Source organism: Rutidosis leptorrhynchoides, chromosome 5 (genome assembly GCF_046630445.1).
Source record: "Rutidosis leptorrhynchoides isolate AG116_Rl617_1_P2 chromosome 5, CSIRO_AGI_Rlap_v1, whole genome shotgun sequence".
Taxonomy (NCBI): domain Eukaryota; kingdom Viridiplantae; phylum Streptophyta; class Magnoliopsida; order Asterales; family Asteraceae; genus Rutidosis; species Rutidosis leptorrhynchoides.
The window spans coordinates 392881168-392953256 of record NC_092337.1 but is presented as its reverse complement, the minus strand read 5'-3'; the positions used below and the strand labels follow the sequence as shown (position 1 = coordinate 392953256).

The window sequence follows — 72089 nt, the reverse complement described above, 5'->3', positions numbered from 1 at the left end:
GCGAATTTTTTTCTAAAACGTTGACAAAATATGGAGGTTTTTTGGGCAAAATATATAGTTTTTGAGCAAAATTTGGATGTTTTTAAGCAAAATACGAAGATTTTGGGGCAAAATATGGAAGTTTTGGGGCAAAATATGAAGGGTTTGGGACAAAAAAAAAGAAGATTCCACCGGGTGTAAAATCGAAAAACCGAAAAGATTTGTATTAAAAATTATAAATTCACTCGGGGTGGGCGCACTACCTTGCCCCTTCTTTGGTCCGCCCCTGTTTGTGATTTGTGTTAGCCTAACCGTACTAATTCAACCGCGTCGCAGCATAATATAAGTTTTGTAGATAATATAAATAGAAATATAGAATTGTATATTTAGAATCAAGATTTTGTTAAGAAACAAAGGTGAAGCACAAAAAGTTATGAGTATAGTATATTTCATTATGGATATTCCTCATATTAATGATCACGATTATTTCAAAATTGAACCCTAACATATATTTATGTTCATAAAGAATCGATTGTCGGTTCACGATTCATGTTCATCACCATTATTTAGTGATAATTGAAATGAGCTCTATTGAGATTAATAATTTTATTGAGAGTTTTTTTATTTTTCAATTATATCTCTTTAGAACATTTGGCGATTTCGCAACAATATCATCTTCAAAGATTTGAAGTTTCGGAAGTCGCATGTTTTAGATAATAAGGGTATTGTTGTAGATGCTTTTTATTGGTTATTTTTTAGATTTAAATTAAATTATATTTAACTGGTTATTTAGGGTTGTTCAAAAAAATCTACGGTTGTTTTTTTATTTATTATTCCGGGTCATATTGTAGTGGTGTCATGGTGTTTTGGTGTTGGTTTGTGAGGGTTGTGTATTTTTTTTCGTCATTTTATTTGCTAGCTTCTGGCTAGTTTTTCATTTTTATAAAATTATTTGCCTTTCTGAAAAAAATTATATATTTAATTGGACTTTGTGTTGCAAAAAACGTCTTTTTTTTTTTTTTTTTTTTTGTAATTTTCTTCCTAGCTTCTCACTAGTTTTTATAGAATTTCTGTCGTTCGGAAAATAAAAAAAGATACTGAGAGTCGTATATTTGATTTGTTTGACATGTTTAAATTGAAGATAAAAAAAAAAAGGCGCTCGAATGGTGATCGAGAGTGGTATCTATGGTGCTTTCTCCGTGGAGCCTTCTCTATGGCCCATAGCGAGACCCATCACTAAATGGTATCGCTTTCTCTATGACCGAGTGATCTAAGATAATAAAAATAAAATAAAAGGAAGAATCTCATGTTTTAATATGAATTATCTCCTATGTTTGTATTCATATTTCTAAAATAAATAAAATAGAATATGTTTTTCCATATGAACCGTGTGACATACTGGTTTGTTGTTTCCTAGACCGGCATATATAATAATGATACGCTGAATTGCTTAGGTGAGAGTGGATACTATATATATACATATATACACACTAATATAGTGTATAAAACCAAAAAGGTAAAATCGATCGTGACATTCCATATTTCCATTCATCGGCTTACGATCAGTATATTTTCGTTGATCGGTTTTTCAAATATTAGAATTGATATTATAAATATCATTTCCATTGATAATGTTATATCCATATCAATCAAATATCAATCAACTAAAGTCTCAATCGTTTTCTTCATTTAATCTGATAAATACATATACATATTATGCGTACCGTGGGAAATTCAATTATCTACTGTATATTATTTACATTATATATTAATTTAATTTAAATTAATAAAATTAAAATAAATAGTTAATTAAATAAATAAGATAATACTCCGTAATAGCAAACTAACTAATGTGTGGATAGAAGCCACAATCGTGGACATCTCTTTTTTCACTTGTTTATTTGCACGTTTAAAAATGCTATCATTTCCAATTAGTTTCACCTTGCCGCGTGTATCGATCTGACCTTCATTATTTTTTGCAATTATTTAGTGTAGTGTAGAGTACATGAATTTAACTCTATTAATCTAGTCAACAGCAAACATCAATTTATCGACGATTTAACAGTTCGTTAGAGTCTCAATAGAATTTCAGACAAGAGTAAAATCAATGAAAATTTGATTCTACCAATTTCATATCGTCTCATACTTTTTTTTACTTACTTATTGCCTGGAGGTCAATTCGGAAACAATATTTTTATCCATAGAACGAGAACTTTCTCTACTCATGTGTTGTTGTAGAGCACCTGGAGTCGTGGAGTTTTATTTGTCGTTAAACAAATTCGACGCTGAAAATTCAAGGTTAGCGACTCCGTGTTGACGTTAAAACGTCGTTTTCCTTCACCACCATGGTTCAGTGTCGGGTGTATGACGTTGAAAAAGCGAGTAAACAATTGAAAATTTTAAAAACTACGGAGTATATGTTTAACTGATATATTTAATTATTATTATTATTATTGTAACTATTATTAATCCTATATACTTGTAACTATTATTATTAATCCTATATACTAATTAGAATGTATATATATACTTATAACCCCCAAAACAAGGGTAAAATGTAAATTTATAATTTGAATAAAAAAATTTAAATAAACTTCACCCAAACATTTTAACGGGACATATCTTCTCGCTTGCTATACGTTAAATTTATTCGACATCACCTGAAAGGACCCGTCCTAATCCTTCTGGACGAATACATTACATTTGGTTACATCGTGAGGTACTTGACCTCTATATGATACATTTTACAAACATTGAATTCGTTTTTAAAAGACAAACTTTCATTACATCGAAAGTTGACGGCATGCATACCATTTCATAATATATCCAACTATAATTGACTTAATAATAATCTTGATGAACTCGACGACTCGAATGCAACGTCTTTTGAAATATGTCATGAATGACTCTAAGTAATATCTCTAATATGAGCAAATGCACAGCGGAAGGTTTCTTTCATACCTGAGAATAAACATGCTTTCAAGTGTCAACCAAAAGGTTGGTGAGTTCATAGATTTATCTTAAAACAATAATATTCATCATTTTGATAGACCACAAGATTTAAATGCTGCATGGTACAAATGGGCCCGAATCCTATACCCACCTGTAATGTACATGCGATATCTTTTAAATACAGTACACCTTTCTCGTGTACGCAATCCATTTTTCATAAATCTTAGTAACCGTACACATATCTCGTGCACAAAAACTAATACACATAACCTGTGTATAAAAATCATTCTCTCGATACATAACATTCACATCAATTGGTGGCAATTATCATGTCCACATAATTCAACGGTGGCAATTATCATGTCCACATAATTCAACGGTGGCAATTATCATGTCCACATAATTCAATAATAATTCGCAGAACTTCTGTCTGCATAATAATTCATTCGAGGAATGTTTTGCTTGTGTCTATCTCGTCAAACATTTATAAAAGCATTTCATGTATTCGCAGTTCAAAATATATTTCAAAAGCATTTAATAAAGCAGTTGTAAAAACAGCGCATGTATTCTCAGTCCCAAAAATGTAAAGAGTAAAAGGGAATCAAATGAACTCACTATGCGATATTTTGTAGTAAAAATATGCATACGACGGAACTGAACAATGCAAGGTTACCTCGGATTCACGAACCTATACCAGTTATATATATATTAAAACACATAATAACAATTAACAAGTTTATATTAATATTATATACTTCTTATATTCATAATTTATATGTTATTTTGGTAAATAAATTAATAATTAATATCTATATATAACAGATTTCTAATAAAGTATTTTAATTAGGATATAATATATGTTATTATATATAAATGCTTAAAATGTATTAGAATTAATATTTATATATATGATTTAACTAAAAAATTATTTATATATTATTTGTAACATAATTATAATAACATTTTATTAGAACAAAATAGTACCTAATATTAATATAGATGTAAAAAAATATATTTTTATATATATGTCTTTTAGTTTGTAAAGATTATATTATAATAATTATGATAATAATGTTAATAATAATACCAATACTTATTTTAATGACAGTAGTAATAGTAGTAGTAGTAGTAGCAGCAGCAGCAGCAGCAGTAGCAGCAGGAGGAGCAGCAGGAGCAGGAGCAGCAGCAGGAGCAGGAGCAGGAGCAGGAGCAGCAGCAGCAGCAGTAGCAGCAGCAGCAGTAGCAGCAGTAGTAGCAGTAGTAGTAGTAGTAGTAGCCCTTAAAAATAATGCCCAAGTCCGGGTTTGAACTCACGACGTCCTGCTAACTCGATAACATCCTTAATCAATCTTTCATTTATGTTTATCTGTTTTATCTCACAACCAATATATGTATAACCCGAACTTCTGTTTCTATTTTCTTCTACCATCATCATAATCATGGTTATCAAACACTAAACCTCTTTATCGTTCTTATTATCACCACTATCATTTTCTTATCCTAACCATCATTATGATCCATCATCATGAATCTTCATGATTATAACCACATTCATCTCTTGTTTCATGTACCATTATTATTCCTATCCTTATCATACACGATTTTTATATCATCACTCGCCTGGCCTGCATTTCTTTCGGCCCACCAGCAGTTCCCAAGCCCAACATACCCTAAGCTCAATCGTATTCACTAGTCCATTTATAAAATTAGAAAGTGATACGGCCCAACCAAATAATGTCACATCTCTCGGCCCAAAACAAATTAACAGCCCATCAAGCATAAACAACATGGCCCAACAATTATGTTTGCGATATTCAGCCCAAGTAAAAGGGAATTGAAAGTCCCACGATGCAAAAGAAAAAAAAATTCCCACGATGCAAAAGAAAAAGAAGCTAATGGAAAGGTGTTTGCTACAACAATATTAAATACGGTGTATATCCAATTATATAGCAAGTGGGGTTTGTTTCTCTTTTCCCTCTTCCTTTTAACCGATCGACAAAGACAACTTGAGCATATATAAAATTGTATCGTGCTTTCCTAATCATTATTCATCATTGATCGTTACAGCTCTTTCATCCTTTTCAATTAGTTATTCGGCCATCAATAGAAGTAAAGGAAACGAGTAGCAGCAGTAATAGTCGATCTTTTAATGTATGGGTTTGTATTGATCATCAAATAAGGGTGTGTAGGGTTTCGGTTTATAGCAGAAGACAAGAGATATGTGCAACAGTAGCCGTTAGATTATGATTTAGGGTTGTTCGATGGTGTTGTTCTCAACTGCATCAATAACAACAAGGAATACATAGCCTTCCACAAGGGTTTCGGTTGTAATTTGGATAGTAACTGGACGGGTGGTTTATGGGTTTTATTTAGTGAATTAGGTTGATCATGAAATAAGAATGGGGTTCGTTTTAATAAATAAAATATAACAGGAGGAGGCAAGTTGCAGCAGCCATTAACGACTACTCCATCATCTTCATATTCATCACTAATACGTTTAACATGTATCATCATCATCAAACAGCAAAAGGAATAAAGTGATGTGTTTTGTTTGGCTCGAATTAGAAACAGATAAAGAGTAACAGCAGTAGTATACAGCAACGTTAATGATGATGATGGTGGTTTTGGGTGATGGTTTACGGTGCTACAGTAGGAAAATAAAAGTGTTGGTGGTTTTCTTGGTGGCGGTTGTGGAGTGGTGATTGAAGGTTGTCTATGACTGAAACATATACAATAAATGCAGTCGTGGGTGTTGGGTTGTGATGTTAGTCAAAAGTAGAAACAGGAATACGAGCTGTAGTAGTAGTAGCTCTTGTTGTAACCGAACAGAAAGCAGAAACGGCTTTAATGGTTTGGAGAGTGGTTCGATTGTGGTGGTTTTGAGTTATTGCATATATGTCAAATATTAAAAGAAACCAGGAGAACAACTCAGTAAGTAACAGCTTCGATTCATTATCAATTATTCATCATCATTCATGTTTTTGTTTATGAGACAAACTGCGTTGATATGATCAAAATCATAATGCGAGTAAAACATATGGATAAAGAAAGATACTAGTTGGATAAAAATGCAACTTACTATGTATCTTCGAGTTAAATTTTCGGTGATTTCAAATACAAACGGTTTAGTTATCAATCATCGAACATGGTGGTGATTGGTTTTCGAACTTACACAGGAAACAAAACATAAAGCCGAAGGTGATGGTGGTGCCAAGTGATTTATGATGGTGGTTGGGCTGTTTGGTCGACAGATTCAAAGAGGGAAAAGTGGGTGATGATTGTGATCAATTATGATTTTATGTGGGTTTTGGATTTAATCGTGTAGTAGTTATAGTAATCATGGTGGAAGGAGGAGAAGGGTTGTGATGGTTGATCGAAGAAGAAGTTGAGGCTTTGGCAGTGTTCTCGGTTGTAAACCCAATTGAAAACAGAGACATAGATGATTGGTACTTGGTGCATGTATATATATGAATTTATATAATATAGAGATAGATTCAATTTGTAAGAAAAGATTGTAAGAAAACAAACAAAAGTGAAGCACAGTAATCCGTTGAATATTGTGTCATTTAACTTCACGGATAGAAATTTAACAAAGTAGGAAAAGGAATATATCATATAAATATAAATATATATAAACGTGTTAGAATATTAGCCGACTTCATTATTGATTTAATATTCTATCATGGGCTGAATTTCGTGCTCCATTGTTAATCAGTGGCGAATAAAAGTCTTCGGAAAAATCTCAAATTTTTAGATTAACTATATTTATTTATTTTGGTCATTATGGTATATAATTCGATCCTTAATTTGTTAAATAAAAATTACATCAATTGTCCCTCTCAATTCTGGGTAAAATATAAAAAGTGTTAAAACTTAACAAATAGTTCCTAAATACATTTTTAATAAGCCTAAAATTTATAGAACTCATTTTCGTATTACCGTTTATTTTAAAATTACATAAGTTTGAATTTAACTCGCTTAATATCAATCGAAACATCAAACGAGTATTCCAATCATTTAATATTTATTTTTAATATACTTTATTTATATATAGAGATATATTTTAAATAATAATTATTATAATATCCTATTTTTTTATTTTATTAAATTTTAATAACAACAACATATAATACTTCAAATTATATTTCGAATTATTATTTATATATACATATACACATATCTATTTACAATTAATTGTTCGTGAATCGTCGAGCACAATCAAAGGGTAATTGATTACATGGATATAGTTTCAAAATTTTCGAGACTCAACATTACAGACTTTGCTTATCGTGTCGAAATTATATAAAGATCAAGTTTAAATTTGGTCAGAAATTTCTGGGTCGTCACATCACCGTTCAACTTGAAATAATTTTACAAACACAACACAACTAACTATATGCGAAACGGACGTATTTTAAAAAATGTTAAATATTTCGGGCTAACTTTCTTACATATACATACACGTACAATAAACAACTAAAACTAACTATATCATATCGACGGTTCTGACCCTTTTTTAGGCAATCTTACTGTCGTCAAAAACGCGCAGACCATTATGTATATTAGGTACTAACCACGTGCTTCCAAATACACCCGTGGTAACACGTTTTTAATTATGTAAATACATAACGCTATGTTAAATATGAATATTCAATTCGAAATGCCCCGCCGCATCACGCGGGCACTTTTTCTTGTTATTATTATTATTATTATTATTATTATTATTATTATTATTATTATTATTATTGTAGTGTAAAGCACTCATAGTCGTGGCGTTTTTTTCACCATCAAACAAATCCGACGCCGAGGAAATTGGCGTCAGCAAGTCAGCAACTCTGTGCTGACGTTAAATCGCCGTGTTCCTTCACCGTCGGGGTTCAAGGTTGGGTGTCTGACGTTGGGAAAATGAGTAAACGGTTGAAAATTTTGAAAACTATCTATTTAACAGATATATTATTATTATTATTATTATTATATTATTATTATTATTATTATTATTATTATTATTATTATTATTATTATTATATTATTATTATTATTTTTCATATATATGGAAAAATACACGCGCGTGCTGGAAATCTCACTTTTGTGGGTTGAGATCTCACTCTTGTTATTCATAAGAGTGACCATGCCACTCGTAAGAGTAAGCAATCATTCGTAAAAGTGACCTCATAACCTCGCTCTTGTGAGATGCGACCACACTCGTGTGAGTGAGTAGTCACTGGTAAGAGTGAACACCTCACTTGTGTGAGTAATCATCTCACTCGTGTGGCTGCTGGAGAATGGTAACTTCTTGTTTTCAGGTTTTTAACACCCAACTTCGATTCTAACTTGTTTTTGGTCAATTCAATTGTTCAAAGACATCATATAACATACATAGAAGCTATAGCAATTAACAATCCACCATAGTAAACACTTAATCTTAAGAATCAAACATAAATACTAATCACTTATAAAACCAAATTATACTAGCAAAATCAAACACAATCTAGAGATTCAGGCACCATTAGCAGCGGCGGAACTTGAACTCGAATACAAGTGGGGCGAGTGTAAATTTTCATTAATTCTTTCATAGTCAGCATGGACGAACACTAAAAAAACCTTATTTTTTAGTAATATATTTTTTTTTAATGTAAAAATTTTTGTTCCGTAAAATCCAGGGTGAGCGGACACCACCTTTGGGATACCTTAAGTACCGCCACTAACCACTAGTCACTAGATATCAGACACAATTTTCTTCTTTTTTCTTTGCATCAACCACATAGGCTATGATGGATTCACACCCTTTGACTAGTGATTTCTTAGCTTTCATCATTTATATTAAAGGATATTTAAACCTACTGCATTCACCACAAGTCACAACGCGCCTCCCATCGGTCAAATGGAAAGAAATAACTTTCTTACGACATTTAATACTAATGTTATGGTTACTCAACCAGTCCATGCCTAATACTACATCGAAATTAGGTATGCATCACTAGGCAAGTCACATGGAATAAATATCCATCTATATCAATGGTTCCTCTAGACATAGATGTTGTAACTGAAACCGTCTTACCATCGACCACTTCCACTCTTAAAGGCTCGGGTATCAAATTGACAGACAATTTCAAATTAGCACAGTGAGTAACAGACATAAAGGAGCGGTTCACTCCCGAATCAAATACACGAACTTACACAGAGTTTATCAAAAACATATCGGTTATCACGGCGTCAGTAGCAATAGCAAAATTTACGATCATGTTGAAAGTTCTTGCTTCAGGTGTGGGAGGATTCTTTCTCTTCTGCTCACTAGTAGAAGTAGACGATCCTCCAGCTGACACTTCCGAAATCCCTGACCTTTCCCTAGAATAATATTTCTTTGCGGACAGACACTGGGCGGATCTGTGTCCTTCCCTATGACAGTCCCAACACACATTGTTCTTAAACAAACCACACCACGCTTTATAATTTGATACTGACCCACTTTGAGCGGATCACTTCTTTTAATTATATGACGACTTTTTTGGATGAAAACTGGACCGATTAGTCGTTTATTTTGTTGCAGTTCACATTATTCTTTCTATTATTCGCAGCTTTAATATCCCCCTTTGCAATCTTAGCCATCACGATGGCTTACGTTAAGGTACTCGCAACTCTCGCCATGGTTCTATACTCTTACAACAAAATCTCCAAGAAGTTATGGATCCCAGATTATTCACAAGGGACCCATTGTTGAACGAATCTTAACTTACAATTGTATTGTTCTACTACCTCATCAATAGAAGATTGCTCGATCATTTTCAATTCCATGAACTCCTTTTTTATCCGATTGATCTAATATGAAGTATAGTATTGTTCACAAATTTTATTGTAAAAATGTTCCCACGTGATTTGACTAATATGTTATTTAGGTATGTGGACAGTAACGGAATCCAATCATACCATAACTTGACCCTTCAATATTCGGCTAGCATACACCTCAACTCTGGTTCACATTGGCATGCATCCAATGCCCAATCAATTTCCCGCAACCAGTTCAATGTCATAGTAAGTTTAACACTTTCAGAATACTAAGGGGGTTACAGTCTAGAAACTGTTTATACGAACACCTGTTATTAGTCTCTATTCATGATTGCTAAAACCATGTAGTTTGAATGGGTTCATCGTTTGGTTATAATATTAAAACTTGTATTGAGGGGCATATGTAATTGTGGTGGCATTTGAAATTGGGGCGGAATTTAGAACGAAGTTTGAGAAGTGTTCCCGGTAGCACTGACAAAAACTGTGGTGTCGGAAAACCCCGTATGCGGAGGTTCAACATTCACATATGGAGTGATTGTAGGTTGATCCATTTTTAACTCTACCACTCTATCCCTCGCGCATCTTTTAGTTGACTTTCATCCTACAGAATATGGTATCATTGATCATCATTGTCACCATGCTCCTCTGATGGTGCTCTTATTATTCTGGGTCCAGGGGTCGAGGGGGCATTCACGTATCGACCTTGATCAACCATACTTATCTTCTCACATCATTTCACCAAAGCTTTGAATGTATCGGTTAATACTTATCAACTAACACATAATAAAACCTACATTTACTTATCCCATCCTTCACTAGTATGTTTGACACTACTTAAGTCAAAGTTTGGGAACACGACATCTAATGTACATGCCGCCAAACTATGTCCCGATACCAACTTGTAACACCGTACTTCTTTTTAGTCACATCAAAAATATTAAAAAACATATTATATTTAGACACAATATAATAGATATTAAACACCACCAGTGTTACTTTAAAAAACATGTATCAAAATATTATAATTACAGACATTAGAGTTCCACTATAGTGTCAAAAAAACATGTAACCTGTGACGACCCGGAAATTTCCGACCAAATTTAAACTTAATCTTTATATGATTTCGACACGATAAGCAAAGTCTGTAATGTTAAGTCTTAAAATTTTGAACTTTGTCCATGTATCCATCTTAACCTTCGACCATTACCGACGATTCACGAACAAATTATTGTTAATAAATATGTATATATATAAATATAAATATAAATAAAAGAGTATGTGATAATGGGAATTAATAAAATACAATTTAATCATTTGAACTGAAAATGTAAAGTAATATATAGGATAATTAAATTGTTAATAAAATAGACATATATATGAATATGATTTTTATGAATGATTAATGATTATATATATATATATATATATATATATATATATATATATATTGTAATATATAAAATGTATATTAAACATTCAATAAAGGTTATATAATAATATAATTATTAAATATTACATAGTTAATAATAAATAATACAAATTAATAAATATGGTTGCTATACTAATATTATTATTATTATTACTTCATGATTATTAATATTAATATTAATGTCAGTATTATTAGTATTACTATATATGATATATAAATATGAATGTTTATACATTTAAATTGTTATAATATTAGTATTATTACAAAAATTATTGTTATCATCATTTTTTTTTTACAATATTATGATTTTAGTCATTTTTATAAATATTATTAGTGTTAATGTGATTATATTTATCTTTATCATTATAGTTATTAGTAATATTATCATACAATTATTTATATCATTTTTTCAGTATTTATTATTATTAGTATTTTCATTTTACTATTTTTCAATAATATTTGTAATATTATTATTAATATATTTATTACTTTTTAATATTAATTATATATATGTACAAAACCAAATGAAAGAAACAAATTTGTTTCATATCTTTATCACCTTTGAAATTTTTCTTCTTTTCCTCTATACTATGGTCGACAATAATCACCAAAGTCCAAAAGAAATCTGATTCCAATTTTATTTGTATCTGATATAGTTAGAGGTCTTTATCTACCTTTTAATTTTTCTTATTTATTTTATTTCCTTCACTGATTAAATGGCGACTAAAATCGGTATATATGTAACAATCAATTTCTCGAAGATATTAGATAAGTTATTCGAATTCCATCAACAACATCAAATTACAGCAGCCGTGATTTCTTGCATCTGTAAATATTTTTTTATACAACTCGACTGTTCTATCTTTCTATGAATTTTGGCCAAATCACGATTTTGTATCTCATTCTAAAATTCATAAATGCTATATTGTTAGGATTTCTTTACCAAAGATTTATGCAAAGTTTAATCCTTTAATTCCTCAGAACGAACTCTAATTTTTAGAGTCAAACTTTAATTTTAAAAGTCAAAAGTATTGTTCTTGAGTAAATTCAACTTCGTTTGTATGTTTTATGATCAATTGATGAGTCAGAAAGATTGGATAAACGATTCAAAATTGTTTTCGTGTTATAATTACAGTCTGAAACATTCTTAATTTTTAGATTTGATTTCGAGTTCATAGTATGGTTTTAAAGTCAGTTTTTTTTTTTAATATTTTGATACCTCTCGTTTGTTTTAATTTGTCTAATCAGACTCTTGCTATTCGGTTTCGTAAATATAATCTACAATGAAAGTGACTGAGCTGTTTTGGTTCAAATTGTTTACACTAGATTTTGAAGATGATGAAGAAAAGGGAAACAAATTGAAACTGGGTTAAATAATATTGGGTTCCTTATAATTACAAAAAAATGGAAACAGTTGGGTGGTTGTGGGAGTTAATGGGTATTCGAGAGGTTGCGGGTTCGAGTCCCGCTGGTGGGCATCTTTTTATTTTTCAGCTCATTTTGAGAGGTAGTGATTTTTATATTTATATTTTTTATTATTATTATTATTATTATTATTATTATTATTATTATTATTATTATTATTATTATTATTATTATTATTATTATTATTATTAGTTGTTGTTGTTATTATTATTATGATAATTGTTGTTACTCCTAAAATGTTAGAAGTATTATTGATGTTATGCGATGTGTGTACAAAATAGTTATATTTTTACTACAAAATACTATTAAATACGATACAATTTTACACAAGTTATTTATTTATTTATAGAGTGGGTATACCTAAACCTTGCTACAACACTTATAGGCAGTGTACCTAATCGTACAGTAGTGTAGTTTTTAGTAAGTCCGGTTCGTTCACAGGGAACTCGCCAAGTTTAACGCTATATTTTTTTAAAAACTATATATATATATATATATATATATATATATATATATAAAAGTAGCATTATTATTATAAAAGGGGGATTTTACCGTTTAATGACCGGTTTGTCGATTTTAAAACTTTAGTCGCAGTTAAAACCTAATGTAAAATATTGAATATATAAAAGACTTAATTTAAAGCGTAAAGTAAATAACAATAATTAAAGTGTGATAAATTAAAGTGCGATAAATAAAATGACAATAAATAAAATTGCGATAATTAAAAGTGCAATTAAATATGAAATAAATAAATTATGCTTATTTAAACTTCCGTAATCATGATGTTTGACGTGTTGATTTTAGTTTATTACCATGGGTTAATTGTCCTTTGTCCTGAATTATTCAATATGTCCGTCTAGTTTTTGTCCATAATAGTCCACCAGTCATAAATATAAAGTGCGAGTGTCCTCGTCAAATTATCCTTATATCCGAAGTCAAATATTCCAACTAATTGGGGACTTAAACTGTAACAAGGTCTTAATACTTTGTTTAATAATTACACCAGGATATCGACTGCGTGTAACCCAAGGTTTTAATACTTTGTTAACAATTACGCCAAGTGTCCTTGTACATAATTCACCCTTGTTTTAATAAGTCCATTAACTATTAATCCATTCCCGTGTCCGGTTAAATGAACGATTATTAGTACTTATAAATATCCCGCCCATCGTGTCTGATCGAGTGTATATGGTTATTTATAGGTACGTCCAATTGTAAGTCTTTATATTAAATTAACAAACTATCATTTAATTAAACAAATATAAAGCCCATTAATAGCCCATAGTCTAATTTTCACAAGTGTCGTTCTTTTGTCCAAATCTCAATTATAGTACAAAGCCCAATTACCCGATTTTAATATTTTAGCCCAACATCATGATTACTTTGGCTTAAATAAGCATAATAATAACTTAGCTACGAGACATTAATTTAAAAAGGTTGAACATAACTTACAATGATTAATAATAGCGTAGCGTTACACGGACAGAATTTCGACTTACACCCTTATAACATTCGCTAACATACCCTTATTATTATTAAAATTAAAATTATAATATATATATATATATATATATATATATATATATATATATATATATATATATATATATATATATATATATATATATATATATATATATATATATATATATATATATATATATATACGTTGAGAGAATGAAGAAAGAAAAAGATGTGTTTTTCGTTGTACAGAATTCGTTGCCTTTTATAGGCCCACGTTTTCCTGTAGATCTCCGCGAGTGCGGTTGTTTTATACATCAGAACTCCGCGAGTGCGGAGGTCTGGATTACAGCTCACATATTGATCCAAAACGTGGGCTGCATAAATATATAATATATAATAATATATATAATTAATTATATATTATATTATATTCTTGAGCATAGTTGACTTGTAATTTTTGGTCCGTTGCGTCATACGTTGAAAGTTGACTTTGGTCCCGGTTTCGGATTTTCGAACGTCCTTTTGTACAATTTAATATCTTGTACTTTGCATTTCACGGCTTGTACTCTTGTCATTTTTAGGCGTTTCTTATCAATATTTTGAACCTCTTTGATTGTACTTTGTACTTTTTAACTTTTTGGTCGTTTGCGTCTTCAATTCGTCGAATCTGCCTTTTATCTTCACCTTTTATTATTTAAACGAATATCACTTGTAAATAGGACAATTGCAACTAAAAGCTTGTCTTTCTTGAGGGATAATGCTATGAAATATATGTTCGTTTTTAGCATTATCAAATATTTCCACACTTGAGCGTTGCTTGTCCTCAAGCAATATAGTACTTTGAATAAAAACATACTTGAATCACTTCTTTATTCTTCATACTTTGTACATCAGTGATTTCAATACGGCGGTATGAACAATGATAGTAACGATGTGGTTTACAGTCCCACATGACTATGAAAATTTAGATCCTTTAGGAAATTGGATCTTTATGAAAACATTTGATTTTTTGAAAATTCAATCTAGCTTTTACCCTAGATAAGTTTTCCGGAATAACCCTTCACCGGTGTTTGCAAATTGTTTTTGTGGGTTTTGTGGGTTTCAGATTTGAAAATTTTAGCTCAAAACTTGCGGTTTTGTGTCACCCAATTGCTAACCTTGTATTAGGAAAGCAACACGTCCAGTATACTTGCTCCGTATATTACCTTTTGGTAAACTACCGTCCGGTTGTAAAGGAAAGTGTTGAACAAGCAACTGTTAAGGCAATGTCCCGTGACATGCTTTTGATTATGGTCTATATCGTGTCGGATGCAATTACTATCCTTTGTAGGAGCAATAGTAAAGATCTCCCTATAGTTTTTTGGTCTGGCACAAGGTCCTGTCTTTGACCATGCTATGCAACCACCGTTCTTACGGTTGACACCCGATTTGGTTCAGGTGACCTAATGAATTTCAGGTGAATTCCTAGGATTTTACGTTCAATGGTAATGAACGCATTAAAAATGGGTTTTCAGAAAACAAATCGGTTTGTAATTTTGATCAAAATATTTTCTCGTTCAAGCTCGAGTTTAGATATCATCGAATTCCATGAGTTTGAATTCTCAATCTTTAAGGTCAATCTCTAGGATTGAGTAATATCAGTCTTAAAAGCTGATTTTTGATCTTTAAGGAGATTATCCCTTCTGGGGATCTGATTCATTAGTCTTATCAAGCTAATTTGCACGGCGCCCTCCCCATTTTACGAGACAGATCCTCTCATGGTTAGGATAAGTCTGACCACTTGGCGACCATGTTTGATGCTGAGGTCCGTGGATTTCCAGCTGATTTTCGAGAAAACTTTTCAAGGTTTTTCGTAGACTCTACAACTGGTCTGGACGACAACTTACTGACCTAAATCAAGAAGCGCGTGTCTTTTTCGGAAGACTTTACTTCCTTTTAATGATGGAATTGATTTATCGTGTAGATCCATCTTTCTTTCAAATATATTACAATTTTCTGGGTAAAATGGTTAATTTTGTCCAAAACAAAAGTACCTTTGTACAAAATATGTGATATATGTTTTAAAGAACTTGGTAAATTTTTCCCACACTTGGCTTTTATTTTCCTTTCTTTGCCTTTTTATTGTCCTCTATTCCATTTTAAATGAATTCTAACATTTTGGTTTGTTTCTCAATTTATGTCCTTTCCGAAGTAACAATAATTTCGGTGTTAACACCTAGTTTTATCATTCATAAATATGTATAAACATGATTTTGAATTCATTTATTTGAAAATTTTGAAAATTTTTACTAGAATTGGGTAGTCAGTATATAAGACTAGGGCTGTTCTTTATTATCATAGAGTACTAAATTCTAATACAACTACTGCATTACTAGTATTTTTAATGGTAACCAAGTATTTAAGTCAAAAAAATTTAAAAATCCGACTTAAGATCTTGCAATGCCCTCATTTGCAAGAAATCAGTAACAATTTAAATTATTGAGGGTGATTAGCGTAGAAAAATGATTAAATTTTACCAAAGTTTCCCAAAATATTGGCGTTTGTTTGTTGAATGATAAATGGTGCACATCATTTGTTCATTCCGTCTTGTTGTTACATCACATTTGTTTTTCGTTTTGTCGTCAAAATTAGTAGCTTTTGCTGAACTTAATGCCAGTCTTTGAAAATGAGCTGTTTTACCCTGTTTTGTACATGAGATAAACTACAAACATATATACACATATTTTTGAAGTTGGGTATATCACCCCACATTCAAAAATTATTAAAAATCTAATAAGAAAAGTTAGAAAATTATAAAAACTATTAAAGTATCAAAAGAAATATTAAAAGTATAAAATTACAAGTTACCAAATAAATAAAAATAAGCATAAAGAAAATCAGGGTTGATGAGGATGGTGCCAATAGGGATCCCATTCATAGCCGTATATGTTGTAGAATGCTTGAGCTGGGTCATATGTAGGGTACGGTGGTCGGGTCTCTATTGTCCAGGGAGGAAATACGGGCATTGGAGTAGCAATGTAGTTTGCATTTATGTGTGCACGATGACTTATGATTTGGTTTTGATGATACTGCCAATCTTGAAATGCTTGTTGTCTAGCCATTTCATACTCATGATGAGCCATAAAAAGTTGCATTTCTGTCATCTGATTACCCCCTCCCGCATTACCTTGCTATTGATCTCTCTCGACCTGTGGATGCCTGCCATCATATTGTGCTACAGCGTTGTTTCGTTTCTTTAAAACCTTAGCACCATGATACACGCGTAAATCTATCCTATCACGGGGTTCTGGTTCTGCCATTAATAATCCCCCCCGACTTCTATCCACACCGAGATGTTCAGCAATTAATGTAACAAAGATACCACCTCCTATTATGCTATTAGGCCGCATACTCCTAATCATAGTCGATAGATAATAACCCACACAATAAGGTATACTTACAGCGCTCTGTGGGTCTCGAATACACATGTGGTAGAATAAATCTTGTTCATTTACCTTCTCTTTGTTTCTACCTCGCTGTGTAATCGAGTTGGCTAAAAACCTGTGGATTACTCTTAATTCAGCTCTATCAATATCAAGATAAGAGTAAAATCCCCCTTTGAATCGGTTATGGCTAGTCATTCTACTCCATACACCATTCATATCAAAATTCTCATCAACCATCCTACCCTCAACTATCAACCTTTGACAATCAGCAGATGCTAACTCCTCAGGCGTATATATACGTAAAGCCTGAGCCATATCTAGTAGGGACATATGGCGCATCTCACCTCCTAATAAAAATCTAAGAAAACTTCGATCGGTTAAAGTAGATACCCAATCATTTATTTCTATACTACATAACAACTCCACACACAATTCTCTATATACAGGCCTATATATGTTGAATAAACGTACCCAATCATTAAAAGTAGAATTACCATACCTTTGTGTAAGTAATTCTCTGATTAGTTCGGCTAATCCAACTGATTCTAACGGGTCCTATTCTATTATCCTAGGCACCTCAACAACATTAGACTGAAGGGTATGCAAGTTCCTCTGATATTTTGGATAGTCTATCCAAAATCTATCGAATCTCAAATTTGGATGTAAATCTACCTCATGAATATTTGAATATGAAGCGACTGGATGAGGTACATTTTGTCGATAAAAGTCATTAACTTCCTGTTGTTCCGCATTCTCAGGAGGAGGAGCATTACGAGCCTGGGATGAAGATTCACCCCTTTCAGTCTGCAAAACACATCAAACACAATTTTTGTGCATCCCAATATGCATTAGTGTTAGCAAAATCATAAATCAAAACAATTACAATGACATGTTTAAACTATATTAAACTTTATACACATTTTCATAATACTAACAATTCTATATTTTTATAAATAAACTTATATGAAAATGTATACAACATTCCAAAGCATTTAACTTCTAAAACATGTCAAAAATAATCATTATAGCAATTAAACAGGTTCCACATGGCATTCATATCAATTAGATCAAGTTCATGTATTTTTGACTCAAAAAGTCCACTTTAATCTTCATAAATTGTGTTTAGGAACAAAGTTTTGATCATTTAGCAACCTAAACATGTTACACAACTCAATTTAACATAAACTAACAACAAAATTCAGCCATAACCCGTTTATATCAAAAAGGCCCAATTTTGCTAAAGAACACAAACCCTAGATTACTCAAAATTTGAAGTTTTGGCTTCTAATCATGTTAAATAGCATCAATCTAGGTTATACAAGCATAATATACAACCAATTTAAGCACAATTATACTAAAAATCATCAAAATCAAATTAGGTATAAATTTGCTCAAGAACATTAAAAATCCGGATTAAAGAGTTTTTAGATGTATAAATTACCGTTTTCCTTGAGTAACTCCTTGTAAATAATCTCCTCATTGTGATTTTAGCAAAAAATTTGATGATTTATGGTGAAAAATTGTGAATTTGGGAGGTGTTTGTGTGTGTTCTTCGCAGTATTTGGGTGTGGGTGTGTGCAAACTGGTCTGTTCGACCAGTTTTATTTTTTTTTTTGGATTTTTAAACTCTGCGAGTGTGGAGCTGGGCCCAATCCAAACTCCGCGAGTGCGGATTTATCTCTTTTTTTTTTAATGTTTTTGGCATACTTTAATTCAATAAGATTAAAAATAATGATAATAAAATTTCTCGTCCCGCCCTTGGGTAAAGCAATTTTGGTTCAACGACCTAGTTTTCAACTCACGACGAATTTTAAAAATCATATTTTTAACTTAGTGAAATAAGGTAAATTTTTGTTTTTAAATTCACACCAAACTTAAATTTTAAAATGCATAAAACTAAAAATTCATTTTATTAAAATTAAAAATTCACACTAATTTTAAATTGTATTAGAAATATTAATTTTTCAAATATTTACAAACTAAAATATATTAATTTTAAAAAGTTTACAATATTAATTTAATATTTATATATTAATTTTTAAAAACAATTTAAAAATTAAAATTAAAAATCTTTTTGGTCTTTTATCCCACTTTAATCAATCAAATATTGTCAAAAATATACGCCCCTCTTTTCGGTAAAGTAATTTTGGTTCAACGACCTAGTTTTACTCCTGACGAATTTCTGAAATATTTTGGGTTGATTGATTAAAGATATTTATACCTTAAGAATAAACGGTAAATTTCGCAGTGATGTAATAAATTTTTGTATGATATCAATAATTTCGATTACGCATACCTAATTTTATTGAATACCAATTTAATACTTTATAGCGAACGATTCAGCGTTTATTATCAAAAGGTTAAAAGCAATAAAAATAAAAACTGTACATACTTACCTGTGAGAAAGAATTCTCAGAGACCTACTTTAGCCGACTCATAGGAGAGTCGTGTGATTTGGTTTTCCATAGCTACGTAAGCATAACCTCGAATCTTCAATATCTTTTCTTCTAAACATATAAACGGTCTTTCTCTGCATAGAGTAACAAATTCGGTGTTTGAATATGTTTGAACATTTACCTTCGTGTGACCATTTTCCACATTTATAACATCTTTCAAGGTGTCGTGCTCTTCTTTTTGTTGCGAATTTTGATTTTCCTTTACCAAAATGTATCTTATGATGATCTTTTCTGAGTTCTTTTCTTACTCCATCCATTTTTTCTCTTATAAATGATACCAGTTCACTCGAAAGTGTGTCATTATTACGTTTAGTAATCATAGCGTGTAGCATTAGACCATGGTTCAGATCAAAGGAATTCTTCATCTCGTAAAACCTAAAAAAAATAAAAATTCAGAATGGGGGAAGAAGACTAGTTCTTTAGGGTCTGCTAGGGAAAGACCATTCGGATTCCATTCTCGAGAACTACACGAAAACAGAATATCTAACTCTAACAGGAATACGTATTACCTTAAAAGATTCGAACCTTCCCACACTTAGTTAGGTATGGTGTCGAAATTGTGATTAACTTCATCTTCAACTTCCATTGGATTATCTATGTAATGTTTAACTCTGTGACCATTAACTTTAAATTCAACCCCATTTGAATTTATTAACTCCACTGTTCCGTACGAAAAAAATCTTTTGACTATGAATGGTCCAGACCATCTTGATTTCAATTTTCCAGGAAATAGCTTGAATCGTGAATTAAAAAGAAGAACTCTGTCTCCTTCTTTAAATTCTTTTGAACTTCTGATTCTTTTATCATGCCATTTCTTCGTTCTTTCCTTATAGATTAACGAATTTTCATATGCTTCATGTCTTAATTCTTCTAATTCGTTTAATTGACTTAACCATAGACGTCCAGCTTCATGTAAATCAAGATTACATGTCTTCAAAGCCCAAAATGCTTTGTGTTCAATTTCTACTGGAAGATGACATGTTTTTCCATAAACGAGTCTAAAAGGTGTGGTTCCAATTGGAGTTTTGTAGGCTGTTCTAAAAGCCCAGAGTGCATCCTCCAATTTCATGGACCATTCCTTCGGATTTGATCCTACGGTTTTCTCTAGAATACGTTTTAAAGCTCGGTTGGTATTTTCAACTTGTCCACTTGTTTGTGGATGATAAGCGGTTGAGATTTTATGAGTTACTCCATATCTTTTGAGAACTTTCTCAAGTTGATTATTACAAAAATGAGTACCCCGATCACTTATTAAAGCTTTCGGTGTTCCAAACCTTGCAAAAAGATGTTTTAAAAAGTTGACTACAACTCGTGCATCGTTAGTTTGGAGAGCTTGTGCTTCCGCCCATTTAGATACATAATCAATGGCAACGAGAATGTAGAGATTATTATGAGATTTTGGAAATGGACCTATAAAGTCAATACCCCAAATGTCAAATACTTCACATACTTGAATGACATTTTGTGGCATTTCATCACGTTGACTTATTTTTCCGGCCCTTTGACAAGCATCACAGGATTTGCAAAGAATGTGTGCGTCTTTGAAAATTGTAGACCAATAGAATCCGGCATCGTAAACTTTTCTTGCTGTGAGTTGACGCCCATAATGCCCTTCTGTTGGTCCTGTGTGACAATGGTTTAAGATTTAACTTGCTTCATCCCCAAATACACATCAGCGTATTATTCCATCGGGACAACTTTTAAATAAATGTGGATCTTCCCGAAATAGTGTTTTATATCACTAAAGAATTTCTTTCGTTTTTGGTACGACAATCATTTTTCAAGGAATCCACATACTAAATAGTTTACATAGTCTCCAAACCATGAAATTTCATTATAATCTATCTTCAATAAATATTCATTAGGAAAGTTGTCTTGTATAGCCGATTCATTCAGAACTTCTAATTCGGGATTTTCAAGACGAGAAAGATGATCAGCGGCGAGATTTTCTGCTCCCTTTTTATCTCGGATTTCAATATCGAACTCTTGTAAGAGTAAGATCCAACGGATTAATCTTGGTTTGGCATCTTGTTTCAAAAATAGGTATCTAAGAGCAGAATGGTCGGTATAGACCACTTTTTAGCTAGAACGAGATATGAACGAAATTTGTCAAAAGCAAAGACAATAGCAAGGAGTTCTTTTTTAGTAGTTGTATAGTTCGTTTGTGCTCCTTGTAACGTCTTACTAGCATAATATATAGGTTGAAATCGTTTTTCAATCCTTTATCCTAAAACGGCTCCCATTGCAAAATCACTTGCATCGTACATAAGTTCAAATGGTAGATTCCAATTTGGAGTTATCATGATCGACGCATTAGTGAGTTTTTCTTTAAGAATATTAAAAGATTTGATGCATTCATCTGAAAAGATGAATGGAGCATCCTTTTCTAGGAATTTATTCATAGGAGTGGCAATTTTAGAAAAATCTTTTATGAAACGTCGGTAAAAATCGGCATGCCCTAGAAAACTCCTAACTCCTCTAACATTGGTGGGATGTGGAAGTTTAGCAATTACATCTACTTTAGCTCTATCCACTTCAATTCCTTCCTTTGAAATTTTATATCCAAGAACGATGCCTTCTTTAACCATGAAATGACATTTCTCCCAATTAAGAACTAGATTTGATTGTTCGCATCTAATAAGCATTCGTTCATGATAAACTAGACATGTTTCAAATGTATCACCGAAGACTGAAAAGTCATCCATGAAAACTTCCATGCATTCTTCTATCATGTCGTGAAAAATCGCCATCATGCACCTTTGAAAGGTTGCAGGGGCGTTGCAAAGTCCAAATGGCATGCGTTTGTAAGCAAAAGTACCATAAGGGCACGTGAATGTGGTTTTCTCTTGATCTTCGGGTGCTATTGGAATTTGAAAATATCCGGAAAAACCAACAAGAAAACAATAGTAACTGTTTCCGGCTAATCTTTCCAACATTTGATCAATGAAAGGTAAGGGAAAGTGATCTTTTCTGGTGGCGTCATTTAATTTTCTATAATCAATACAAACACGCCATCCTGTTACAGTCCTAGTAGGAATAAGCTCATTTTTCTCATTTGTGATGACAGTCATGCCACCCTTCTTAGGTACGCATTGAACTGGGCTTTCCCATGGACTATCAGAGATTGGATAAATTAAACCTGCCTCTAGCAGTTTAATAATTTCTTTCTTAACAACATCTTGCATATTAGAATTTAGTCTTCGTTGGCGTTGCACATATGTTTTATGACCTTATTCCATAAGGATTTTATGTGCGCAATACGAAGGACTTATTCCTTTAATATCATGAATTTTTCATGCAATAGCTGGTTTATGAGCTTTTAGCACAGAAATGAGTTAAGATTTTTCATTTTCCGTAAGAGAAGACGATATTATTACAGGTAATTCAGATTCACCATGTAAATAAACATATTCCAAATGGTTTGGAAGTGGCTTTAACTCTAATGTCGGTGGTTCTTCTATCGATGATTTATATCGATATCTGTCTTCTTCTTTTAGCATTTGAATTTCTTCTGTTGTTGGTTCATATCCATTAGCCACAAGTGTAGCTAACATTTTAGTTTCATCAATTGGTTCAGTTCCTTCTCCTAAAGAACATTCTCCTGTTCCTTGTAATTCTGGAAATTCTTCTAACAATTCTACATGTGAATCTATAGTTTGAATATAATAACATGTATCATCTGCAGATTGCGGTTGTTGCATGGCTCTATCAACAGAAAAGGTAACACTCTCGTCCTCTATACTTAGGGTCAGTTTCTTACCAAACACGTCTATTATTGCTTTAGCCATGTTTAAGAATGGTCTTCCTAATATTAGAGGAACTCGAGAATCTTCTTCCATATCCAGAATAAAAAAATCTACTGGAAATACTAAAGTACCAACTTTAACTAGCATGTTCTCCATTATCCCTCTAGGATATTTTACTGATCGATCGGCTAGTTGTATGCTTATTCGTGTTGGTTTTAATTCTCCAAGGTCTAGTTTAGCGTATAGTGAATACGGCATTAGATTTATACTAGCACCTAAATCTGCCAATGCTTCTATTGAACTAAGACTACACAGAAAACATGGAATTGTGAAACTTCCTGGATCTGATAATTTTTCTGGTATCTTATTCAATAGCACTGCAGAACAATTAGCATTCATAGTAACAGCCGAGAGTTCTTCCATTTTCTTTCTATTTGTGATTAGATCTTTCAAGAATTTAGCATATCTAGGCATTCCTGAAATCACATCAATGAAAGGAAGATTTACATTTATTTGTTTAAACATATCCAAGAATTTGGATTGCTCGGCTTCAAGTCTCTCTTTTCTCATTTTACTCGGGTAAGGAAGTGGTGGTTGGTATGGTTTAACATAAGGTTTAGCCTTAACTGTGTTATCTTCATTAACCTTTTCAACTACCGGTTCTTTTTCCTTATCTTGCTCAGATTGTGGTTCTTGTGGAGTAGGAATAGCTTCATCAAAAATTACAGGCATTTCAGGTGGTTTAAGTGTAATACCACTTCTTGTGGTAATGGCTTTAGCTGTTTCATTCCGGAGGTTAGCATTTGTATCACTAGGTAGACTTCCCGGTTTTCTTTCACCTATTAACCTTGCTAGGTTGCTTACTTCTTGTTCCAAATTTTGAATAGAAGCTTGTTGATTTCTAAATGCTTGAGCATTTTGTTCATTGGTTTGTTTCTGAGATGTGAAAAATTGAGTTTGAGATTCAACTAGCTTCGACATCATATCTTCTAAATTTGGCTTTTTATCATCGATTTGTGGTGGTTTATTTTGAAAAATAGGTCTTTGCTGATTGTAAGTATTATTGGATACTTGTTGATTGCTAGGACCTTGTTGGTTGTTGTATGGAACATTTCGGTTATAATTCTGGTTTTGATTGTAGATTGGTCTTGGCGGTTGATAATTATTCTGATAATTATTTCCAGGCCTTTGGTTCATGTATGAAACATTCTCTCTTTGTTCCATTGTTGGTTCAATACTGAGACAATCTTTTGTCAAATGTGGTCCTCCATACTGCTCACAACTAATTCTTATTGACTGAATATCTTTAGTCATCTTTTCCATTCGTCTCTCAACAGCATCTATCTTTGCGGAAATAGAATCAAAGTCATGGCTAGAATCAGCTCTAGCTGCTTTAGATGATCTAATGATATCTTTTTCTTGGTGCCACTCATGTGAGTGGGAAGCAGTGTTATCAATAATTTTGTAAACGTCAGTTGCGGTTTTCTTCATAATGGAACCACCAGCTGCTATATCTATGTCTTTTCTTGTAGTGATGTCGCATCCTTGGTAGAATATTTGTACTATTTGACAAGTGTCCAAGCCATGTTGCGGACCTCCTCTCAATAACTTTCCAAATCTTGTCCACGCTTCATATAGAGTTTCGTTTGGCTTTTGTGTGAACGTAACAATTTCTCCTTGAAGTCTTACGGCTTTAGATGCCGGAAAGAATTGTTTAAGAAATTTTTCAACTAAAACGTCCCATGTATCAATCGCCCCTTCAGGTAACGATTCTAACCAATCTTTGGCTTCTCCCTTTAAAGTCCAGGGAAATAACATGAGATAGATTTGTTCATCCTCCACTTCTCTTATTTTAAATAGAGTACAGATCCTATTAAAGGTTCGAAGATGTTCATTTGGATCTTCCGTCGGCGCACCACTAAATTGGCATTGATTTGTTACCATATGTAGAATTTGTCCTTTGATTTCATAATCTGGCGCATTAATGTCAGGTTGAGTAATTGCGTGACCTTGGCCAGTACGTTTAGCTCTCATTCGGTCTTCCATACTTAGAGGTTCCAGATTCTCCATTATTGAATTTGTTGAATCTGAATCACTAGAAGATTCTGATTTAATGGGTTGTTCCTCGACAATCTCCGTTTGAATGATTGGTGGTTCCGGAGGAAAGATTAATGGTTCAGGATCTCTGAATTGTCCCTGAATATCCTCCGGATTCTCAATTGTGAGGTCGGTATATATATATATATATATATATATATATATATATATATATATATATATATATATATATATATATATATATATATATATATATATATATATATATATATATATATATATATATTCAAAAAATGGATTATCGGAAATTTGAATTGGAGTACTTGGTCGACCAGATGACGATTCTAAAGAAAAATCAACGGCGACAATATTGGCTAGATGTCTTGATCGAGTTACAGGTGGTGAACGTATAAAAGGTGGTGAACGTTTTGCTCGGTGCATTCACTGAATATCCTATTAGTTATAAAAATAAAAATTATATAAGTTATCAAATTAATAGACTTTTCTGATTTTGCCCACGTTTCGAATAGCCAATAGATGCAGCAGGTAGCCAGGACCCTTTAAATCGGAAGCCCACAACTCGCCACTAACAAATCCAACTATTACTACGAACCAGAAAATTTAGAATGTCTATCAATTTAACCACTTAAAATAATTTTTTCGTTTAAAGAAATTTTAGAGAAGAAATAGAAAATTCTATGTCCTAAAAACTAGAGCGTCGTGAAATAAGAAAGAAAAAGAGCGCGTCGAAAAACATCGAAAAATAAAAGGTCGAAAAATAATAAAAAGAACGTAGCGCGTCGAAACTTAAAAGTCTAAAAACTAAGAATTAAAAGTTGCGTCTAAAAATATTAAAGCTTAAAAGGAATTCTAAATCCAAAACGGTAATAACTTAAAAAGTACTAAAATCTTAAAATGGCGTCGCAAAATTCTAAAGCACCTAAATCTTAGTCTAAAGAAAAAGCACTTAAGGGATTTTACGGTAAAGCCTAAAAATCTAGAAATAAAAATAACTATGGCAAAAACTATGACTTAAAACTAAATACGAACGATAAATATACAAATTATAATTTAAACGATTAAAATATACAATTTATAAAAAGATGATAAAATTACTAATTTTTATAAAAATATTATTTTTATATTATTTATTTTATAAAAGTATTAATTTAATAGTTAATAAAACTAGATAAAACTTAAATTACAAAATTAATTAAAACTTAAAACTAAAAACTAATTAAATAATAAAACCTAATTAGTTTTAATAATAATAATAATAAAAATTTAACCCTAAATCCGTAATTAATGCTGGCTGAGGGTTTGACCTGTCAGACGGCTCCGCGAGTGCGGTGCCACATGCCAGAAAAATTCCGTGAGTGCGGATGTTGCAGGTTCAAACGAGAATGGTTCAATTTTGCAGGTTCAGTTTGTTTTATTTAATTTTTTTTACTTTTTATTTTAATTTTCTGTTTTATAAAATATTTATATAAAATAAATAAAAACTTATAATTTGAAAAATAGAAATAGAAATACTTTATAATTTTATATATTTTAAACAAATTCTTAAAAATATATAGATATTTTTTTTATATTTTTGTATTTTTAATATTTAAAACGTATTTTTACAAAAATAAACTAAAACTTAATAAAAATCTTTTTTTTTATATAGCGTTGCGCTTTCGGCGTTTAACTTTCCCCGGCAGCGGCGCCAAAAATACTTGATGTTATGCGAGGTGTATACAAAATAGTTATATTTTTACTACAAAATACTATTAAATACGATACAATTTTACACAAGTTATTTATTTATTTATAGAGTGGATATACTTAAACCTTGCTACAACACTTATAGGCAGTGTACCTAATCATACAGTAGTGTAGTTTTTAGTAAGTCCGGTTCGTCCACAGGGAACTCGCCAAGTTTAACGCTATATTTTTTTTAAAACTATATATGTATAAATATATATATATATATAAGTAGTATTATTATTATAAAAGGGGGATTTTACCGTTTAATGACCGGTTTGTCGATTTTAAAACTTTAGTCGCAGTTAAAACCTAATGTAAAATATTGAATATATAAAAGACTTAATTTAAAGCCTAAAGTAAATAACAATAATTAAAGTACGATAAATTAAAGTGCGATAAATAAAATGACAATAAATAAAATTGTGATAATTAAAAGTGCAATTAAATATGAAATAAATAAATTATGCTTATTTAAACTTCCGTAATCATGATGTTTGACGTGTTGATTTTAGTTTATTACCATGGGTTAATTGTCCTTTGTCCTGGACTATTCAATATGTCCGTCTGGTTTTTGTCCATAACAGTCCATCAGTCATAAATATAAAGTGCGAGTGTCCTCGTCAAATTATCCTTATATCCGAAGTCAAATATTCCAACTAATTGGGGACTTAAACTGTAACAAGATCTTAATACTTTGTTTAATAATTACACCAGGATATCGACTGCGTGTAACCCAAGGTTTTAATACTTTGTTAACAATTACGCCAAGTGTCCTTGTACATAATTCACCCTTGTTTTAATAAGTCCATTGACTATTAATCCATTCCCGTATCCGGTTAAATGAACGATTATTAGTACTTATAAATATCCCGCCCATCGTGTCCGATCGAGTGTATATGGTTATTTATAGGTACGTCCAATTGTAAGTCTTTATATTAAATTAACAAACCCTCATTTAATTAAACAAATATAAAGCCCATTAATAGCCCATAGTCTAATTTCCACAAGTGTCGTTCTTTTGTCCAAACCCCAATTATAGTACAAAGCCCAATTACCCAATTTTAATATTTTAGCCCAACATCATGATTACTTTGGCTTAAATAAGCATAATAATAACTTAGCTACGAGACATTAATTTAAAAAGTTTGAACATAACTTACAATGATTAATAATAGCGTAGCGTTACACGGACAGAATTTTGACTTACACCCTTACAACATTCGCTAACATACCCTTATTATTATTAAAATTAAAATTAAAATTAAAATTATAATATATATATATATATATATATATATATATATATATATATATATATATATATATATATATATATATATATGTATATATATATATATGTATATACACATTGAGAGAATGAAGAAAGAAAAAGATGTGTTTTTCGTTATGCAGAATTCGTTGCCTTTTATATGCCCACGTTTTCCTGTAGGTCTCCGCGAGTGCGGTTGTTTTATACATCAGAACTCCGCGAGTGCGGAGGTCTGGATTACAGCTCACATATTGATCCAAAACGTGGGCTGCGTAAATATATAATATATAATAATATATATAATTAATTATATATTATATTATATTCTTGAGCATAGTTGACTTGTAATTTTTGGTCTGTTGCGTCGTACATTGAAAGTTGACTTTGGTCCCGGTTCCGGATTTTCGAGCGTCCTTTTGTACAATTTAATATCTTGTACTTTGCATTTCACGGCTTGTACACTTGTCATTTTTAGACGTTTCTTATCAATATTTTGAACTTCTTTGATTGTACTTTGTACTTTTTAAATTTTTGGTCGTTTGCGTCTTCAATTCGTCGAATCTGCCTTTTGTCTTCACCTTTTATTTTTTAAACGAATATCACTTGTAAATAGGACAATTGCAACTAAAAGCTTGTCTTTCTTGAGGGATAATGCTATGAAATATATGTTCGTTTTTAGTATTATCAATTATTATTATTAATCACATTAAGAGTTATTATTATTGTAAATATTAATATAAGTATTATAGTTACAATTACAATTAGGATTTTTATTATTGTTATTACTAACATTATTATCCTTACTAGTAATATCATTATGTAGTATCATTATAAATACTAACATTAATAATAAAAAGGTTGTTGTTATTATTATTATGAACATTAAGTAGTATGTATTTTTTTTTATCAAAAGTATTATTTTCGTTACTATTATTATCAAACTTTTCATTTCATTTAAAAACTACAGTTATTATCATTATTATTAATAAAGTTATTATTATTATTAGTAAATCACTATTTTTATCAAAAACTATCTTTTCAAATAGATAAATATTTTATACATAAATATAATCTTTACATATACTATAATATTAATAAAACTACATATAACCATATATATCAAATTTATTAAGATTATTTATATAAATACTTACAAATGACAAACTATCGATTTTAAATGTAACACTAAATAATTACGTATATAAATATGGACATATTAATATAACTATACAAATAATAAATCAATTTGAATATATACACAAATCAACTATACATAATATATAAATTAAAATATAATAAAAATATTTATTCGATTACTATTATATATATTGTAACACCCTCGAAGCGGGCCTAGCTGTTAGATTACTATTTTGCCCTCTGGTTGTGTGGTGTTATTATATACTTTTATTTTAATTTTATATTTATTATTATTTAATGATGTGGATATGACCAGTTTGTTACAAGGGTCACAGAACAGGTTTGTTTATTTAATTTGGACTTCGTTTGGGGTGCCAAATGATGTACAAAAGATATCAGATAACTGATAAATACCCGTGCGTTGCACAGTGTGGGATTTTAACCCACTTTAGATGACTAGTGAGCTGTGTTCTTCTCACTTTCCAGATCCTTCCCAAATAATACCCCGTACCTAATTCTTTCTCCTTTGAAACCCTAATCATCAAAACTTGTTCTTGAGCTCAAATTGATCTTGGAATCGTGTTCTTTGTTGTCTACTGATTCTAAAAAGGTAAGAAACATGTGTTTTTGTGTTCAATTCATGGTTAAATTCATGGTTTTGTGTAAGTTTTGTAAAAAGCTTGATTTTGTGTCAAAATCCATGAATTTGATGTTGTTATGGTCAAAACTTTGTGGGTTTATAGCCTATAACATGTAGTAATCGAATTGTGGTAAGTTTTGGTGTCGAAAACGAGCTCTAGCTCGAGTTTTGGTGAATTTAGCTTGAAGTCCGTAACCTGTGTTCAGTTTCTAAAGAAGATGAACACAGTCGGCCGACTGTCGTTCGACAATCGACCGACTGAGTGTTGAACCGACCGATTGTCGAGTCAACCGACCGACTGAGATTTACCTTCGGCCGATTGATGTTATACCAGATGAGTCGATCGACTGAGAAGGTCAGTCGACCGATTGTGTAGACAGCCGACCGACTGTCAGTGTCAGTCGACCGACTGAGTGTCCAGGGCAGTATATTTTTACCTAAATGTTGAGTGTTAGCCGTTGTGCTGCCTGTTTGTATATTGATGGAATATGTGTGCATGAATATATGTATATATATTGTGATTATAATATTGTTAGCATTTGGAATATGATTTGCTAACTTGTGAGTATTGTTTTCAGGTGATACAGAAGAGGAGAAGACTCGGTGACATTAGACTATCGAGTGATGCCGGTATCGGTGAGTGGGACTAACTGTGGAATATAGTATAGAGTAGCATGTTATATTATGACTGCCATGCTTGTTAGTTATACTTACTGATACAGTTAGTTAGTACCTTGTGATGACTGCATGTTGGTTGATGCTTGTCTGCTGGAGCCCAGTGCGTCCCTATTGTGTGGTGGCCTCGGTAGGAGAGATCAACCTGCGGGTTGGGCTCCTCATGTGGTGGCCTGGACAGCCGTGGTGTATATATATGTGAATGACATATCCGTCGCGTGTGGATTATATATATACATACGGTGGTGGAGGAACTTCTGGTAAGCCCCAGCCCGATCAACTGGTGGTTAATGGTTTGGCCGAGCCGTCAGAGTCTCTGTAGACGGCACTTGGGTGATGGTTATGTGTTAGACTATGTGACATGAGTAGTATAACGGTTCCTGTATACTATTGTCTGTAGTTAGTTGCACTCACTTAGCTTCGTGCTAATCCCTCACATCTTCCCTGCATGTTATGAATTTGTTGTATGCTAGTTATCAGGGTGAAGATGGGATGCTAGAAGATATGTTTGACAAAGCCGAAAACTCTGATGTCGTGTCCTTTATATTAAAAGATGTTTTAATGATTAACATGACACCCGGACTTTTAAATGTTAATGTGTATATTATATTCAAATGGATTTTACATTAATTATTTGAGAAACAGGTCTTCCGCTGTAAATAAAATAAAAAAAAATCTGGGGTGTCATAAATTGGTATCAGAGCGTAGGTTTGGCAGCATGTGCAAGGAAGTGACATGTTCCCAAACCGTGTGTCGAGTCAAACATATCTTGCGGGTGGGTTAAGTGAGTGAAGTAGATATTAACGAGTTAGTTGGTGGAAACTAACAGGTTATCTACTAAGCTTTTGTGTGTGAGATATTGTGATAAGGCAGGTATGAAGATCGATTCCACCCTACTGGTGCCCTGTTGACCCTCGGTGCTGACAGAACTTCGGTGGATGCGCTTGATGCCGATTTGGATGAAGGATTCAACGAGTATTAGTTGATGTGGCTCCAATGATGAGGATTCAGTTGCAGAGTTGATGAGGGTTAAGGATGCGGGTGCGATCGAGGTGTTGATAGATACAGAAGATGTCTTCTTATTCATAAAGGTACATTTTTATTACATTACTGTAACTATTATTATTATTATTATTGAACCTGTAGATTGTGTTCATGCCTTTGTCAAAGTGTGTGGTCGTTATAATAATAATCTGTGATGATTAGAGATTCTAGTTGCGATTGAGTAATTATTCCTGTAAGATAGAACCAGATGATAGTTGATGGATCTACTTATGACGATTGTGTCTGGAACTGCCCTTGCCACTATCGGGATTTTATTCCCTTAGGTTGACTGCTATGTTCTGTGAGACTTTATAGACAAGACCTTTGAAATTTTGTGTAATGCTGTTATGAATTGTTGTTATATGGTCTGTTATACTATACGTGAGACTACTGTTGGCCTAGACTGGAAGAATTGAGGTAAATAATTTGTAGTATTCCCCAAGACATATATGAAGTCTTATTTTTACCATTGACTGTTGAGACACGTGTAGTGACCCATAAAGATTGATTAGGGTAGTGACCCCATGATGATTGGTGAAGGTCCCGAAACCTATTGTGTATCTATGTGAAGTGTAGATTTCATGCTTGTCGACCGTGACTGAACTAGTAAATGACGGACCCCATGATATTGTTATGTGACGGGACTAGTTGTGTTTGACTAGGGTGAAATAAAAATTCCTTTCCATGGATCGACGGGACACATGTAGTGGCCCGTAAGTATTGGGATCGAGTAGTAGTTTTCTTGTCATCTAATAAGAGGACCCAGACCTTGTTTGCTACTGTCGTCTGTATGTGGTTTGCGTGTCATGTATGATGTAGACTTTTGGTTCAGATGTTTGTGATCGTAGTAATACCTTGAGGAGTCGCTTTTCCTACCTTAGACTCATGTGAGTGGGTGGTGACTTGTAAGAAGTATGTTTGAAAGGAGTTTTTCCAAGTAGTCTTGACTGAAGATAGGAAATTTATGTTGTTATTATGTGAGTATTATTACTAGCTGGGTTGTACAGTTACAGGATTTGACTAGCTATGTAGGACTCGTAGATTTGTCCTGAGAAGTTGACTTTTGTGAATTGAGGTGATTCATTAGATGTCAGTATAGGAGACGTTCGTTTAGTGACTTTCTTGGAAGTGGAGAAGACTTTAATCGGAATAGGAATTCAGTTCAAGCTGAATTGTGATGAATCTTGACTAGGTCAGGAGACGTGATTAGAACAGCGATCATATTACTGTTAAGATTGAATCATTGATATGATAGTTCGATAGTGACTTTTGGGGATATTTTATCTTTTGAAGATTTGAATGTAAGGTCGAGGACGAACGATAATAGTATATGCAAATAAGAAGAAGTAAGTAGACATAGTTTATTGAATGTAGGATCGGCTTTTCAAATGTGGTTGCTAAAGAGGACTTAGTAGAATTAAGATCGAGCTAGAACTAAGCTAGGTATTTACTTACAAGACTTCTTTCGGTTTTAATGGTCTTAGATTGTAAAATCTATTTGATTGGGGTATAATGGAGATTTATAACTACCAGTGACTTGAGAAAATAGACCGTGATTGTGTTGATGAACTCGATTAAGATCTTGTTCCGAGATACTCGAAATGAAAGTGTGATTTAGAATGATGTATTACGTCTGGCCAACGAAAATACATTGTAGTAAATCATACAGTAGTTTTGAGAGTCAGAAGAGATGTAGCGAGTGTTAGATCGAGTGTTGTTTGACGATGAATGTGATTTTCGATGAACTGTTGACCGAGAGCAGACTTTTCCGACATAGAAATGTTAGTTGAACAATATTTGGACCTAGGTTATTGATGATCGAATAAGCTTTGGTTATGAGCTTTGATGAAGTTCGAAGCAGAATAAAGCCGATGTAGAGATAGTTTTAGTAGTGTCAAACGCGTGTATTGATATCATTTGACGGACTTAATCGATAGATGGATGCTAATTGTTTATGGTAGTGGATATTGTTGACTTGAAATCCATGTTCAAGTGATTAATGTTGGTTTTATATTGCAATTGTAAGTATTTCTTCTAATGATGATATGAATAAAGTCATGCTTTAAGTGATGAATTTTGGGTAAGCATCGACCTAGATAAGTGATTTATGATGAAACCCTTAAATATCGAATTTGAACTAGGTATTTAATTATGGGTTCTGGTAGCACTTTAGCCAATTGATGATCTTGTGGATGAAACTGTAGCAGTGTTGGGCATGTGTATTGATGTTATTTGAGGAAAATTAATACTTGAATAATTAGTTTTAGAATGTGTGAACGATTATTCTTTACTCCAGATTGGTGATGTAATGATTGAATTGATTTAAAATTTGGTTGGTAATCTTTTCTACTATGATTGAGTTGACCGGAATCACAATTTTAGACGTTGAATAATTGGGAGAATATTGACCCAGATAAGCGAATTTGGACGAAATTCTTAAATATCGAAATTAAACGGATATTAAATTACAGAGTTTGGGTAATTTAGTGTAATTCGAGTTGATTTGGCTATGTTGTAGTGATAAAATTTGCTAAGTTGTGTATTCAAAGGTAAATGATAGCCATTATTTCATGTTTTAGAGTAAGTTGATCTAGGAAATTCGATGAAGGTGACTCGGGGATAACCTCAAATCATGATTGACAGATTACGGGTAGTGGGTCATTAGTAGTGATTCGAGCGTTAGTGTGTAAATCTAGACATGAGATGGAATTTTTGTGGCATTTTGTAAGATTAATGATAGATCAAATTTGGAATTCAGATGAAATTAGACTTGTACAGTTATTAGATAGCGGTAGGTTGTCAGCATTGATTTTTCTTTAGCTCGTGGTAAAGACTGTCTTCTAGAACAGAATGTGAGGAACGATGCGGATAACGTGTAGTGTAAGTAAGTAAGTTTGATAGATTGGCATATAACGGGTCTTAACTCTTGGATAGTAGACTAGCAGGTGGCGTGTTTGGCCTTAGATCGATAAGTTAGTTTTTGACCTACGAGAATGGACGGAGCTTTGTAAGGCATATGATCGTAGGACATGTTTTGACTTAGGTTACGTTGTAGCCCGTTGGGGTGGTTTGTAATACCCATAACCATTGTTGATTTGGTGATGTAGAGTTGAGGGCTTTACTAGGTTGTGTCTTCATGTGACACGTTGACAACAGACAGAGGACTTAGATTAAACTGAATAGGAGATTTGTTGAATTTACTTTATGGGTAATCTTGAAATTTGATGGATCAGTCCGATTCGATGAAGTTGATAGTGTATAACTGTTGGTATCTTCAGAAAGTGGGGCGTAGTGACAGTTTGACGTGAAACTTTTCGCGGAAAACCCAGGAAATCAGACAGTTTGATGTAAATTGGAGGACTAAATGATGGATAGTTATATATGATTCGAGAATATGACATGTAAGCATAAAATCGTTGTGAACCATTTTGTGGAAATAATTTAAGTTGATGATGGGTATATATTATACTTTTGGGTAGTCTTATATTATCTGAATGTTGTGTTGCGTCATTAGAGTTGGTCGTAACAGAAAATATTGGTATTGACTTAGTGACGGTGAGTTTTCAAATTGACAATTTTGCTTATAGGTTGACAGATGAGAAAATTAATGAATCTTACTAATATTTGTGATCCTTAGACGTGTTTTGGTGTAGTTATCGGCGACCAATTGTGGTAGTATTTGTTACCTGTAACCTGTGTTGGCTATGACTTATCAGATTCCGAGGACGAAATCTCTTTAAGGGGGGTAGATTTGTAACACCCTCGAAGCGGGCCTAGCTGTTAGATTACTATTTTGCCCTCTGGTTGTGTGGTGTTATTATATGCTTTTATTTTAATTTTATATTTATTATTATTTAATGATGCGGATAGGACCAGTTTGTGACAAGGGTCACAGAACAGGTTTGTTTATTTAATTTGGACTTCGTTTGGGTTGCCAAATGATGTACGAAAGATATCAGATAACTGATAAATACCCATGCGTTGCACAGTGTGGGATTTTAACCCACTTTAGATGACTAGTGAGCTGTGTTCTTCTCACTTTCCAGATCCTTCCCAAATAATACCCCGTACCTAATTCTTTCTCCTTTGAAACCCTAATCATCAAAACTTGTTCTTGAGCTCAAATTGATCTTGGAATCGTGTTCTTTGTTGTCTACTGATTCTAAAAAGGTAAGAAACATGTGTTTTTGTGTTCAATTCATGGTTAAATTCATGGTTTTGTGTAAGTTTTGTAAAAAGCTTGATTTTGTGTCAAAATCCATGGATTTGATGTTGTTATGGTCAAAACTTTGTGGGTTTATAGCCTATAACATGTAGTAATCGAATTGTGGTAAGTTTTGGTGTCGAAAACGAGCTCTAGCTCGAGTTTTGGTGAATTTAGCTTAAAGTCCGTAACCTGTGTTCAGTTTCTAAAGAAGATGAACACAGTCGGCCGACTGTCGTTCGACAGTCGACCGACTGAGTGTTGAACCGACCGATTGTCGAGTCAACCGATCGACTGAGATTTACCTTCGGCCGATTGATGTTATACCCGATGAGTCGATCGACTGAGAAGGTCAGTCGACCGATTGTGTAGACAGCCGACCGACTGTCAGTGTCAGTCGACCGACTGAGTGTCCAGAGCAGTATATTTTTACCTAAGTATTGAGTGTTAGCCGTTGTGCTGCCTGTTTGTATATTGATGGAATATGTGTGCATGAATATATGTATATATATTGTGATTATAATATTGTTAGCATTTGGAATATGATTTGCTAACTTGTGAGTATTGTTTTCAGGTGATACAGAAGACGAGAAGACTCGGTGACATTAGACTACCGAGTGATGCCGGTATCGGTGAGTGGGACTAACTGTGGAATATAGTATAGAGTAGCATGTTATATTATGACTGCCATGCTTGTTAGTTATACTTACTGATACAGTTAGTTAGTACCTTGTGATGACTGCATGTTGGTTGATGCTTGTCTGCTGGAGCCCAGTGCGTCCCTATTGTGTGGTGGCCTCGGTAGGAGAGATCAACCTGCGGGTTGGGCTCCTCATGTGGTGGCCTGGACAGTTGTGGTGTATATATATGTGAATGACGCGTCCGTCATGTGTGGATTATATATATACATACGGTGGTGGAGGAACTTCTGGTAAGACCCAGCCCGATCAACTGGTGGTTAATGGTTTGGCCGAGCCGCCAGAGTCTCTGTAGATGACACTTGGGTGATGGTTATGTGTTAGACTATGTGACATGAGTAGTATAACGGTTCCTGTATACTATTGTCTGTAGTTAGTTGCACTCACTTAGCTTCGTGCTAATCCCTCACATCTTCCCTGCAGGTTATGGATTTGTTGTATGCTAGTTATCAGGGTGAAGATGGGATGCTAGAAGATATGTTTGACAAAGCCGGAAACTCTGATGTCGTGTCCTTTATATTAAAAGATGTTTTAATGATTAACATGACACCCGGACTTTTAAATGTTAACGTGTATATTATATTCAAATGGATTTTACATTAATTATTTGAGAAACAGGTCTTCCGCTGTAAATAAAAAAAAATCTGGGGTGTCATATATATATATATATATATATATATATATATATATATATATATATATATATATATATATATTAATGAATATATAAATGATATAGGTTCGTGAATCCGAGACCAACCCTACACTTGTTAAATGTTGTCATATGTATTTTTACTACAAAATACATTAGGTGAGTTTCATTACTCCCTTTTTAATTGCTTTGCAATTTACATTTTTGGGCTGAGAATACATACGCTGTTTTATAACTGTTTTATGAAATGAATACAAATACTAAAACTGATTTTGCGTGAGTTTCATTTGATCCCATTTTTAAAACTCTTTAAATATTTTTGGGATAAATAAATGAACTTTTTGATTTACAAAATAGTTATGTCAAAAAATAAATTCTATGTTGAGTTGTATCAACAAATATTTTTAATTACACAACAGATTGTGGAATAGAACTATTGATTATTATATGCTGTTTAGCATGGATTATTATATGCTGTTTAGCATGGATTACGAATTACGAATTATAATCTGAGTTGTATCTTTAAATATTTTTGTTACACCTCAATGTAGAATAATTTTATAAAATGTTTTATAAATCTATTGGGCCTAACAAACCCCATCCAAAGTACCGGATGCTTTAGTACTTCGATTTTGTTTTTATCATGTCCGAAGGATTTCCCGAAATGATAGGGGATATTCTTATATGCATCTTGTTAATGTCGGTTACCAGGTTTTCACCATATGAATGATTATTTTTGTCTCTATGCATGGGACGTATATTTATGAGAAATGGAAATGAAAATCTTGTGGTCTATTAAAATGATGGAAATGATTATTTATGTTAAACTAATGAACTCACCAACCTTTTGGTTGACACTTTAAAGCATGTTTATTCTCAGGTATTAAAGAAATCTTCCGCTGTGCATTTGCTCATTTTAGAGATATTACTTGGAGTCATTCATGACATATTTCAAAAGACGTTGCATTCGAGTCGTTGAGTTCATCAAGAATATTATTAAGTCGTTTATAGTTTGGATATATTATGAGATAGCATGCATGCCTGTCAACTTTCAATGTAAAGGAAGTTTGTCTTTTAAAAACGAATGCAATGTTTGTAAAATGTATCATATAGAGGTCAAATACCTCGCGATGTAATCAACTGTTGTGAATCGTTTATAATCGGTATGGACTTCGTCCAGATGGATTAGGACGGGTCGCTTCAGTTGGTATCAGAGCGGTGGTCTTAGCGAACCAGGTCTTGCATTAGTGTGTCTAACTGATAGTTGTTTAGATGCATTAGTGGGTCTGGACTTCGACCGTGTCTGCATGTAAAAAGTTTTGCTTATCATTTCGTGTCGAAAATCATCTACTTATCATCCTTAGGAAATTACCTGCTTATCATTCCTAAGTCTAGACACGTCCTACTGCCTTTATTGCATAGATAGTGTATAGACAAATTCGTATCTTAGCATATCTGTTACTGTAGACTTTGCCTGACAGCTTTCGTAGATTCCTCCGTAATTTATGGGATTTTAGTATTATATATGCATATGTAAATTATGTATTGCAGAGTACTAATCTACATCCTATAACCTATTTCTTATCGAAAATCCTTCATTTGATCGTACGGTATGGATCCCTCAACCAGTTCGAATTCCTCAGATTCTGATAGTTATTCCGACACGGATATTCACCTAAGCTCCAGAAGCAGTGTCACTAGAATGAATCAACCAATCATCCATCCCCAATTTATCTGATGGGTTCGTGATCTACTTAATCATTGGAGACAAGAATAAGGTAATCCTTTCCACCCACCGAATTTCCCTCTTGATGAAGAACCTGAAGCACTTACCGACGAACCTATCCGAAACACCATTTTCAGCCTCATTTCCACGGTAGCTCGTCACGATTATATTCTATCCACAATTCTAAACCTTATTCAGCCGCTCGTTCCGACCGACAATCATTCCGGAATAATGGAAGAAGTCAACGGGCTTCGCGCCCGAGTTGTAGCCTTGGAAAATATGGTGCAAAACATATCAGCTTCGGCAACATCACCGGCACCAACAGTACCATCAGTAACAGCACCCGTACCATTAACAATCCATGCCTCAACATCTCATTCTGTACCTCGAGTATAATCATCGTTTTACGTATCGTTCTACATCAATTATCTTCGTTCTTCATGGCGATTATGTAATCTCTAATGTTTTAGAGATTATATATTCTTGTTCTAACGGTAAATCTAATGAGTTTAATATCATATTAACTCATTAAATCCAAGATTACGCCTAAAGAAAATGTATATGTATATATATTTCATAAAGATTGTAATTAAAAATTCTTTTGTACAAACTGTTAATGGTGAAAATATTTTAACGGGTAGGTAATACCCTAAAAATATTTAGATTTCACATTAATAAGTTACACTGTACATTCTTCGAATCTGATTCAATAGTCGTTTACTATCCTACTTACATCCACAGATATACGTATCCGTTCACCATAATCATTTTCATTCAATTTCATATTTGGATTTTGACCTATCAGAATCCAACAAGTGGCATAATGAAGAAAACATTTGATAAAATAAAATTTGTTAGAAACAAACAAATTAACTATGAGAAATTTTGTTAAGAATCCACGCTAACTGTTCCTAGCTAATTGTTCCTAGCTAACTGATTATATTTTATTTATCGCAATTTACATTCTCGCAATTTTATTTATCGTCATTTAATTTCTGTTATTTACTTTACACACTTTATTTATCGTCATTTAATTTCTGTTATTTATTTTTACGCACATTAAATATCGGGACACGTATACAAGGTTTTGACATATCATATCGACGCATCTATATATATTATTTGAAATAACCATAGACACTCTATATGCAGTAATGCTGGAGTTAGCTATACAGAGTTCAGGTTGATTCTACAATAATATATATAGTTTGAGTTGTGATCGAGTCTGAGACATGTACACGGGTCACGATACATATTAATTAATTCGATTATTATATATTAAACTATATATGAATTATTGGACTGTTAACTGTGGACTATCGACTGTGAACTGCCAACATTGGACAATTAAAATGAATTAAAATATTAATTATAACATATGAAACTAAACAATCCTTCAAGTTTGCCACTTGATTTCATCTTAAACCTCATTTGTATCTTGACAATTACAATCTGCGTTCAAACCTTTCATGATTCTTGAAAACACCTCAATCGAGAGGATGAACCAACCATACTTCATCTACGGAAGAAGAGATTGATGCATATGTTATGCACCTGAAAACACTCGGAACCTGAGTAAACGTTTAACACGTATATGTACTAGCTCCTTTGGCATTGTTATTACCGAAAATAATATTACAATTCTTTTTCAAATTAGCCAATTTTGTCACAGCTCCAGCAAGTCAACTTCGATTTTTCGTTCGAAACAACCTTATTATAACCATGATATATATGCGTGCTCTTTTATTGTTACCAGGAAACCTTTTATATTCCACCATATTACCAGCAGATGTACCAGCAACCTAGTCACTCCTTGGTTTAAATTTCTTCGACAAATCACTATATTTATCTATTGAAGTCTCATCATGTACTCATCTGCATCTTGTAATAAGAATTACCATATCAATCATCGGAAACCAGCAAATCTGTATTGTGAGTCTCGCAACGTTTCCACAACAACAGATATATGTATCCATATAACATTTATCCCTTAGAACTATGATCTTCCATTCTGAAATTCTGAAAAGCACCCGGTCTGCGAATTAATACTCTGAATTTTGAAAAGTTGAATGAAGCAACAAAAACTGTAAACGACCTCAACAGCCTAAAGTTGATAATAAAGAATTGTATGTTGGCAAAGCTCAGAAAAAGTTTGAAACTGAAAAAAAAACCGATTGAGCAAACTACGAAGGAGTCTCTGAACAAATCACAAGGACTAAACTTGTACATTAAGAATCCTGATGATTCTGTTTCTGATTAAATCTTTAGCGAATACCTTGCTTCTGACTCCAAACTCTTGCGGACAAATTTTCTTCACCATCCTTCGATATTAGAATTCCAAGATATCATCGTATCTTTCATTATAAATATCCTCCATATTTCTGAAGATATTCTCATAACTATTCTTATCTGAAATCATTAATCTCTTCGTGCTATCAGTGTTACATCATATAGAAACTGTTAGTTTCTATATTCTGTAAATTTTCGAGCTTAAACTATGAATGTTATTGAAATAATGTTGGGAACTGATGCATGAGTTAGTATAATATAATGACACTTGATCAACGTGATTATATCACAGTAAGTTATGCTGAGTTTCTAATGGGACATGATGATTCACAGACCATAACGTTATCACGTGCCATGTTACATAACTCTTTCATTTTACTTAACTTCTGAACATATCAAGAAAGTATATTCTTGATAGTTCTATTCTAAGTGATTTTGGTAATTTGACAAATCAAATCGTGCCATTACGTTCTTTCTTGTTTAGAACAATAAGTTCATTCAAAAACTCCATACTTACAAATTCTGGACCATTACTCGCTTTACTAGAGATCGAGAAGATAATAAAAAGGCAAAGAGCTCCAGAATATAAGAGAAAATATAAAGCCCAATAACAATACAGATGTTACAAACCGTGGATATTAATACGAATAGCAATATAAAGACACGGTAGAATTAAGAATAGTATCACCCCAAGGTAATAGTAGAAGTAAATAGATTTTACTGATGGAAGATTGAAGAGAAGGATGTCAAAAATGATAATTAGGAAAAATATCAAGGATTTGAACGGGATTAAGCATTTTCACAATCTTTTGGATGTATGAACTAAGAAAGAAAGTATAAGAATGGTGAAAATAATGGAACGGAAGAGCTTAATTTATAATGGAAATATCAGACAGAGTAATCGAGGCAGATCATCGTATTTAATTATAGAGATCTTAATTTCCTTATTCGTCGAGGAATCATGAAAGGACCCGTTCATATACATTACAAATGATTCACAATAGTTGATTACATCACGAGGTATTTGACATCTATATGATACATTTTACAAACATTGCATTCGTTTTTAAAAAAACAAACTTTCTTTACAACGAAAGTTGATGGCATGCACACCATTTCATAATACATCCAACTATAATTGACATAATAATAATCTTGATGAACTCAATGACTCGAATGCAACGTCTTTCAAAATATGCCATGAATGACTCCAAGTAATATCCTTAAAATGAGCTAATGCACAGCGGAAGATTTCTTTAATACCTGAGAATAAACATGCTTTAAAGTGTCAACCAAAAGGTTGGTGAGTTCATAGGTTTATCATAACAATCATTTCAATATATTAATAGACCACAAGATTTCCGTTTATAAATATATGTACACTCGCAAGTGTATAAAAGTATTCTATAAGCTGTAGGCACCCGGTAACAAGCCTTAACGTTCATGTTTTACCCTCTGAAGTACACCAGATCAGGTGTGTTTAAAATAACCTCGAAGTACTAAAGCATCCCATAGTCAGGATGGGGTTTGTCAGGCCCAATAGATCTATCTTTAGGATTCGCGCCTACCGTACATAGACAAGTAGTTTAATGTTACCAAGCTAAGGGTATATTTCTGGTTTAAACTCACATAGAATTAGTTTTAGTACTTGTGCCTATTTCGTAAAATATTTATAAAACAGCGCATGTATTCTCAGCCCAAAAATATATATAAAAAGGGAGTAATGAAACTCACCATACTGTATTTCGTAGTAAAAATACATATAACGTCATTTAACAAGTGCAAGGTTGGCCTCGGATTCACGAACCTATATTAATTATATATATTTATATGTTAGTCAATATTTGTCTAACAATTTTTGGTCAAGTCATAGTGTACCACAATCCTAATGCTCGAGACTAATATACAAAAGTCAACAAAAGTCAACTTGACCCAAAATGACTTCTAAAATTTATACGTGTTTATTATATAACTTAACTATAGTCGTTTTATATATTTAAATATATTTATTAGATTTTATAATAATAAAAGTCATTTATTAATAAAAATTTATATTAACGTTTATATATGATAAAATATACTTTTATATATCTTAAGTAGTAAAATTTATAAAGTTAACTTAATATCGTAAAACTATAGTGGTAAGTATTATTAATGTAATGATATTACGCGTGGTGAAAAATATCTTTGCATTCCCTATTTATTTGATAAAATAATATTGATCATAATAATAATAAGTAAAAGTTGTATTATTTTGTAATAATAATTATTATTATTCTATAAAAAAAATAACAATATTTATATTTACTAAAAATGTTATTATGATAAAATGATAATACTAACATAATAGTAATAATGATATTTTATAATAACAATGATATTTCTATTAAAATAATAACGACGATAGTAATAATAATCATTTTAACAATAATACTAAAATTCAGTTGACTATAACTTCTAATCCGTTCATCAAAACCATTCGATATCTAAATAAAAAGTTCTTAATTTTTCGCTAGCTTTCCAATGACATGCATATCATATACCCTATCTCAGTAGCATATGTATCTAATTCAGGATTCAACAAACCTATCTAAGGACAATATCGAATGTACAAGCATGCATAATCCTATATACTCGAGCACTAGTCAGGGATACACTATTGATATATAAAAGTTAAGTTATGAGTGTTCACATATCAATATTGAGATTCAATATTGCAGAAAAGTACGTAGACGCAACGGAGATGATAAACACTAGATTGACCTTACGAGCATACCCATGAACCATACCCATCACCTCCATAGCAATAACCCATAATTTCCTTAGCTTCGACTCATTCAAAAAAAACTATTTTGAAATCACTCGGACATCACTCCGTCGTAATATTTTATGTATACTAATAATATCTTGAAATAATACTAAGTAAATATATATATGTAATTCGATTGAGAGAATTTAGAGAAATATATTTACAAGTTTCTATGAAATAATGAAACCTATTGAATTCTATTTATAATAGATTTTTGAATTATTAAAGTGAATTATTAAAGTATGAATTATTAAAGTGAATTATTAAAGTATGAATTATTAAAGTGAATTATTAAAGTATGAATTATTAAAGTGAATTATTAAAGTATGAATTATTAAAGTGAATTATTAAAGTTAAAGTAAAGTAAAAGTAAAGTAAAGGTAAAGTTAAAGTATAGTAAAAGTATAAAACTATGTACGTATAATACGCGTATAAATATATATAATATTAATTTAAATCGTTATATATATTTAATGAAATAAAATATAAATATCGTTATATTTATTATACTGGTTAAGTAATGAGTTGTCAAAAGTGATTCTAGATATTTATAAAAGTTATATACGTTTTAATAATAAAGTTCTTTTTAAACTGAAAACATTTTTGTACGTTTGAAAATAGATTACTAGAATATTATGGGAACCAATTCTCCACTAGCTTTTGTCTAACTTTCGTAAATGACACTTTTTATTTTTATTTATAAATAGCTTTACAAATTATTCCGAATATCGTTAAGAGGAATAGATTTTCTCAAATCATAGTGGACCTCTCAACAGAGACTTGTAATCATAATTCAAAGTTTCTGATAATTCAATCATTTAATATATATATTTTTTTAATTTTGTCGATAATCATATTGAAACAAATACGTTCATATAAAGCATTATACGTTTAAATACTTTGTTGACATTTTCAATTTATAACATATACACATATACATACATATTCATATATGTTCATTTAATGGTTCGTGAATCATTGGAATTTGGTCGAGGTTTAAATGAATGTATAAACATAGTTTAAAATCCTTGAGATTTAACTTATCAAACATTGCTTATCGTGTCAGAATAATATAAAGATAAAGTTTAAATTTAGTCGAAAATTTTCGGGTCGTCACAGTACCTACCCGTTAAAGAAATTTCGTCCCCGAAATTTGATAGAGGTCATTATGGCTAACAATGAGAATGTTATTATGACGATTATGAAGTTTTATCATGTCTAAGAAGTGTGGATAAAATAATTCGATTACTCGAATCGTATGAGGGAAGTTATCGTAAATGAAGGAAATAAGATTATAGTGATTCGTCATATCTTTTGACATCATCACAATTGATCTCCGAATTTAAAGAAAATCTTTGTAATCTATGTTGGATTTGATGCTTCGGTGATTAAGGAGATTATGATTCTCTTCGAATTAATACGATAATCCATCTTGATTTCTCTGTCTGGTATTTCACTATAAATCCACATCCTTCGTTTCCTTACAACTCACACCTTCTATTCTTTCTCCCTCAACTCATATTTTAAAGTATTTGTCAATATGCTTCATCCAGTACTGATTCTCGATATACTCCTCACTTTCATATCTGTCGTTCTTCTTTTTTATCTGCCTCCGGAAGAATCTATTTACTTCTACTATACTCTCGGTTTTATAGTGTTTTTAGTTCTTCCTTGTCTTTATATTGCTATATGCATCGATATATATGGTTTATAATTTTTGGGTGGTTGTTGGGTTTTATATCTTCCCTTATATTTAAAAGCCCCTGCTTTTGTCTTTTATAATCATTGACATCCACAGTTAATGCTCCATTCTATTTGCTGCGATTTATACTCCAATTTCTATTTTGGAGTTTTGTCCTTTCGTTTCTTCTTCTTGCGATTAAGCAACGTTTGTAATGGTCCAGTATTCGCAGATATGAATTTCAGAATGAACATAGTTAATGTTATAAGAAGGAAATCGTAATGGTACGATCTTGATTTGGCAAATTACCAGAATATCCGGAAAGATAGAACTATCAAGAAGATATGTTCTTAATATGTTTAGAGATTTGGTAGAATGTAAGAGTCGTGTAAATGGCACATGATGACGGTATGTTCTGTTAATCATCACGTTCCATTAGAAACTCAGCATGAATTACTGTAATATAATCACGTTGATCAAGTGTCATTATATTATACTAACTCATGCTTCAGTTCCCAATACTACTTCAAAACATTCATATTTGAATTTTTTTTCAGAATTTAGAAACCAACACAGTTTCTTTTATGTTGCAGATATTATGGAGAGATAAATGATCTCAGATAAGAATATTTGTGAAAATATCTCCAGAAATATGGAGAATATGTATAATGAGAGATACGAAGATATCTTATAATATTTAAGATAAGATGATGATGAAGTATAAGGTCCGCAAAGGTTTAGAGTCAGGAGCAAGGTATTCATTAATGACTTCGTCAGAAACAGAATAATCAAGATTCTTTAAATACAGACTTTGGTCCTTGTATTTGTCCTTGGTCTCCTTCACGGTCTGCTCAATCCATTGTTCAGTACCAACTCTTCTCTTTTTTTGGGCTTTACCAACACATTATTCTTTGTCATCAAACTTTTGACTGTTAAAGTCGTTTACAGTCTCTGCTGCTTCATTAGCATTTCGAGAACTAATTCACAGTTTGAGATGTTTTTTAGAAACTTCACATTCGAAGTGTGTAAGTTTAGGAGATAGACGTTATATGTATATATAACTATTGAAATAGAAATGCTGCGAGATTTCAAAATACTGATTGCTGATTTTCAGTAATTGGTATGGCAATTCTTGTTGCAAGATGCGGATGAGTAAGAGATGGAGTTTCAATGAATAAGTATAGTGACTTTTCGGAGAGGTTTAAGTCGAAGGTTATTGAAGTTGTTGATAAGTTTACTGCTAATGTGGTGAGATATGAAAGGTTCCACAGTAACGACGGTGAAAGGGCAGCGTATCTATCGAAGTTATAATAAAATTAGTTTTACTGAAAAGTCGAAATTGACTTGTTGGAGCTGTGACAAAACTGGATACTTTGAAAAGAATCGTAAGGTTGTTTTTGCTAATAAATGCTAAAGAATTCAACGCGGATACGTGTTAAACTATGACTTTGGGTTCGAGAGTTTTTCAGGTACAAGACTTCGGGTAATGTGTGATTGGATCATCATCTCGATTGTTCCTTATTTGAAGTGTCTTCCAAAATTTTGAAGCGTTTTAAATGCAGCTTGTCATTGTCAATATCCAAAGGATAAATTCATCATAAATCTCGATTGATTCTCGTATCCTTTTGAGTGTTACAATTAAAAGTGATGTTCTATCACAGTTTTAAAGCCAAAGTATAGCTTTGAAAAAAAAATGTAAGGATCTAAGAGTGATGGTTTTGCTTATATCTCGAGTTACATTCTGAGATTTCAAAAATCAGAATAGGTGATTGAATTTGAATGAGTATGGTTGTTTTGATTTCTTATAAAAGACGGTATACTGTTATGAAAATAGGGAGTATAGTTGATGATTTACTGAATTAGAATAGAAGAATGTAATATATTAATTGTGCATTTATATATCTCTCGGGTATTACCTTCTCGTTAAAAAAATGTCACAAATAATATTTTGAACAAGAATTTTTCATTACAGTCTTTATGAAAATATATGTATGTATATTTTCTTCAGATGTAATACAGATTTAATGAGTTAATATCATATTAAGCTCATTTGATTTTCGGCTTGGATTAGTAAAGAATAATCTCTAAAACATTAGAGATTACATAATCTTCGCGGAGTATTTCGCTAATGTAATCAATACTTCAATATTTATTCTTATAGATATTTCCTTAGTGAATTATGCTGATGCTCATAGAACTCTTGCTAACTTCACAAGATACGAATGTTGTTTTCCAGTAAGTTTCGAGTACATTGAAGATGAAAGTGTAAAATCAAACATGTTATTGAATGATACACTTGGTTTATTATGAAACCGAATTCATTTAATTGAATCAAAGATTGTAGTTACGATGGTTAGGTTGTTAACGAAGGATGTACATCATAGCATATTAGTAATATGAATTTAACTGAGTAGTATCTACCCTTTTTCAATTCATATTCAATAGCTTAGTACGAAAGATTTTTATAGTTTCAGCATTCATATATATAAAATATATATATATAATTTCTTCAGAAGGATGAGTTAATACTTCATAACTCGTTGATACAAAATACTCGTTGTTGATCAATGATGACGTCCACGGCGATTCTTGAACTGACGGAATTTGTGATGTTATAGGTGCTGCTAGTGCTGATGATGCTGACAGTACTGACGGTGATGGTGGTGCTGACGATATTGTTGATGCTGATGATACTGCCGGTAACTACTGGTGATGCTGCTGAAGCTTGTGGTATTGAGGCTTGCGATGTGGATATTACTGGCGGTATTGGTTATGCTGCTGGTGCTGCTGATGGTGTTTGTAATCCGTGCACCATGTGTTCCAAAGCCACTACTCGGGCGCGAAGTTCGTTAATTTCTGCTAGTACCCCGGGATGATTGGCGGTTGGAAAGAGCGGATGAATAAGATTTGCAATATGGAATAGTATATAATCATGACGAGATACTCTAGCAATGAGTGAGAAAATGGTGACTCGAACAGGTTCGTCGGTAAGTACTTCAGGTTCATCGCCAAGAGGGCAATGTGGTGAATGGAAGGGATCACCTTCTTCTTGTCTTCAATGGCTGAGTTGACTATGGACCCATCCCCAATTCATCCAAAATAGATGATGGGAAATTGGTTGATCCATTCCGGTGATGCTACTTTCGGAGCTCAGGTAGATATCCATATCGGAATAGCTGTCGGAATCTGAGGAATTCGAACTGGTTGAGGGATCCATCTCGTAGGATCAGGGATAGAATTTTTGGTATGAAATAGATTGTAGAATTTAGATTTGGTATTCTTCAATTACATAATTTGCATATGTATATATAATACCAAAATTCCGTAAATTACGGAGAATCTTTGAAAAGATGACAGTCAAAGTTCACAGTAATAGATGTGCTAAGATAAGAATCCGTCTATACACTATTATGCAATAAATGCAGGAAAACGCGTCTAGACTTAAGATGATAAGCAGGTAATTTCCTAAGGATGATAAGTAGATGATTTCCGACTAGAATTGATAAGCAAACTTTTTAACATGCAGACACGGTCGAAGTCCAGACTCACTAATGCATCTTAACAACTATCAGTTAGACACACTAATGCAAGACCTGGTTCTCTAAGACCACCACTCTGATACCAACTGAAAGGACCCGTTCATATACATTACAAATGATTCACAATAGTTGATTACATCGCGAGGTATTTGACATCTATATGATACATTTTACAAACATTGCATTCGTTTTTAAAAAAACAAACTTTCTTTACAACGAAAGTTGATGGCATGCACACCATTTCATAATACATCCAACTATAATTGACATAATAATAATCTTGATGAACTCAATGACTCGAATGCAACGTCTTTCAAAATATGCCATGAATGACTCCAAGTAATATCCTTAAAATGAGCTAATGCACAGCGGAAGATTTCTTTAATACCTGAGAATAAACATGCTTTAAAGTGTCAACCAAAAGGTTGGTGAGTTCATAGGTTTATCATAACAATCATTTCAATATATTAATAGACCACAAGATTTCCGTTTATAAATATATGTACACTCGCAAGTGTATAAAAGTATTCTATAAGCTGTAGGCACCCGGTAACAAGCCTTAACGTTCATGTTTTATCCTCTGAAGTACACCAGATCAGGTGTGTTTAAAATAACCTCGAAGTACTAAAGCATCCCATAGTCAGGATGGGGTTTGTCAGGCCCAATAGATCTATCTTTAGGATTCGCGCCTACCGTACATAGACAAGTAGTTTAATGTTACCAAGCTAAGGGTATATTTCTGGTTTAAACCCACATAGAATTAGTTTTAGTACTTGTGCCTATTTCGTAAAATATTTATAAAACAGCGCATGTATTCTCAGCCCAAAAATATATATAAAAAGGGAGTAATGAAACTCACCATACTGTATTTCGTAGTAAAAATACATATAACGTCATTTAACAAGTGCAAGGTTGGCCTCGGATTCACGAACCTATATTAATTATATATATTTATATGTTGGTCAATATTTGTCTAACAATTTTTGGTCAAGTCATAGTGTACCACAATCCTAATGCTCGAGACTAATATACAAAAGTCAACAAAAGTCAACTTGACCCAAAATGACTTCTAAAATTTATACGTGTTTATTATATAACTTAACTATAGTCGTTTTATATATTTAAATATATTTATTAGATTTTATAATAATAAAAGTCATTTATTAATAAAAATTTATATTAACGTTTGTATATGATAAAATATACTTTTATATATCTTAAGTAGTAAAATTTATAAAGTTAACTTAATATCGTAAAACTATAGTGGTAAGTATTATTAATGTAATGATATTACGCGTGGTGAAAAATATCTTTGCATTCCCTATTTATTTGATAAAATAATATTGATCATAATAATAATAAGTAAAAGTTGTATTATTTTGTAATAATAATTATTATTATTCTATAAAAAAAATAACAATATTTATATTTACTAAAAATGTTATTATGATAAAATGATAATACTAACATAATAGTAATAATGATATTTTATAATAACAATGATATTTCTATTAAAATAATAACGACGATAGTAATAATAATCATTTTAACAATAATACTAAAATTCAGTTGACTATAACTTCTAATCCGTTCATCAAAACCATTCGATATCTAAATAAAAAGTTCTTAATTTTTCGCTAGCTTTCCAATGACATGCATATCATATACCCTATCTCAGTAGCATATGTATCTAATTCAGGATTCAACAAACCTATCTAAGGACAATATCGAATGTACAAGCATGCATAATCCTATATACTCGAGCACTAGTCAGGGATACACTATTGATATATAAAAGTTAAGTTATGAGTGCTCACGTATCAATATTGAGATTCAATATTGCAGAAAAGTACGTAGACGCAACGGAGATGATAAACACTAGATTGACCTTACGAGCATACCCATGAACCATACCCATCACCTCCATAGCAATAACCCATAATTTCCTTAGCTTCGACTCATTCAAAAAAAACTATTTTGAAATCACTCGGACATCACTCCGTCGTAATATTTTATGTATACTAATAATATCTTGAAATAATACTAAGTAAATATATATATATAATTCGATTGAGAGAATTTAGAGAAATATATTTACAAGTTTCTATGAAATAATGAAACCTATTGAATTCTATTTATAATAGATTTTTGAATTATTAAAGTGAATTATTAAAGTATGAATTATTAAAGTGAATTATTAAAGTATGAATTATTAAAGTGAATTATTAAAGTATGAATTATTAAAGTGAATTATTAAAGTATGAATTATTAAAGTGAATTATTAAAGTTAAAGTAAAGTAAAAGTAAAGTAAAGGTAAAGTTAAAGTATAGTAAAAGTATAAAACTATGTACGTATAATACGCGTATAAATATATATAATATTAATTTAAATCGTTATATATATTTAATGAAATAAAATATAAATATCGTTATATTTATTATACTGGTTAAGTAATGAGTTGTCAAAAGTGATTCTAGATATTTATAAAAGTTATATACGTTTTAATAATAAAGTTCTTTTTAAACTGAAAACATTTTTGTACGTTTGAAAATAGATTAATAGAATATTATGGGAACCAATTCTCCACTAGCTTTTGTCTAACTTTCGTAAATGACACTTTTTATTTTTATTTATAAATAGCTTTACAAATTATTCCGAATATCGTTAAGAGGAATAGATTTTCTCAAATCATAGTGGACCTCTCAACAGAGACTTGTAATCATAATTCAAAGTTTCTGATAATTCAATCATTTAATATATATATTTTTTTAATTTTGTCGATAATCATATTGAAACAAATACGTTCATATAAAGCATTATACGTTTAAATACTTTGTTGACATTTTCAATTTATAACATATACACATATACATACATATTCATATATGTTCATTTAATGGTTCGTGAATCATTGGAATTTGGTCGAGGTTTAAATGAATGTATAAACATAGTTTAAAATCCTTGAGATTTAACTTATCAAACATTGCTTATCGTGTCAGAATAATATAAAGATAAAGTTTAAATTTAGTCGAAAATTTCCGGGTCGTCACAAATCAAATCTTTTAGATTTCGAAGATTTCTTCTAAATCCCTTGAATTTCGGAATTCAATCCTGACTCTGTCAAAAATTAAGACGAATCTTTACTTTTCATATTTCAATCTTTTGCGATATCTTCACTCATACGCTTCAAGTAACCGAATCGTATAATCTATTTTACTCGGTAATGATAAAACTCTATTTATCACTCATATTCGCCAGGAAAACATTTTTACTGTTAGCCATGACGATCTCACTCAAATTTCGGGACGAAATTTCTTTAACGGGTAGGTACTGTGACGACCCGGAAATTTCTGACCAAATTTAAACTTAATCTTTATATGATTTCGACACGATAAGCAAAGTCTGTAATGTTAAGTCTTAAAATTTTGAACTTTGTCCATGTATCCATCTTAACCTTCGACCATTACCGACGATTCACGAACAAATTATTGTTAATAAATACGTATACATATATAAATATAAATAAAAGAGTATGTGATAATGGTAATTAATAAAATACAATTTAATCATTTGAACTGAAAATGTAAAGTAATATATAGGATAATTAAATTGTTAATAAAATAGACATATATATGAATATGATTTTTATGAATGATTAATGATTATGTATATATATATATATATATATATATATATATATATATATATATATATATATATTGTAATATATAAAATGTATATTAAACATTCAATAAAGGTTATATAATAATATAATTATTAAATATTACATAGTTAATAATAAATAATACAAATTAATAAATATGGTTGCTATACTAATATTATTATTACTTCATGATTATTAATATTAATATTAATGTCAGTATTATTAGTATTACTATATATGATATATAAATATGAACGTTTATACATTTAAATTGTTATAATATTAGTATTATTACAAAAATTATTGTTATCATCATTTTTTACAATATTATGATTTTAGTCATTTTTATAAATATTATTAGTGTTAATGTGATTATATTTATCTTTATCATTATAGTTATTAGTAATATTATCATACAATTATTTATATCATTTTTTTCGGTATTTATTATTATTAGTATTTTCATTTTACTATTTTTCAATAATATTTGTAATATTATTATTAATATATTTATTACTTTTTAATATTAATTATATATATGTACAAAACCAAATGAAAGAAACAAATTTGTTTCATATCTTTATCACCTTTGAAATTTTTCTTCTTTTCCTCTGTACTATGGTTGACAATAATCACCAAAGTCCAAAAGAAATCTGATTCCAATTTTATTTTTATCTGATATAGTTAGACGTCTTTATCTACCTTTTAATTTTTCTTATTTATTTTATTTCCTTCACTGATTAAATGGCGACTAAAATCGGTATATATGTAACAATCAATTGCTCGAAGATATTAGACAAGTTATTCGAATTCCATCAACAACATCAAATTACATTAGCCGTGATTTCTTGCATCTGTAAATATTTTTTTTATACAGCTCGACTGTTCTATCTTTCTATGTATTTTAGCCAAATCACGATTTCGTATCTCATTCTAAAATTCATAAATGCTATATTGTTAGGATTTCTTTACCAAAGATTTCTGCAAAGTTTAATCCTTTAATTCCTCAGAACGAACTCTAATTTTGAGAGTCAAACTTTAATTTTAAAAGTCAAAAGTATTGTTCTTGAGTAAATTCAACTTCGTTTGTATGTTTTATGATCAATTGATGAGTCAGAAAGATTGAATAAACGATTCAAAACCGTTTTCGTGTTATAATTACAGTCTGAAACATTCTTAATTTTTAGATTTGATTTCGAGTTCATAGTATGGTTTTAAAGTCAGTTTTTTTTTTTTTTGAATATTTTGATACCTCTCGTTTGTTTTAATTCGTCTAATCAGACTCTTGCTATTCGGTTTCGTAAATATAATCTACAATGAAAGTGACTGAGCTGTTTGGGTTCGAATTGTTTACACTGGATTTTGAAGATGATGAAGAAAAGGGAAACAAATTGAAACTGGGTTAAATAATATTGGGTTCCTTATAATTACAGAAAAATGGAAACAGTTGGGTGGTCGTAGGAGTTAATGGGTATTCGAGAGGTTGCGGGTTCGAGTCCCGCTGGTGGGCATCTTTTTATTTTTCAGCTCATTTTGAGATGTAGTGATTTTTATATTTATTATTATTATTATTATTATTATTATTATTATTATTATTATTATTATTATTATTATTATTATTATTATTATTATTATTATTATTATTATTATTAGTTGTTGTTGTTATTATTATTATGATAATTGTTGTTACTCCTAAAATGTTAGAAGTATTATTATTATTATTATTGTAAATATTAATATAAGTATTATAGTTACAATTACAATTAGGATTTTTATTATTGTTATTACTAACATTATTATCCTTACTAGTAATATCATTATGTAGTATCATTATAAATGCTAACATTAATAATAAAAAGATTGTTGTTATTATTATTATGAACATTAAGTATTATGTATTTTTTTTATCAAAAGTATTATTTTCGTTACTATTATTATCAAACTTTTCGTTTCATTTAAAAACTACAGTTATTATCATTATTATTAATAAAGTTATTATTATTATTAGTAAATCACTATTTTTATCAAAAACTATCTTTTCAAATAGATAAATATTTTATACATAAATATACTCTTTACATATACTATAATATTAATAAAACTACATATAACCATATATATCAAATTTATTAAGATTATTTATATAAATACTTACAAATGACAAACTATCGATTTTAAATGTAACACTAAATAATTACGTATATAAATATGGACATATTAATATAACTATACAAATAATAAATCAATTTGAATATATACACAAATCAACTATACATAATATATAAATTAAAATATAATAAAAATATTTATTCCATTACTATTATATATATATATATATATATATATATATATATATATTAATGAATATATAAATGATATAGGTTCGTGAATCCGAGACCAACCCTACACTTGTTAAATGTTGTCATATGTATTTTTACTACAAAATACATTAGGTGAGTTTCATTACTCCCTTTTTAATTGCTTTGCAATTTACATTTTTGGGCTGAGAATACATGCGCTGTTTTATAACTGTTTTATGAAATGAATACAAATACTAAAACTGATTTTGCGTGAGTTTCATTTGATCCCATTTTTAAAACTCTTTAAATGTTTTTGGGATAAATAAATGAACTTTTTGATTTACAAAATAGTTATGTCAAAAAATAAATTCTATGTTGAGTTGTATCAACAAATATTTTTGGTTACACCTCAGATTGTGGAATAGAACTATTGATTATTATATGCTGTTTAGCATGGATTATTATATGCTGTTTAGCATGGATTACGAATTACGAATTATAATCTGAGTTGTATCTTTAAATATTTTTGTTACACCTCAATGTAGAATAATTTTATAAAATGTTTTATAAATCTATTCGGCCTAACAAACCTCATCCAAAGTACCGGATGCTTTAGTACTTCGATTTTGTTTTTATCATGTCCGAAGGATTTCCCGGAATGATATGGGATATTCTTATATGCATCTTGTTAATGTCGGTTACCAGGTGTTCACCATATGAATGATTATTTTTGTCTCTATGCATGGGACGTATATTTATGAGAAATGGAAATGAAAATCTTGTAGTCTATTAAAATGATGGAAATGATTATTTATGTTAAACTAATGAACTCACCAACCTTTTGGTTGACACTTTAAAGCATGTTTATTCTCAAGTATTAAAGAAATCTTCAGCTGTGCATTTGCTCATTTTAGAGATATTGCTTGGAGTCATTCATGACATATTTCAAAAGACGTTGCATTCGAGTCGTTGAGTTCATCAAGAATATTATTAAGTCGTTTATAGTTTGGATATATTATGAGATAGCATGCATGCCTGTCAACTTTCAATGTAAAGGAAGTTTGTCTTTTAAAAACGAATGCAATGTTTGTAAAATGTATCATATAGAGGTCAAATACCTCGCGATGTAATCAACTGTTGTGAATCGTTTATAATCGGTATGGACTTCATCCAAATGGATTAGGACGGGTCGCTTCATAACCCGCATGGAAATAAATGTGGGGGATTATCACAACGCTAAGTGAATAGGATACCCGGACGAATATTATTATACAGTCACAAGCCCAGCTTCTAACAAAATCATATAACATACATATAGTATAACAAGATGAGCGACGGCCTGGCCGCGCCTACAACCACTAGCCGATTGGGCTAGATTTTACCGCTAATTCCTTCTACCGACTCTCTAGCATAACAATCCCTGACACAACTCATGCGTCGTTCCAACTATACTATTCAGATAGTAGCAATTAAACTCAACGTACGCGGTCAAAAGTTGACCTCTTTCACCTACCCGGTCGAAGGTGACCACTTGTGCACATATAACCACAAAAACACATTCAAAAACATATAACACAGTATAATCATGCAATCATAGCATCGGTAACACCACATGTGACTTTATACTAATATCCATGAAGATAGTCCCACTCACATGATAACACAAGACAAGAACTCGGAGGTCTTATATTATTGAGCATTTTCTGTTCCTTTATTACCCGAGAATATAATATTTCGAGTTAGTACACTTTTCTAAATCATGATCGCTAAAATAGTTTAAAACATTCAAACATATCACATAGGTCAAGACTGCACCTGACCTATTCATAAAACCAAGTTATTCGCGTGTGCGACATGTGGTATGCGTGAGGGACCCGACACGGTTAATGAGACCCCATTTAATTAGAACAATATGTTATACTTGGTGTTGCATGCGCAAGAGTCGCCACATGATCGTACCAACATTAAATCAAGCGATAAGCGCTTTTCGCGCGTGCTGAAAATCTCACTTTTATGGGCTTCTCACTTGTCACTCATAAGAGTGAGCATGTCACTCGTAAGAGCGACCTCAGATTGTCACTCTTGTGAGCTGAGACTTCACTTGAGCGAGTGAGCACCTCACTCATAAGAGTGAGCACCTCACTCGTCCGAGTGAGCATCTAACTCGAGTAGATGCTGAAGAACATCAACAACTGGCTGTTATCGGGTTTTTAACACTCAACTTCGATTCTAACTTATTTTTGGTCAATCGAATGGTTCAAAAATATCATATAACTTATATAGGAGCTATATCAATTAACTATCGATCAAAACAAACACTTAATCTCAAGAATCAAACATAATCTCTACTCACTTATAAATCCCAAATATAAATAGCAAAATCGAACCAAATCCATAGATAAATACATTGTTTTGATCACTGGAATAACAAGGAATCAACCACGAAATCGATAACTTGAAATCACATATTTATGTTTGTGGATTGAGAGCAAATGGAGGTTGTGTGTGTATGAAGTTTCTATAATAGAAACAAGATAACATACAAAGTATAATATAGATATTAGGGTTTCTTCAAAGTGAGAAAACCCCACCCCGCATTTCACACGAATATTTACCAGTTATCATTAACATAACACACCTTATTAAGCGGTCCTAGTGAGACCAAAATTAAATATCCACATATGTTTTGTGACCCTTGTCACAAAACGCATTCAACTAGTCAATCAAATAATTATAAACATTATAAACATATAATGATAAAATGACTAATAAATAACACATAAGGGAAAATGACCATTTAACATTAGGTCCAACTTCAGGTTCATTTTTTTTAGCATTTAGGTTTCTTAGTTGTTTTCGGTAGGTGTAAATCCCTCTTTTTGTTCTGATCATAGTGTGTAGTTTAATTTAGGCTTGGCTCCATTATAGATACGGTAGATCGTTCGTTTTCTTAGAGGTCGGTTTTCTAGTTTCTAGCATTTCTCTTGTTTGATTATATTCTTTGTTGGTCTTTTTTATCTTTCGATAAATTGCCTTAGTTATATAGTTCTGGAAATTTTGAAAAAAAAAAAAAACATAAAAATAATTGAAGGGGGGCACTTATGCAATATCTTATACTCTGGGGGTAAATGAGCAATAATAATCACTATCAGAAGCGTTTGTTTGGACCTTCTTTCCGTTTAGATACTGCTCCGGAGAATTCGCCGGAAAATTACCGGAAATATGCCAGAACCAGATCTCCAGGTGACGTGTCATATAGATACAGGCCAAATTCAAACTCTGATACATGTATTATTAGTACCGATTCGTTAAATCACGTGCATCACGTGCTACTGAAACCTCGAATTTAATAAATTCTTTACATAAGTATACTTTTTTCGTTGCTCTGTGCAGGTCTCTCTCTTGCAAACTGTTAAAAGGTAATATTAAAATTTAGATTATACAGATGAATGCAAATGATTTCATTTGTTTCATAATTTTTAGTCTAGCGTAATACGGAGTATTATTAAAAATTATAATTATAATTATTACGATTAATTATTTAGCTTTTGATTGATTTATAAAAATCATTCCTAAATTAGTTGATTAGAATCTTTTGATTAATTCATATCAATATCAGTAATATATGGAAACTGTATATAGAAATATATTGATTGAGTTTTTCCATATATTATCAAGATACCAAAGCTGTATATATATACACGTATCTTTGTATTATTTTTTTTTTACTTTTACATTTTATTTTATTTTGTTAGTGTATTAGCGATTCTGCAAATTAGGGCAACAATGTGCGAGAAGTATTGTATTGCATTTGATAACTTAAAACTTATTGATCTTTCAGAGGAAGATGATAACTTAATTGCGCTTCCGTTACGTGATTTTGTCGATGATCTTCGACTTTCAGGTGCATATTATCTTTTTTTTTTTTTTTTTTTTTTTTTTTTATTGTATCATTCAGTTGGTTTTAAACTTTTAGTGAATAATTTGAATTTTTAATGTTTTTTTATGGAACATGTTTTGCAGTTACATTTGATAATGTGAATGAGCCGCCTAATTGTATTTTTAAGGATGAAAGTTTTCGTAAAAGCTTTGATTGGGATTGTGCCTTCTTCACTAATCCAGGTATTATTAATGTTTGTTACAAAATTATGATTTTTGTAGTTTGCTTTTATTCTGATGTTAGGATAGTTGAAAAGTTTACACCTTATACGTTATGACTAGTGAAAACACATTTTATTTTTTATTTTTATATATATATATATATATATATATATATATATATATATATATATATATATATATATATATATATATTGCAGCTTCTTCCCTCTCTCTTCCCCCAAAAAAGGATAGAGATGCCCCGTCCCCACCGTGCTCACGGCCCGGCTGGCCTGCCTGCGGTAGACCACGCGAGCCGGTTAAATGCGTGGGACAGAGGGCTCTCTCTTATGGTATTCCCATCTGCTTCCTAGCCTTTGCCGTGATTGTCCGTTGTTCCTAGCTAGTTTGATCTGTCGAAGTAAGGTTCCCGGTTGGCAGCAACCATTCTAGAAGCGGTAGCTTCCCGCCTAAATGAAGGGAAATCTATAAAAAATTAGCGTAAGCCTTTTCTTGTTCGTTCTTCGAATGAGGTATACATATATATATATATATATATATATATATATATATATATATATATATATATATATATATATATATATATATATATATATATATATATATATATATATATATATATAAATTATATAACATAAACAATTGTACTAAATCCATAATACAGGTATTTGTTATCAGAAATTTTTTAAGCAGGATTGTAGGGTTCTGAATTTAAAAAATGTTTGAGATTGTGGCAATATTTCTTGCAAACCAAAACTCTTGTAAATGTATTATAGAGTGCTAATATTAAATAAAATATAAAAATTTGGTTTTTTCACTTATATGCAGGTCTGTTGAATGTTGAAGAATTGTGCTTGATAAATAAAGGCTTTAAAAATGATGATGCTGAACAACTATCTTCTGGAACTCGTAAAGATGAACGGGCTAATCGAGTTTCTAATGTGAAATCAGTTAGAGCTTCAAACAGCCAGAACGTTAAATTAAACCGATCAAAGCTTCAATCATCTTCAAGTGCCTCATTCGAGTCCTTTAAAAGGAAAATTACTCCCGTTAAAACAAAATCGACAACCTCTCAATCACATCACTCATATGAATCATCTTCTAATACTTCATCCAAGTCTATTAAAAAGAAAATTGTTACCAGAAAGACAAAAGTGACATCATCATCTCCTTCCTCAGTCCTTTCTCCATTGTCATCTCCATGTTCTTCTAGCACATCTTCTGCTAGTCATTTTCACAATGCCGTATCGACAAAATCTTTTCAGACACCAAAGTTGACTAGTCAACATGCCAGAAGTTCTTCAACGATGTCAAGTCTTCGAATGCCATCCCAACGGATTGGATTCTTCGATGAGAAGCTGCTGATGTCATTCAATATCTCTCCTATTTTCACCGAGAATTGCTCGAAAGTTAGAAAAGTCAATGGCGTAAACAGACAGTTGGAAGCCGTTAAACCCGACAACAATGTGAGTGAGGTCAAAGGTCAATCTTTAAATCCTACAAATGCTCGGCATACTACTATTCATTGCTCACCAACCCCGTTTGCTGAAAAGATGTCCGGTAACTTTTTTTTTTTATGTCTTTTATTCACTATTACTGTTTATAAGCTTAATTTTGTTTTATGCACGACTTTTTAAGTTCAAGGTACAAATTTGAGGTCTGTTCATGTTGTGCAAGTAGGTAGGTTTGAGATTAGAAATGAATAATACACAAAAAATACTGCTTTGAGGTCCGATCGTTGTAGGATTATTGATATTTTGTTTTGGAACTTATTTTTCAGCAAGATCTGATAATGTGAACGCGGGTCTTAATATCAAGTTGTTTGAAGATGCAGACTCACATCTTCAACCAGAATCAGTTGAGCCAAGAAAACTGAGTTTATTAGACAAAAGCTTAGATTGGGATAGGTCCTTCTTCACTATTGCGGGTAATTGTTGAAGACAGGTTTATTTTTGATTAATATATAAAAATTTCTTGTATATTTGCTATGGTCTTCCTCTAAATTTTGCAAAATACTAATATGATTCTGTTACATTGCAATATATATATGCAGGTCTGTTGACTCCTGAAGAGTTGTGCATGATAAATGAAGGCATCGAGAAAGCTGAATTCAACCAAACATCACCTGAACATCACATGATCGACGTAAATAAAAAGCTAGACGAAAGTGATCGATGCTCGTTAAACAAGACCCAAAATGAGAGGATGTGTAATACGGAAGATAAGGTCAATGGCGTAAATAGACACTTGGACGCCATTAAACCTGACAACAATGTGACTAACAATGTGACTGAAGTCAAAGGTCAGTGGATTTGCACCAAGTCTGGTCAATCTTTACATCCTCCAAATGCTGGGCATACGACTACTCCTTGCTCGCCAACCCCGTTCTCAGAAAATATGTCCGGTAAGTAATACTATAAAGATTTGCATTATCTGTTAATTTTTATCTGATCATATATAAGTAGGTTTCATTCTGTTTTCATGTCTTTGATTCACTATTACTGCTTTTTAAGCTTAGTTTTGTTTTGTGCATGACTTGCTAAGTTCAAGATACAAGTTTTGTCCGGACGATCCTATTCAATTAGTTGACTCCAGTTTTAGTTGTATGCGGTTGGGCTGTTTTCATACATCTTAATTTGTACAAACATATTAGTTAAATTTCAATCTGACAGTTTATAAAAACAAAGAACTACACTCGATGAAATGAAACTTAAACTGTGTTTTCTTTGTTCGTACATGTTATGATTTCATCCTCATTATATCAAAATGTTATTACCATTTGATATCTGAATCTGAAAAGAAACAAAATGCTATTGTTGTTTGTAGATAATCAGATGTTTGGAGACGCAGACTCGCGTCTTCAACCCGAATCAAATGAGCCAAGAAAACCGATTATATTGCGCGAAAGCTTAGATTGCGAATGGGATAGTACATTCTTCACTAGTGCAGGTAATTGCCAATCTTTGTTTTTTTAACAGAGTTTTATTATACATATTGATATAGATAGATATAGATATGCATCTTGTAAACTTGCTATGGTCTTCCTCTAAATATTGCAATATAATAGATTCTCTTTGTTCAATTGTTAAATTTTGCAGGTCTGTTGACTCCTGAAGAGTTGTGGATGATAAACGGAGGTATCGAGACAGTTGAATTTAATCGACCGTCACCTAAAACTTTACAACGCATTTTCAAGAAAGCTGAAGTTAATCAAACATCACCTGGAACTAAAAAACACATACGATCACTTGCAGTTGCTCGTCACGTTTTTAAAGATGTAAACCTTGGTATTCACTCTTCAACTGTTAAGAAGACCAATTCGCAACAATCGCAGAAACTGAATTTTCGAAGACCTATTAAAAACCGAAGACCCAACTGTTCAATTGGACACAAAGATTGGTTTAGTTGTTTACCTGTTGACTGTAAAGTGTAGAAGCTAACCGTACATTTGTTTATCTACAGTTCTAGTTTACCTATTTTTCTTAGTGTTTTTATTTTGTTGATCTAGTTTTATAAATGTCCTAGTGTTTGAACAATTTGTTTAGATAAATTGTATAGTATCCATTTTTTTTATGCATTTAAGAATCTGAGTTTCAAGATGTTACAAAACATGAATTGATTCTTACAGCACCATTACAACAGTTATAGCATATGGTACAACTGCAATATAGCACAAGCTTCTCATATGGAAAACTTCAAAAGCACCATTCCAAAACACAAAGCAAAACACTAATCAATTGATATGCAAATAAAATACATAGACCCTTGAAACAAATAGATCATGAATCCAAATACACTAACACTACCCAATCTAGCCGAAAGCCATCTCCTTTTAGAAAATTTTCACAAATCAATTAGATATTCAAATACACTAACCCTACACAACCTAGCCATACCAGAGTATGAGAAAGTAGGATGCGGACAATCATACTTTAACTGAAGATGGAAGTGATAATACTAGAGAAGACAAACTACAACGCTAATTGATATTCGAAGACAAATATATACGAAAGAAGTCACCAAATTACCGCATTATATAATGATGTCCCTCTACTATCGCTTAAACAAAATTCATTTAGAAATTTGAAAGAGAGAAAAGGGTAAGAACAGATCCAATTTTGAGGATTGCAATTGTTTAGGAGTGATAACATGTATTTTTTTAGTGTTAGTTTGATGTGTTTGAGAACTCATATTATTTTCAACTAATTGAAAAGGAGAAAGATACAAAAAAAATAAAATCAAAACCACCGTTCGTGAAGACACTGGAGATAGTGGCGGGAGATAGACTATAGAGGGGGTGCTCTCTCTAAATAAAATGAAGCTAGTTCTATTGATAGAGCTTTCACGTTTGCGCATGAAATACTTTTTTTTCCTTCCATTCCGTTCTTACCATATCATGGGTAGTTGGGTTGGAATCTGTGTGATGGTTCGAAAGTGCTGTCAAATATTCTTCGCATCCCCATACATTTTTTCCAGTATCCCTAAAATTTGAGTATATGCACCTGACGTGTAATATTTCTTATATTTAGTAAAAAAAAAAAATTATGTTATTACCCTTTAAAATTACAATCATATGTGTTATTATTTTCATCCCCGAAAAGTTCTAAGTACCACTGATTAGTTCCAATATTGATTGGAGTCGCATGCTTGTTAGAATGGGCAAACACTAGGTTTGGACGGTTTGAAAGAGAAGCGGCAAATGTGACGGGCTATAATCTTTATGTTATAGAGCAATAATATATCAAGAAAATGATTTTCACTTTCAAAATGTAATGTTTCATTAAGTAAAATTGATGATATTTCCATCATAAATTTTGTTAAATTCACTATTCACTATAGCTATGAATTAACTACTTGTATCATATACACAAGTAATGCACAACTATAGTGAATTTATGGTGAAAAAACTATCAAATTAATAGAATAGAATAGAATTATAAAATTATGAAATATAAGAATTTATTTAAAGTAGAAGGTATTATATGAAAATATGTTATACTACAAGGGCTTTAACTGAAACATATTCATGAATCAGTGATGAGTATGAAAGGGGCGCCGGAACCATCATCTAGGTTAAGTTTTCTGCAAAAGTATACCAAACAAAAGGTGAACACATGAGACATTAGTATATAATATTTAATTTAATATTAATTTTAAATATTAAATATTAAATATTAAATATTAAATATTAAATATTAATAGTAAAACTAATCGTAATACTAGACATACAGTTTTCTGTAAGTAATAGCACAAACAATCAATCAGTCAATCAATCTATCACAATCTTCTTATTATGCCCTCTATGTCTACCACTGAACAAAAATCAGACGTTTCATTGGCTGAATCAATCAAACAACAAGCGAATGATGCTTTTAAAGGTACTGTAACTCATCCAATCACCTAATTTCAACTTTATTTAAACCTACATGTCATGTGTGTACTTATATGTATATGTGTATATATGTATTTGCAGCGAATAAGTTTTCTCAAGCGATTGATTTGTATACAAAAGCAATTGAAATAAACGGTGAAAATGCTGTTTATTGGGCGAATCGAGCCTTTTCACATACTAAATTGGAGGAATATGGTAGCGCTATTCAGGATGCATCTAAAGCTGTTGAGATTGATCCTAAGTATTCAAAGGTGTGTAAATTGTTAGTAATTTTAGGGTTTTGTGTGTAATGAATTATGAATCTAAACTTTTTTGTCGTTAATTTTAGGGTTATTATCGGCGTGGTGCTGCGTACCTTGCTATGGGGAAGTTTAAAGAAGCACTTAAGGATTTTCAACAGGTTTGTTTAACCTTTTGAATTATTTGATTTGTTTAAGATGAACAAGGTGTTTAATTAGTCGATTTATATTATATTTTGGGATTAGTATTTATACTTCTCTAATAAGGTTTTGGCTTATGCTTATCAGGACATGCATTCCTACTTTATTGTATTGTATTAGGAAACATTGTCTGTTCATAGGGATTTTCATGTTAGATTTGTATTAGGATTAGGTTTAGGGTTTTAGCTATTATTTATCATATAAAGTTGTTCATTACTTTGTATAACTGAAAACTTTAAATCAATTGTTTTACCAATAAAGACTCAATGCTTTTGCTCTTCACATTCTTGACCCAGTGTCACAAATTTGACCTGCGTTTACAACTAATTTGTTCTTTAGCATGTAACAAATAAGAGGTTCATACGGATCATACTTGCAAACTCGTAAGCATGTATTATACTGGCATATTAAACACCATAAAGCTATAATCTTGCAATGTCAGTTAACAATTTTAAAAATTGATATGGGTTAAAACAATGGTCAATAAGTCTGCCTTTGGCGTGTGTTTATGATAGCAACATATAAGTCTTTATTAGCTGCTCTATATCGTTTGGTATTTTTCCTATAATATTTTATCATTATGCTGAATGAACTACAAAGGAACAGTTAAGCTGAGTAGTTAAGTATTCATGATAACTGTTACTAATCAATGTTTAATATGTTACATCAGACATTGTTATGTTGGTTTTTGTTACTAGATGAACTTAAAGAATAATTGTAAGCAGTAAACCAGTATTTTTTTATCACATGTAATTTGGTGGTTAAAGACATACACTACCTATTATGATGTTTCGATGTTACATATGTATGCTAAGTATATTGTACTTATTTATAATAAGCAGGAAGTACACTCAATTAAAAAATAACGTACATTGCTTTTTCTATGCACCTATATATATGAAACTAGGTAAAGCGATTATCTCCGAATGATCCAGATGCTTCAAAGAAATTAAAGGAATGTGAAAAAGCTGTTATGAAGCTCAAGTTCGAAGAAGCGATTTCCGTGTCTGCTTCTGAAAAACACTCTGTAGCTGAGTCTATTGACTTCCAAACTATAGGTATCATTCTTCTTATTTTAATTGTATGTTGAAAGTTGTTAGTGATTTTCAGTTTTTATAATTTTTACTAGCATCTGCTTCATTCCAATATAAATACAAGATGGCGGTTTGTTTATAATGTCTATCGAACGTTGCTTTTGATGTAGCAGCTTACCACTTACCTTAGAGGTCGTGTGTTTTATTTAAGTGACACCCATGGTTCAAAAGATCAGGATTAATACCCGATTAATTAGTTTTGGAAGCAGGTTAGATTTTCCAAAGTTCGTCTAATAAATTGGTCAATGGTCAAATCGGATTTGGTTGATCAAAGTCAGATTTTGTCGGTCAAAATTGGTCAAGGTCCATGTTGGCCAACATTATTATGTGATATAAAATTAGGATTCTGTACTATTTGAATAATTGAAAGATTAGGTTTATGTTTCTAGACAATTATGTTAACATTTATTTTTGTTTGTGTTTATGTTTATAATTTTCTTCTATATTTACACTTGTAATGTTGAAATTTATTATTAAATGTATAATAAGTCCAATCCGATTAAGTAAAGAGTTGAATATAATTCAAAACAATTTAATGACAATACAATAACAGGAACATTTATATTTTACCTCTTAGATTTAACATGACTAAACCACAAACAATTTGATTATTTGATTATCATAGATTGAGGCATCAATTCAAGATAAACATAATCAGATTTGCCCCTAGATTCAACATGTCCAACCCACATTGAATACATTTTTTCAAATGCTACAATCTTTATGTAATCTAATCAAAGTGCTACTGGATTACCATTTGTAACATTTATTCCCTTACATTAAAATAACCCAAAGTTAAGGAACGGCGAAATCACTAAGTTGATTATCAGTTTAACCATATACGGAAGTCTAATGGCGCTAAGGACTTTTATTATGTCGAAACATGTTGGAAGAGTTAAGACTTAACAACCATTAATAACAAAAAGAACAAACAGTATCGATGCTAAAAACATTCGACCAAACAGAGTGATTATGGGTAAAATTAATCATCCCATTCTTTTTTGTATGTTTGTTATATATCTTTATGTGTTGAATGTTTATCATTCACATTTGCTCTTTCTATGACTGATAGTTGAAGAAACGTTAATAGGATTTACTTGTTACAAAAATAGGTCCACTTGAACTCTTGTTGTTAGGTAAACCGTAAAAGTAGTTGTTCTATTCATGGTTCTGGCTTGATAATCGATCATCTTTCTGTATAAATGTTATTACACCTTGTACGTTGTTAAAATAAATGGTAAGATTGTAAGTATTATTTGTATATTGTATCAAAATTTCTCAACTTTCATCTCTTGCTACCTGTCGTTTTCTGTTTCCCAAAAGGAACAAGTTTTTATTCTTGTTTGGATTAAGCTTAGAGGAACCTGTATTAAATAACTTTTTATCTAACACGACTCATAGAAGGCTCGATTTATGTAGAATGTTGTCAAATAGGGCAGCTGGTCATGTTTGGTTTGTAACATCGTATGTAATTCCTTAAATTAGTTTCCTTGTGTCAGAAGTTAATGCTTATGCATTTTTAATAGTGCTCTCCCTATTTTATCATTATAGGGACGGGCACAGGCTCATCATATACTACTGCTGCAGCAGTGGCAGTAGCATTTGTGGCTATACTGATGCTGGTGGTGGGGCCCATTGTAGCCACCGTGTTGGCTTCTGCAGCGCTGGCAATGTTTTTGGTTGTCAAGAAGACTGGTTGGTGGGCCGGCTTTTCTGATGGTTACTTAACCAAGAGTGAAATACTGAACATAGGTTTGAAATTAGTAAGAATAATACAATACAATCATACATCAATTTGAGTAGGAATTGTGAAAATAGTATATTGTTTGAGGTAGGAATTGTGACAAAATTTACTTATGTGTATGTTTATTACTGTGTGTTTTGGTGCTTCAGCTGAATGTACTTTATATGCTTATATCTTTTAAATGATGTGTTAGCATTTAAAAAATAAAAATAATATTTGGCTTTCTAATTATCTTCTTGTTGTGAGTTGTAGATGTTGAGCCACAATATGCTGGTGCAAGAATCGAAGGAGATGTGATAACGCTAGAGTTTGTGAAGAAGATGATGGATGACTTCAAGAACCAGAAGTCTTTACATAAACGGTATGTGCTTTTTGATATTCTCGTTTTGTTTTATAATATTAGTAATTAATCATATTTTTGTTTTGTAGATATGCGTTCCAGATTGTTCTACAAACCCGAGAGATCTTAATGGCCTTACCTTCTCTGGTTGACATAACCGTTCCCAATGGAAAACACTTCACAGTTTGCGGTGATGTGCATGGCCAGGTAACAAAAAGCATGGATCTTTCAGTTCATTTCTTGATTTTTGTTCTTTCTTTTATAATTATTGATCTTTTATGGATGCAGTTCTTCGATCTATTAAATATCTTTGAGCTCAATGGTCTCCCATCTGAAGAAAATCCTTATTTGTTTAATGGTGACTTTGTTGATCGGGGGTCCTTTTCTGTTGAAGTTATTCTCACATTGTTTGCGTTCAAGTGTATGTCTCCATCAGGTAAAAACATATCTTCCATTATGTCTTTTGTTTTTGTTTTTTGTGTGTGTGTGTGTTTTTTTTTCTCAAGTTCATAATCTTATATTGTCTATTGTCTTCATTTGTTGAATAATTGTAGCTATACATCTTGCGCGTGGAAACCATGAGAGTAAAAGCATGAACAAGATTTACGGGTTTGAGGGTGAGGTCAGATCAAAGTTGAGTGATAAGTTTGTGGAGCTTTTTGCAGAAGTTTTCTGCTATTTACCGTTAGCTCATGTTATAAACGAGAAGATATTCGTTGTTCATGGTGGACTTTTTAGTCAAGATGGGGTCAAACTCTCTGATATCAGAGCAATCGACCGGTTTTGTGAACCCCCAGAGGAAGGTATGGATTACATTATCAAAACCTTTTTTCAGGTTTTATTCGGTTATTGTGTTGAAATTGCAATGCTTTAATTTCAGGGTTAATGTGTGAGATATTATGGAGCGACCCGCAACCCAATCCTGGTAGAGGACCAAGCAAGCGTGGTGTAGGTCTCTCTTTTGGTGCAGATATAACAAAAAGGTTTTTGAAGGATAACAATCTAGGTAATATATTAGTATCAATACTCCTTTAAAAAATATTGTAGCAGTTATATAAATGAAGGGACTTTAGACTTGTTTAGTTGAAAAAAAAAAAAATATTTGGCGAACTTTCTTACTGACTTTATCGTTCATTTTTCAGATTTAGTTGTGCGGTCTCATGAGGTTAAAGATGAAGGCTATGAAATTGAGCATGACGGAAAGCTTATCACTGTATTTTCTGCTCCAAACTATTGTGATCAGGTAACTAATTTAATTTGTCTATAAGTATACATTTCTTGATTGATTTTGTTGACGTCATGTGCATATACACGTGTTTGTAATTTGCGTATTATATGCGGGAAAAACTATAGAATATGAAACAAGTTTGACCAGTCAATCCAGATATATCCCAAACTATCAGATGGTTTGGCTGCTCGATTCTGTTGGATTTATATTGGATTTATATTGGATCAACTAATGATCAAATCTGCATCATTACCTACTAAATGGATCAAAATATTAGTCACTAATCAACTAACCTAAATAGTTTCATTATGATCTATCTATGTTCAACCATACGACCTTTCCATTCTCTCTCTCTCTCTCTCTCTCTCTCTCTCTCTCTCTCTCTCTCTCTCTCTCTCTCTCTCTCTCTCTCTCTCTCTCTCTTTGCGGTTTTATGAAGTTCTCTGTTGTTGTTGCAGATGGGGAACAAGGGTGCTTTCATTCGTTTCGAAGCTCCTACCTTGGAGCCCAAGATCGTCACGTTTTCAGCCGTGGTTAGTCCTTAATGCCTTGGTATTTCAGTATACTTGCATTCATTAATTATCTCTATTATCGACCATAAATTTGTCAAAAATTTTTTCTTCCTAAAATTATATAATTATATTATATTGTGACACATTCAGCCACACCCTGATGTGAAGCCGATGGCATACGCTAGCAATTTCCTGCGCATGTTTAATTAGTGTTTGCTGATCTCGCGTTTTGCATGAAGATGGTGAAGTCACAGGTGGTTTCTCTAATCTACAACTGCACATATCACATGAAACTCTCGTGACACATGTCCACTTTTTTTTAACCAAGTTCACCTATTTTTATTCATAGTTTATGTACCGTAAAACTGAAAACAGGGTGGCGTAAATTAGGATCCATTGTATAATATATTGTCCTTTTTCCAACAATATATCAACCATTTTCTTCCCCCTTCTTTTAGATAATTTGCTTTGTTTACTTTCTATTTAAATTGAAAACAATGATTGAATTATGAAGAACAATAAAGAATATATATGGCTTACCTCCTTGTAACACTTGTTCGTTCTGAGGTAAAGGGTTCGCATGAGAGTCGTCGATCGCTAGGTTTCAGCATTATATCACACAAAACTAAATAGTTTTTTCTTCAAATTATATACAGTTGTGAGATAGACTCCCAATTGCATATAGTGGGTTGCGGTTGGACGGACCAACTTTTGTCTAATGTGTAGCAAGAAAAGATGCTAACTTTGGTTGACAAAATTGCATATTTTCCACCAAAGTTAGCATCTTTTGTCACATTTAGGTGACAATATTGATTCTAATTGTACCTAATCTAAGTTAACTTCTTAAAGTTTAGTTTTAAAAGTGATTTCAAGCTAAAAATGCCGAGAGATATGAAAGAATGAAGTATATGGTTGATGAAAATAAAATTTGTACGCCTTCACCATTTTTGTCATGTCTTTTTTATACGGACTCCGATTTAGTTTATTCAAAAGCCCAAACGTCCGTAACTCTCCGATTTAATTTATTCAAAAGCCCAAACGTCCGTAACTCAAAGGGTTACAAAAACCATTAGTTACTGAAATTTTGGAGGGGCAAGGGCCCCCTGCTGCCCTAATAAAGTTCCGCCCCTGATTGTATACCCCTTTTTTTTCTAAACGGCTGAGATATAATATTAAATATTACGATACAAATGATTCAACACCAAACAACTCGTTCCTACCTCACCAACTACAATTATCACTTGTTAAGTTTTCCGTCCCTAAATTATTGTCCAGTATTCCATTTTGGGATGTCCCAAATTAATTGTCTACTTCCATAAATAGAAAGGAAAGGAGATATTTCATTGGTGGATATGGAGAGAGAAGATATTTCATTGGTGGAGAAATAAAGTTAGTGGGATTTCCTAAAACTGTGTGTTTTTTGTC

At 31.8% G+C, this 72089-nt stretch overlaps 2 protein-coding genes across 3 annotated transcripts; both read left to right on the top strand.

Moving 5' to 3' along the window:
- Positions 1–12547: 12547 nt before the first annotated feature.
- On the top strand, positions 12548–63471 carry LOC139849847 (uncharacterized). The gene is made up of 11 exons (XM_071839466.1): positions 12548–12650; positions 58948–59038; positions 59189–59214; positions 59637–59699; positions 59819–59917; positions 60743–61474; positions 61553–61594; positions 61695–61841; positions 61968–62318; positions 62741–62863; positions 63013–63471. The coding sequence occupies exons 1-11, from the start codon at positions 12548–12550 to the stop codon at positions 63345–63347; spliced, it is 2112 nt and encodes a 703-aa protein (XP_071695567.1). The 3' UTR covers positions 63348–63471.
- A 1640-nt stretch (positions 63472–65111) lies between these two features.
- LOC139846584 (serine/threonine-protein phosphatase 5) lies at positions 65112–71115 on the top strand. Of its 2 annotated transcripts, XM_071836060.1 has the most exons (13): positions 65112–65292; positions 65388–65557; positions 65635–65706; positions 66654–66804; positions 68392–68592; positions 68837–68945; positions 69014–69131; positions 69213–69360; positions 69479–69727; positions 69805–69930; positions 70067–70167; positions 70611–70685; positions 70815–71115. In XM_071836060.1, the coding sequence occupies exons 1-13, from the start codon at positions 65208–65210 to the stop codon at positions 70872–70874; spliced, it is 1665 nt and encodes a 554-aa protein (XP_071692161.1). In that variant the 5' UTR covers positions 65112–65207; the 3' UTR covers positions 70875–71115. The 2 variants fall into 2 exon arrangements, with proteins under 2 accessions (XP_071692161.1, XP_071692162.1); XM_071836061.1 differs by lacking the exon at positions 68392–68592.
- The last annotated feature ends 974 nt before the right edge of the window (positions 71116–72089 follow it).

Bases quoted from the DNA above. Each gene is read 5' to 3' on its own strand.
- LOC139849847 (XM_071839466.1), top strand. From the start codon at position 12,548: ATGGAAACAGTTGGGTGGTTGTGGGAGTTAATGGGTATTCGAGAGGTT. The intron at 59,700-59,818 runs GTGCATATTATC...CATGTTTTGCAG, and splicing joins CGATGATCTTCGACTTTCAG to TTACATTTGATAATGTGAAT. The intron at 62,864-63,012 runs GTAATTGCCAAT...TAAATTTTGCAG, and splicing joins TACATTCTTCACTAGTGCAG to GTCTGTTGACTCCTGAAGAG.
- LOC139846584 (XM_071836060.1), top strand. From the start codon at position 65,208: ATGCCCTCTATGTCTACCACTGAACAAAAATCAGACGTTTCATTGGCT. The intron at 68,946-69,013 runs GTATGTGCTTTT...TTTGTTTTGTAG, and splicing joins CAGAAGTCTTTACATAAACG to ATATGCGTTCCAGATTGTTC. The intron at 70,686-70,814 runs GTTAGTCCTTAA...TGACACATTCAG, and splicing joins TCGTCACGTTTTCAGCCGTG to CCACACCCTGATGTGAAGCC.